The 72,089-nt window shown below is 41.6% G+C and overlaps 2 protein-coding genes and 1 long non-coding RNA gene across 4 annotated transcripts in view; 1 reads left to right on the top strand and 2 right to left on the bottom strand.

Moving 5' to 3' along the window:
• Positions 1-50,554: 50,554 nt before the first annotated feature.
• LOC117092013 (40S ribosomal protein SA-like) lies at positions 50,555-51,584 on the bottom strand. The gene has a single exon (XM_033225125.1). It carries the CDS (start codon positions 51,119-51,121, stop codon positions 50,636-50,638), a length of 486 nt encoding a protein of 161 aa, XP_033081016.1. The 5' UTR covers positions 51,122-51,584; the 3' UTR covers positions 50,555-50,635.
• On the bottom strand, positions 50,555-51,604 carry LOC117092014 (40S ribosomal protein SA-like). The gene has a single exon (XM_033225126.1). The coding sequence runs from the start codon at positions 51,521-51,523 to the stop codon at positions 51,185-51,187; it is 339 nt and encodes a 112-aa protein (XP_033081017.1). The 5' UTR covers positions 51,524-51,604; the 3' UTR covers positions 50,555-51,184.
• A 15,433-nt stretch (positions 51,605-67,037) lies between these two features.
• The window catches only part of LOC117093811, a 10,799-nt gene continuing 5,747 nt past the window's right edge, over positions 67,038-72,089 (top strand). Inside the window, exon 1 of one of the 2 annotated variants that reach the window (XR_004441252.1) lies at positions 67,038-67,220. This is a non-coding gene — a long non-coding RNA (uncharacterized LOC117093811). Of the gene's footprint in view, positions 67,221-67,380; positions 67,429-72,089 lie in introns of those variants that run through there. The other variant, XR_004441251.1, reaches the window with a different exon arrangement.

Genomic DNA, 72,089 nt, shown 5'->3' with positions numbered 1-72,089 from the left:
TACACAGAAGGGGTGAAAAGTTGGATGCTAAGGGAAAAGCATGAGATTTCACTATCCAGATCCCTGATATAAATAAATAAATAAAATATTCTGGTTCCCTGCCAAGGAAAGGATTAGAAAACCAGACTACCAAGGGTTAGATGTGCAATTCCATAATTTAAAAAAAAAAGTATAGGCTATAGGAAGATACATAGCATGAGTATCATAAGAAAGATAGTACAGCATTGTACAGAGTGTGTTTGGAAGTCTATGGCCCTGGGTTCCAATACCAACTCTGTCATTTCTAGCCCAAGCAATTTCCTCTTTCTTATTTTAGTTTCTTGTATATCTGAATCTTGAACAAATTATGTAACTATTCCATGCCTCAGTTTCCTCATTTGCTAACCAAAGAAATAACTTCCACCTCACAGGTTGGTTATGAGGATTAAAAGAGATGATGAATGTCAAGGACTCAGCAGAGTTCCTAAAGGACTGTAAGCACTTGGCAGGCCCCCAGTCTTGGAGAGCTGAGAGGAGCTCTGAAATAGGCCCCACTCGTTCCTTGTGCAGGATCATAGGAAGGGCTGACCTCAGTCAGGGTGCTGATCTCAGAGCTGCTGAATGGAGTGGCCTTGTCCATACTCTGCCCAACATCTAGTGAACACGTAAAAATGCAGTTAAAGCTGAGTGTGGTGGCTCATACCTGTAATCCTAGTACTTAGGGAGGCGGAGGTGGAGGGATTGCTTGAGCACAGGAGTTCAAGACCAGCTTGTACAATATAATGAGACCCCATCTCTAAAAAAATTTAAAAATTGACTGGGCATGGAGATGTATGCCTGTGATCCCAGCTCTTGGGAGGCTGTGGTGGGAGGATCGCTCGAGCCCAGGAGGTTGAGGCTGCAGTGAGCCGTGCTTGTGCCACTGCACTCCAGCCTGAGTGACAGAGGGAGACCCTGTCTCAAAAAAATAGAAAAAAGAAAAAGCAGTGAAACTTCTGGGTGTTGAAACCTCCAGAAAGATAAACACTCAGATATTTAGAGATTGCCAAGTTTTTCACTGACTTATTTCAGGTCTCATGTTTGGTGGTTATGGGCAGAGATTCTTAAATCTGAAACAAGGTGCGTGAGAACATATACACCATGGAATACTATGCAGCCATAAAAAAGGATGAGTTTGCGTCCTTTGTAGGGACATGGATGCAGCTGGAAACCATCATTCTTAGCAAACTATCACAAGAAGAGAAAACCAAACACCGCATGTTCTCACTCATAGGTGGGAACTGAACAATGAGATCACTTGGACTCGGGAAGGGGAACATCACACACTGGGGCCTATCATGGGGAGGGGGGAGGAGGGAGGGATTGCATTGGGGAGTTATACATGATATAAACGTCATGCACATGTACCCTAGAACTTAAAGTATAATAAAAAAAGAAAAAAAAAGAAAAAGAAATCGTAGAGACACGGCTAAGGAAATTAAAAAACCAAAAAAAAAGAAATCCCAATCTCCATATTTGAGAAAGCCAAACCAATATTTGCCTATCCAGTGAGTTAACAGTTTCGTTGGATATAGTGATACAATAAGATGCCACATGTATCAGCTGAGTCTATTGTGTTTTCCTGGGGGTCAAATTTGAGAAAACAAGTTTGAAGCCAAAGTTGGCCATTGCTACATCTGATTTGTAAGCATATTCTATTGTTATGATAGCATTTATGGAGGCCATTGTGTCAAGAGCTTGTTTTTTCTAATTATTTATGCAAAGAATCAATCTGGGTAAAAGAATGTTTTACATTCATTCTAACCTCAGAAATTTGTAGCTAATAACATTAAGGGAAGCAATGCTTCCATTTATCAGCACAACGGTAAGTGCATATTCTCTGTGCTTAACTGTATAACTCAATCAAGCTTAAAAGGAAAAATACGTCAAACATTTCTAAGGTCTAAAATGGCTCAACATGTATTATGTTTTATTTTTATTTAAAGGCACTAGAATTGCAAGGCAATGGTGATAGATAATTACAGGCATGAGTTGATATATTTTGCGTTTGTGTTTGTGTCTAAATACCTACTGCCTTCTTGATAAACTTCAATTACTGTGCTTTCAAGTACTCCAAATGTAATTTTCTGATTAAACACAGACACAAGATACCACCAACTCATTAATTTTACACAGATTGAATGTTAGTGTTTGTTATGCAGTTAAATGTGAGAAGGAGGACATCCAAGAATCATTTTGTATTTAATATGAACAGATTCTTTTTTGATTCAGGCTAATCCAAATCCCCAGGACGTAAACGAGGTGATGACCGAATTCTATGACTTCAGAATTTGTACTTTTAATGGGAAACAATTTCAAAGCCTTTGCCGGTCATTGGAAAGGCTGTTCTATTCTGCTTTTTCCGCAGAGCAAAATCTTTCTGAGAACAATGCTTATTATTGATAGATTTAAAGCCCCTCAGGTGTTTGCCCATTGTGTGTATTGCTGTCACTCTGTCTTCTGAGCAGTGGGGAAGCAGTGATGGATAACATGGAGAATAATTCATGATTCCTGACTGAATGCAAAGCTGTAATTCAGTCTTGGGGTTCTGCTGACGTCACAGTGCGTGAGAACACAGCTCAAAGAAATAGTTTTTAAAACCCAGGTAATCCTTGTCCTCAGGTTTGGAGGCAGTGGATCAAGACACACACGCCAGTCTTCCCTGAGTGGGTTTCAAGGAGAAAAACACCAGAGGGAATAATCTCCTAGGTTAAGGTCTCCTGTGCCCGTAGGTAAGCAACTAGAGAAACTAGCACAGAGCCTGCTGCTGGCTCCTGCTCAGTTTGCTCCTTGGTTCATTTTGTGGCAGGCAAGTAAAACCCTGAGATGTGGAAAACAGAACCCTCTCCTATCAGCCCCTCAAGATGTCCTCCAATCCAACGTGTCTAAAACTGCTTTGGTGAAAGTACTGCCCGAAGCCCTGTTAAAAATATAGCTCCCCAAGATTCTCATCCCTGGAGATGCAGATTCAGTGGGTCTGGAGTAGGGCCTGGGAATACATATATTCAATGAGTAGTCCACGTTGATTCATTAGGAGAGTTTACAGACACCACGATTCATCTCTATTGGCGTCTCGACTGAGAATTTCTTCTGCACTACCTTCTGGGTACAATATTCGCTATTCAGGTGACAGGAACATTAGAAGCCAAACTTCACTATCATGCAATATATCCATGTAACAACCTGCACCCGTACCCCCCTGAATCTATAAAAATAAAAAAATTTAAAAAGTATTTCTTCTGCACTTGCCGGCTACTGGATGCAATTTAGGAATCAATATAATACTGGTTTATGTTGCCCCTCAGCAACATAATAATGAGAATGTTTGGCCGGGCGCGGTGGCTCAAGCCTGTAATCCCAGCACTTTGGGAGGCCGAGACGGGTGGATCGCGAGGTCAGGAGATTGAGACCAATCTAGCTAACACGGCGAAACCCCGTCTCTACTAAAAAATACAAAAAACTAGCCGGGCGAGTTGGCGGGCGCCTGTAGTCCCAGCTACTTGGGAGGCTGAGGCAGGAGAATGGCGTAAACCCGGGAGGCGGAGCTTGCAGTGAGCTGAGATCCGGCCACTGCACTCCAGCCTGGGCGACAGAGCGAGACTCCGTCTCAAAAAAAAAAAAAAAAAAAAAAGAGAGAATGTTTTTGCAAAGGATTTAACACAGAGTAAATCTCAGTAAATAAAATTTCTCGCCATCTTTTTTTTTTTTTTTTTAGTTGCCTCATCTATCAGAAACTTCTCTTCCCAACCTAAACACTAACAACTCAATAGTCAACACCAGTGTGCATATTTCCTCTGCAGGCCCTGAAATATTGAAGTAAGTATTTGAAAATGATGCATTGACTGAAACTGGCAGAGGTGGAACGTCCTGAGACCTGCAGATCCTTTTCTGTTCATGCTTCTTCTATATCTGATGATATAGGCTTAGCCAACCCATGGCAGACCTTCCATAATCCACTGAGCCTTCCAAAAAGAGAAAGAGAGAGAGAAAGAGGGAAGGGGAAAGCAGTTGGGGAAGGGGATGAGGCTTAATATGTACTAGGCTCTCTTCTCAGTCTTTTAAACATAGTAACTCATTTAATCTTCCCAGTATCTTCATACCCAAATTCCATTTTACAGGATGAGGAAACCGAAGTGAGAGAAGTTTCAAAATTTGCCTAAGGACATAGCTAATAAATAGCAGGGCTAGGATGATGAACCAAGATATTCTGAGTCCACTGTTCCTGCCTTTAACCCTATTCAACCCTGCCTTTACTGGGAACATGGCAAGTTACTCATAGAATCCTAAAACTGTTACAGCTCCTTGCACATCATCTAAACTAATTTTACAAATAAAAAGGCTGAGGCCAGAGAGAGAAAGTGATTGGCTGAAAGTAACCCAGCAGGATGGCTCTCCAACCCCAGATCTGACCTCACCCACCCCTGCGTGAGCATATTAGGGTCTGGAGCATCTCTGCTGGAGACTGGTCCTGCCTAGTGCAGACCCTCTCTTGAAAATGCTCAGAATTCTGGATGTTGCATAGTGAGAAATTGTGAACATAGAGCTCAGCTTGCAAGAAAGAAGGGGATGTCCCAATGCCAGATACAGAGATAGTGGAAATATGAGTGGGAAACTCCCAAGCAGATGCCAGGATAGCTGTATGTCGGTATGAGGCCCAGATGGGGGGTAGGGGCTAGAGTTAGTGTGGATGTTACTGTGTAATAGACTATACAGCTGCAAATTCAAAAGACACAAACAGTATTGTTTCATAGCAGTACCTATACAGCTGTCTCATTCCTTTTAGTTACATAGTATTCCATTTTATGGATGTATCAACATTTAACCAGTCCCCTATTTGTGGAAGGCAGGTTGTTTGCATGTATGTTATTTCTCTTTCTGTGATCTGTACCTATAATATAAATTTTCAGAAGCCGAATTGCTGGGTCAAAGGATAACGGATTTAAAATTTTGATCAATAAGGTTGTACTAATTCACATTTCCTCCAACAACCTTTGAAAGTGATTGTTTCCCACATTCTCAACAAGCCAATGTTTTATCCAAATTTTTGTCTTTTTGCCAATCTCAAATATAGTTTTCATTTGTTGTTGTTGTTGTTGTTGTTGTTTTGAGATGGAGTCTTGCCCTGTCACCCAGGCTGGAGTGCAATGGCACGATCTCAGCCCACTGCAACCTCCACCTCCCAGGTTCAAACGATTCTCCTGCCTCAGCCTCCCAAGTAGCTGGGACTACAGGCGTGTGCCACCACACCCAGCCAATTTTTGTATTTTTAATAGAGACGGGGTTTCACCATGTTGGCCAGACTGGTCTCAAACTCCAAACCTTGTGATCTGCTCCCCTCGGCCTCCCAAAGTATTTCTTTTATTACAAGGAGGTTGAATGCTTTTTATATACTTAAGAGCTTTTCATTTTCCCCTTTCTTTACATTGGCTATCTCATTTGCTTATTTTACCATTGACTCTTTTGGTTTCTTTTTACACTATTGCTGAAGCACTTTATATGTTAAATAAGTTAGCCCCTTGATTGCAGCATGTAAGGCAAGAATGTTTGCCCAGTTTACTTCCTTTTTGACTTTGTTTAAAGTGTTTTTTCTACAAATAACTTTTTTTAAGTTTTTGTGAGTTTAAATATATCAACATTTTCTTGTCTGGCTTCTGAATTTTATGTCATACTTCAAGAATCCTTTCCACTGAAAGATTATATGGAAATATATTCTCTCACGTTTACTCTACAACTTTTGCGAATCACTAAAAACAGTCTTCGAGCTATTTGGAATTTATTTTAGTGCAAGATGTACAATGAATCATACTCATTTTTGAAAACCAATTGCCCCAACACCATTTGTTAAACTATCTGGAACCCATGTGTATTACTCTACTAATGATGTACTCAAAAACTGGAAAAATGGTGACCACTATTAGTTGCTCCTAATTAGGTAAATATTAAAAGAGAGAAAGAAGGAGGTGGGGCAGGGAGGGAGGGAGAGAGAAAGAAAGAGAAAAACAAAGATTTGGCCAGGAATCCAAATTTAGATTAGAAAATTGGAATAAAGGATACAATAAGCTTGCAATGAATCGATCCTGATTGACTCTCTCCTTTGACAATTAGATTCTACATTCCTGTGGTGATTCTGCTTTTCTGAGGAAAAGACAAAGAAAATCTATTTGGTAGGTCTGGGATAAGATAACATTTTCATATATTAACTGTATTTTTTCTTTTTTTTTTTTTTTTTTTTTAGCTATTCCATTATTTTCTGTGATACCTCTCCCTCATCCAACCAGATTGTGCAGTAAGGTTGGCTGCAGAAGAAAAGAGGAAAAAAGGTTTTTTTAAGTTGTGGTAAAATATTCATAACATAAAATTTACCATTTTACCCATTTTTAAGTGTACAGCTCTATGGCATTAAGTACTTTCACATTGTTGTGCAAAAGTTCTTCAGAAGGTTCTCATCTTCCCAAACTGAAACTGTGTAACCATTAAAGATGAACTCTCCATTCCCCTCCCCAGCGGGCAACCACCAGTCTACTTTTCTGTCTGACGCATTTGACCACTCTAGGTACTTCGTGCAAGTGGAATCATACAATATTTGTCCTTTTATATGTGGCTCATTTGACTTAGCATAATGTTTTCAAGAGTCATCTATGTTGTAGCATCTGTCAGTTTTCCTTCTTTTTAAAGCTAAATAAATCCACTGTACGTATGTACCGTATTTTGTTGTTCCATTCATTCATCAATGAACATTTGAGTTGCTTCTACCTTTTGGCTATTGTGAATAATGCTATTGTGAACATGGATGTACAAATAGCTGTTTGAGTCCTTGTGTTCACTTCTTTTGGGTATATACCCAGAAGTGGAATTGCTGGACTATTGGTATAATTTTTTAAGGAATCACCTTAGTAGCTTTTTGTTGGTTTTTTGGTTTGTTTGTTTGTTCGTTTTTTGAGATAGAGTCTCACTCTGTCACCCAAGCTGGAGTGCAATGGCGCAATCTTGGCTCACTGAAACCTGTAACTCCTGGGTTCCAGTGATTCTCCTGCTTCATCCTCCCAAGTTGTTGGGACTACAGGCATGCACCACCACACCTGGCTAATTTTTGTATTTTAGTAGAGACAGGGTTTCGCCATATTGCCCAGGCTGGTCTTGAACTCCTGGTCTTAAGTGATCCACCCACCTTGGCCTCCCAAAGTGCTAGAATTACCGGTGTGAGCCACTGCGCCTGGCCAGGAATCACCATACTATTTTTCACAGAGCTTGTAACCTTTTACATTCCCACCAGCAATGCACAAACATTCCAGTTTCTCCACATTATTGCCAGCACTTCTTATTTTCTATTTTTGTTTTGTTATTGCTGTTGTTTTGGATAACAGCCATCCTGAGATATGTGACATGACATCTCATTGTAGTTTTGATTTGCATTTTCCTCTTTACTTGGGGGGCTAAGCATCTTTTCATGTATTTATTGGTCACCTGTATATCTTCTCTGGAGGAAAAAAGTTGTTTGAATTTCAAAAGTTTAGTCTTTGGAGTAGCAAAATTCTTAGGGGTTGCAAAAGAGGGGATGTGATAAAGGTAATTAGAATATAGCTCAGTTAGGCAAACTGGATGGACTAGAGGAGAGAGATTCCACAGACAGGCAAGAGCATTCAACAGGGATGTGTGCCCTTGAGAATGGGCCTCTGCCCTGCCACCCACCTCCCCAAGGCAGAAACTCTGGAGGGAGGGAGAATGGAAACCCCAGATAGGTTTGGGGGGGATTCAAAAGCAGAGATAACCTGTGCTCAATTTGCCAGTAGTGGAGAGTTCAGACCTCAGATGACATGGGACGGTAGATAGACTCAGCGGAATGGGCATCTGGCAGATAGATGGGAGATAACTACATAGAGGGCACTACGAGAGAGCAGCAAAATGCTCTCTTCATGCTCTGAGATACAGTGGTCCTGCAGGAGGACTCTGCAGTGATCTGGATGGGTAGATGACCCGACAAGCGATGACATTTCAGTGAATGCTAGTCTAGATAGGTGACTACTGAAGATATGACAGTCCCCTCTCCAGCTGTAGGGCCTTACCCCTACATAAACCCCTGGAACAAGAATGCAACCTCAAGGAAACACGAAGAGGAATCCTGTACTTTCCAAGATTAAGAGTTTGACCCCTGACAGATGGAGGATTGTAACAGAAATATACTTTATTAATAAGAACATAAAGGATCTATCATGCATGTTTGAGTTTGAAGGCTATGATTCATATCTCCTAGAGGCCAAGTACAGAAGTCATTGCCACAGGCTGGAGAAGCAATTAGACCCTATGTCCAAGAGAGGAATAAGAGAATAGACACCAATGAAGTGGCTCATGGAGTAGCAAAAGGGTTAATAATGAAGATATTATTCCCCCATTTTAAAGTACTTTAAGTTTCAAGGCACCTTTCATCTGTTACCTGATTTGATTGTCAACCTTGTGAGATGATAGAAAGAGGCAGGTTTTATTATCACCCCTATTTTACAAACGAAGACACTGAAGCAGGTTTTCTGTCTTGGCACTACTGACATTTGGGGCCTGACAATTGTTTGTCGTGGGGACCTGTCCTGTGCACTATGGGATGTTGGGCAGCATCCCTGGCCTCCACCCACTAGATACCAGTAGCACGCCCAGTGGTGACTACCAAAAATGTCTCCAGACATGACCAAATACCACACCTCACATCCTGCATCCACCTTCCTCCCCCAGTAGGGAACCGCTGAACAAGAACAAGGACCAAGACTTGACCCCAGTATCCTGACTCCTGGTTCCGAGTGCATGGGAGAAATTCAGCGCCCCTTCCCCACCCCCAGGTCCAAACTGCTATTGCACCAACGTGCCCAAAACCACTTTAAAATGGTCTCCTAACATTTTATTGCTGAAAGGGACTAAGATTCATCCCTGCCTTTTGAATTTACATGCGAAAACACTGAGCTTCAGAAGGTTTCAGTTGTTTGTTGAAGAACATGAAACTGGTGTCAGGTGAAGCTGGTACTTAAACCTGGGTCTCCTATCTCGAATTCAGGGTTTGACCTGCTACCTCATTGCCTAGAGCCAACATTGGTTCACAAATGCTCCAGAACAGACTTGGGAAGAAAAGCAGGATATTTCCTGGTTAGCTGTCCCTCTATAAAGCGCTATTTTTAGTAAAATGGGGGGAAATCAGCATTCAGCTCAATTGAAAATACATCTGGCATTAATTCATTGTTAATTGACCAGGATGAGTAAAAAGATGGCTACTTCCAAGGCCTCTCTAATGGAACTATTAGTGAATTTTCAGGTCAACTAACTCCTGTCACTGCCTAACAAGGGAAATGGCAATCATTTGCCAGTGTTAGGAAGGCTCTCGATGCTCTGGAAAATGGGAATCAGTCATCCTGGGCTGTCAGGTTCCCTGTCTCCGTGTGTAATTCCCCACCCCTCTCCCCTCCACCCCGAGACCCTTACCTTCCTTTGAATGGCCTCAGGTTTGCCCTAAATGTGAGTAACTTTTGCCAGGTCTAAAGAGCTTTCATTGAAATCTGGATTGGTCCTTCACACAATGCTGTAGTTTGGCAAATACTATTATCACTCCCATTTACTAATGTGGAAACTGAAACTCAGGCAGTTGCTTGACTTGTCAAAGTTTTCACAGGTGGCAAGTGTCAAGGCAAGGTTTCTTCTTGGTAGCTTTATTCTGCGCCATCATCTGCTCCTTGTCTCTTCACTTGGCTTGTTTTTCTCTTTCTTTCCTTATGCCATTTCTTTTTTTTTTTTTTTTAGACAGAGTTTTGCTCTTGTTGCCCAGGCTGGAGTGCAGTGGCGCGGTTTCGGCTCACTGCACCTCCGCCTCCCAGGTTCAAGCGATTCTCCTGCCTCCCAAATAGCTGGGATTACAGCATCCGCCACCATGCCTGGCTAATTTTTGTATTTTTAGTAGAGATGGGGTTTCACCATGTTGGCCAGGCTGGTCTCAATCTCCTGACCTCAAGATCCACGTGCCTTGGCCTCCCAAAGTGCTGGGATTACAGGCATGAGTCACCACGCCTGGCTGCCACTTCTTTTTCCCTGTACATTTTGCTTTTTTTTCAAAGGCTAAAAGGCTGGAAAGTTGGATATTTGGATAAATGGGAAACCATTTCAATTACTACAACATACTCAACAAATATTTATTGAGGATCTACTATGTTTCAGGAACTCTTTTAGGTACTAAGGATGCATGATCCATAAGCTAGAGCCCAAAATCCTCAGCATGACTTTTAAGGCCCACCATAATTTAGTCCTAACTTACCTTTCCAGCCTCATCTTCAGCCACTGCTTGTCATACAACCTACACTTCAACTGTACTAAAATAATATTCACTCTTCAAACATGCCATGAGCATCTATCCTCCCTCTCTCTCTTTATATTTTCTTTCTTTCTGCATGTGCTGTTTTCCCTCTCTGGGATGTCCTTCTCCCTCCACTATCTGTTGAACTTCTATTCTTACATCAAGGCCCTTTCAGACGTCATCTCCTCTATAAAAGCTTCCCTGCTTTTCATGGCAAAGCTGGTCAGTTGCACCTCTTTTTTGCTGTGATTATTTATTTATACTTCTATTATAAGGTGTTCAGATTGTATTGTAATTATTTATATCCATGTCTGAATCATATGCATTGTGATGGTTACTTTTATATGTCAGCTTGACTGGGCTAGGGATATGCAGATAGCTGGTAAAACATGATTTCTGGGTGTGTCTGTGAGGGTGGTCCTGGAAGAGATTAGCATTTGGATTGGCAGACTCACTACATTGCATAGGCATCATTCAACCCATTGGTAGCCTGAATAGAACAAGAGGTGGAGGAAGGCTGAATCTTCTATCTCTTTGAGCTGGGACGTCCATCTTCTCCTGCCCTTGGACATCATCAGCACTCCTGCTTCTCAGTCTTCAGACTCAGATCAGGCCTGATACCATCAGCTCCCCTAGTTTTCAGACCTTTGGAGTTGGACTGAATTACACCAATAGCTTTCCTCGTTCTCCAGCTCACAGATGGCAGATTGTAGGATTTCTTGGCCTCCATAATTGAGTGCCAATTCCCCAAATAAATCCCCATACATATATATATATATGTATAAATATAAGTATAATATTGGTTCTGTTTCTCCAGAGAACCCTAATGCGTGCATGCTCCTTGAGGGTAGGGATCATGGATTAAACACGTGAGTAGTCCCTAGTCTAGTACCTGGAGGCTGGCTGACAAATATTAGTTGGCTTAACCCCAAATCAGAAAGGCCAAAAGACACAGAAATGCTGTAGCCCAATGTTATTTAAAGCCAAAACCAATTTATAACTTATTAGTTACCACTAGATACCAGGACTCAAACTTGTTACTGGTGCCTTACGTTTGATTAGTGAGTGCTTCTCCTTTTACTTAACAAACCCTTTAAAGCAACTGCTTCTATGATTACCGTGAGTGGATTCCAGGGAAGAAAAAAACAATTGATGATAATGACAATCATGTTCATCCTATCACTGCCAACCTTCAGCCAAGTTTCACCGTCAAAGCAAAGCAGGGAATTAAAGTAATTCTTTAGGTACTCCCAATAAACTTGGATTTGATATCACTAATAGCAAACGTTTGGGGGATATTTACACAATAATAAAAGCATTATATAGCAATTCTCAAAGCACTTTTGCAAGTACTATTCCTCTCAATAATCATGAAAGGTCAGTATTATTATCCGCACATAACAGATAGGAAAGCTGAGGCTCAGAAATTTGTTCAAAGTTACTAAGCTAGTAAGCAGCAGAAACAAGATCGAAGATATAGGTCTTCTGACTCCAAATCTCACATTCTTACCAGTACATCTGTTCTTCGAGTGTATGTAATATATTTTGTTTATTCTTGTGTCTTCCACAGCACCCAGAATAGTGCACACAGTAGAGACTCAATTTTTGTTGAGTGAATGAATTTTTATATGCAAGGCCAAAAATTTCTTTTTCTCATCTATGTTTAATTTATTTATCCATTTACTTTTATCCATTTCATTTATGTCAAATTTACTGGGTTCCTGCAATTGTCTGACCTTGTGCTCAGCACTACAAATTCGAAGATGAATAAGACACTGTTATCTTTGTGCCTCTGGTGCCTGGCACATAGTGGGTGCTTAACAAATCCTTTTGCATAAATAATTATCTGCGGAAAGCTCAGGATCTAGTAGATGTGACTAAAATAATATTGAACTGTGTTTTCCTTTTGTTCATCTAATCTTCACATCAATCTGTTATCCATATTTTTATGAATGGGAAAACTGAGGATCAGTTGGATTTAATACCACTACCAGAGTACGGCTTGGATTTAAACCCAGGTTGCCTATTTTAATACCAAGTTAATGTGCCTTTTAGAAGCAGCCATGTTGTCATGGGAGGAGACCAGATCTGGAGGAAGAAAACTGGATGTGAATTCCAGCCCTGCCACATACCAGCTGTATGGCCTTGGAAAAGTCAGTAATCTCTCTAGGACTCAATGTTCTCCATGAAAAACGAGAATAGTAATACCTACACTAATGATCACGCAGGGTTATTGTGAAGACCAAGTGAGTAAGTGTACAAGAAGAACTAAGTCAAGGTGTCGACTCTGGCCTCTTTCTCATGGGGGTGCATCTCACCTGGCCTCCCCTCCTGAATACCAGGAGAGTGCCTGCTAACTAACACCTGGATCCATCCAACTTAAATTTTCTTAACAATGACTGATTCTGTAAACATAAGACCTCATAAGGAAAATAACAAAAATAGGTAATTATCGATGACTCATTAGAATGTGATAATTATAACTTCATTTACTCAACTTTAGGAAGTATGTGGGTGTTGGTGAGCACTTGCACATTCTATGAGTACAGTAGAAAGAGCATGAGTTTGGAGGCCAGAAGGAATCTGCCTTTTTAAAATTTATTTTTACATTAATACAAATTTTTATTTATCATTCAAGTGAAATAGTGTACAATTTCCCTCGAACTCCCCATTTCTTCATATTGCCTGCTTATCATTATTGAATCAATTTCTCTTCATGTTGCTACCTTCATTTCATGAGCAAACTAGGGAGCAAAGACGCTGAACCAACTCCTATCCTTCCAGGATAGATTTGAATTGGTTGCTTCCTATTACTTCTCACTACTTTTTTCTTTAGGATTTTATTTTAATTTTTGTGGGTATGTAGTAGGTGTATATATTTACAGGGTACATGAGATGTTTTGATACAATCCTGCAATGAGAAATAATCACATCATGTAAAATGGAGTGTCCATCTCCTCAAGTGTTCATCCTTTGTGTTACAAACAATTCAACTATACTCTTGTAGTTATTTTAAAATGTGCAATTAAATTATTACTAACTACCGTCTCCTTGTTTTGCTATTAAATACTAGGTCTTATTCATTCTATCTATTTTTTTGTACCCATTAACCATCCCCACCTCTACCCACCCTCCTCCACAACCCTTCCCAGACTTTGGTAACTATCCTTTTACTCTCTGACTACGTAAGTTCAATTGCTTTGATTTTTAGCTCCCACAAATAAGTGAGAACATGCAGTGTTTGTCTTTCTGTCCCTGGCTTATTTCACTTAACAATCCATCCATGTTGTTGCAAATGATAGGATCTCATTCTTTTTTATGACTGAATGGTACTCCATTGTATATATACCATTTTTTCTTTATCCATTCATCTGTTGATGGACACTTAGGTTGCTTCCAATCTTGGCTATTGTGAACAGTGCTGCAACAAACATGAGAGTACAGGTATCTCTTCAATGCACTGGTTTCCTTCATTTTGGGTATATACACAGCAATGGGATTGCTGGATCATACTGTAGTGCAATTTATAGTTTTTTGAGAAACCTCCAGACTGTTCTCTATAGTGGTCATACTAATTTAAATTCCTACCAACAGTGTACGAGGGTTCCCTTTTCTTCACACCCTTGCCAGCATTTGTTATTGCCTGTCTTCTGGGTATAAGTCATTTTAAGTGGGGTGAGATGATATCTCATTGTAGCTTTGATTTGCATTTCTCTGATGATCAGTGATGTTGAGCACTTTTTCATATTCCTGTTTGCCATTTGTATGTCTTCTTTTGAGAAATGTCTACTCAAATCTTTTGCTCATTTTTTCACCAGGTTATTAGATGTTTTCCTATAGAGTTATTTAAGTTCCTTATATATACTGGTTGGTAATCCCTTGCCAGATGGGTAGTTTAGTTTGCAAATAATTTCTCCCACTCCGTGGGTTGCCTCTTCACTTTGTTGATTGTTTCCTTTGCTGTGCAGAGGCTTTTTAACTTGATGTGGGAACTGCCTTTAAATCCCAGTTCAGTCCCTCATTCATTAGCTGTGTGACTTTGGACACATTGTTAAGTCACAGTAAACCTTAATTTCCTAGTCTGTAAGATTCAGAAAATAGGTTGTTATGAGAGTGAAATAAGACTAAACGCTTCTAGCATGATGTTAGCTTATAGAAGTGCTCAGTAAATAGTAACTTTTGCTATTGTCAATATTACTGTCTACAAATAATATGCATTCTGATTCTGGTGTTGATTCTGATCTCTCCTAAATAGAACACTATCCTGTCTAGATCTTCTCTTTTGTAATTGTGGTTATGTGGTCTCTTCTAATTGTCTTTCTCTGTTTCACATAGGTAAGATTTGAAAATGTTGTCTCCTGGGTGGTGGATCTATACAATTATTTTAGATAATTTTCAAGCTGTCTGAAATTTTCCCAAGTTTAGAGCATAAATTTTTATCAGTTATGTTCTGTAATTCTAATTCTTGCAGTACCCGGTTTATTATTCTCTGATTTTTGTCAGTAAGGGAAAGCTAGAGTAAAACACTACTCCAAAAGAATATGACTCACTACCTCAAAGTTGTCACCTCTCAGTTATTTTTTAAGTTCCTGTTAGGCAACCACCCCATAGCAAAAGTATCCTGGGATTTTATTTTTTTATGACCACTATTTATGGGCTACTCAATATCATATTAACAATGAAGAGCTATGTAAATGTTAGCTATAGTAGTATTTAATGATTTTCTAAGTTATGGACAATAATCGGGGAAAATAATTTTTTTATAAATCATTATTGAGGTCCAAACTCCAATGAAATTTCAATAGTCTTGCTCACAGATAATATAGAAAAGAAGAACCTCCAAGATATGCATTCCATCTTCCCATCACTATGAGGATAATCTTTCTTTAATCATGCCTTCTACTACTCAAAAACATTCAGCTATATTGCATTGCCTTGGGATTACGCAAACTTGTTATTCTGGAACAGGTTTCACAACTTTTCCCAGTATTCCTTCCCAACCCCATTTCCTGCTACCCATTTTTCTCTTCCTTGTCCCACCCCATGTGAACCTTTCGATCCAACAAGATGCTGCAATGACTGTTCATAAATTACCCCATGCACATTCCTGCTTCCTTGCCCTTGATTAAGCCATTCCTCTCTACCCCGCAACTTTCCAACTCTAGGCCTTCTTCACAAGCAAGCTCACTGCATCTCTTGCCACAGAGATCACTCTTGCCCCTCACCTCTGAAATTACCAGCAGTCAGTACCACTCATTGGTAACTGATTTCTCAATCCTAGTAGATGACTGGTGTCCTCTCAAGGCATTCTCACTTTACAGTAATGATCGGTACCTTGCATGGAGCACCTACTGTGGGCTGGGGACTCTGCTGCGTGCTTTATGAACATCGGGCTTGATCCTCACAGCCACTCTATGTAGGAGGTTTCTCTTTTGTGGATGAGTAATTGAAGGCATAGAATGGATTTGTAAGTTGCCCAAGGTCACAGAGCTGATAAATGGCAGAGTTGAGGTTGACACCCAGGTCTGATTGACTTCAGGGCCCAACCTCTTAACCACCACATGAACTGTCTGCATTCTGTAGAAAAGGACCAAGAGGTCAGATGATGTGACCAAAGCTGATAAGTCACAGCCAGTCCTCCCACCCAGCTCAGTCTAAGTTCAGGCAGCTTTTTAATATGCTAGATATATGATCGCCCGTTACTGTGTTTAACTTTTATTTTGTGATTTAACCCAACGCACAGAGATGTCAGTTTAAGGTCTCTGAAGACATTGATTAGGTAACTGAGAGGTTGGGCATCAGACAAATGACCACCTGTGAGGGCATCAGCAACAGGGCTGATGATCTGTGTAGTAGCTCAGGGTGGGAGGTGATGGACTGATATGGGGTGCAGTTACCATCTCCTTAGCAAACCTGGGGAAATTTCGTGGACTTCCCTTTGAAAAGTGATCACCTAGGTATTTGAAAGACCCGATTTTGTTTGATTGTTTAAAGCAAAGGGCAGTCTTTGCCGTGAGTTTTTTGTTCAGCTAATACCAAGGTTACTCTGTCTAGACTCTGGAACTGGCCAGGGTAGAAGGCCAAGGACAGCCAGAGACTATTAAAGTCAAAAAACTGGAGTTCCAGAGAAAACATCAACATGTTCCTATTCTTTTCAGCACAAGACCAGATGCTCAGTGGCAGGTATATGTAGAAGGAAAGCAATGGCAATATAACAGTAATAAACATTTTACGTGCCTGCAGCTACAGTAACCGGAAAACCTAATGTAAATGGCTTGCAATGCCCCATGTGAGGTGTGCTATAGCTATGCCTTTCACATGTGTCTTGCATATGGCGCCCATAAGTACAGTATAAAAGATGGAAATACAATAAAATCTCTTCACTTCCACTTTTCTGGGGGATTGGTGTGGGGAAATGTTGCAAAGACTGGATACACGTAAATTGAGAGAAATTTGTAAATGACTTTGCATATAGTTAGTTGTAGTGTAGTAGCCTTGATAATAATCAGGTGTGGTGCTGGCACTGAATGGTAATAACACCTTGCATTATACAGTGTTTATGAACATGCATTAGAGCATCAGCGGCATCTCTCTTCCAGGTTCCCATATGTCTGTCCACTGGCTAAAGTTATGCTCATCTAATTCTGGGGTGTAGTACACAGCGGCTCACTGATGCCTCACACCTACCCTGCATTCTCTGATAACTTTGATCCGTAATAAAGGTAGCGTTTTAATCTCCATCTGCCTGACTCCTTTGCCTTTCTCAACTGGCTTAGAACTCAGGGAGAGGAGGGGTTCTATTGATTTGACTTTCCAAAACCCCAGATATGAAGACTAATGACAATGTATGGTAAGCACTTCATACAGTTCCTGGCACAATGGAGATCTGTTGTTAATTAAGAGTGATTTGTGGTGTAACAGACTTGCTTCTGCTTGTTTCTTCCTAAAGGTGGTGGTGCTAAGAGGACTTAGTAGTTCGGAAAAATCAAAGGCTCCAGGACCCTATAGAAACTGTTGGAAGGGGGCCAGCATTGCCATCATGGGCTAAGGACTGTCACTGAGAGCCACAGGAACTATGTAATTGGGAAGGTGGAGATTGTTGTGATGTTGACTTTTGGGAGAAAGCTCAAAACAGAGAGGGGATTCAAGTCAATTGCTGCCAATTCCCCATATCAGCATTTTCGAGTTCTCACTCTGCATCAGAATTATAAAGGGAGCAATTTAAAATATACCAATAACCTTGGGAGGCCAAGGTGGGCAGATCATGAGGTCAGGAGATCGAGACCATCCTAGCCAATGTGGTGAAACCCCGTCTCTACTAAAAATACAAAAACTAGCTAGGCATGGTGGCACGTGCCTGTCATCCCAGTTACTCAGGAGGCTGAGGCAGGAGAATTGCTTGAACCAGGGAGTCAGAGGTTGTAGCGAGCCAAGATCGTGCCCCTGCACTCCAGCCTGGCGACAGAGCAAGACTCTGTCTCAAAAAAAAAAATAATAAAAGATACCAATAACCAAAGGACAAAAATTTAAGTTAGAAAGAATCAGTTCGAGAGCTCCATTGCACATTATGGTGACTACAGTTAATCATTTATATAATATTGTATATTTATAATAATATATAATATATATAATAATTTGTATACTATTGTATATTTAAACGTTGCTAAGAGAGATTTGTTTGCACCAAAAAAATGACACGAGGTAATACATATGTTAAATAGCTTGATTTAGCCATTCCACAATGTGTACATATATCAAAACATCACGTTGTACACCATAAACATATGTAATTTTTACTTGTCAATTAAGAAACATAAATAATTAAAAAACAATACTGAAACTACATTCCTAGAGATTCTGATTTAACTGGGATGGGGCCAGGGCATCAACATTTTTGAAAGTTCCCCAGGTGAGGTCAATGTGTGGCCAGGTTGAGAACTATTGCCCTTAAACTGAGACATGGTCAGGGTACTGCCCAGTTTCTGGAACAGGATTGGCTTGTTTATAACCCGACTCTGCTACTTACTAACTCCCTGACTTCGAGAAAGATCATTAAGCTTGCTGTACTTCAGTTGCCTTATCTGTAAAGTTACGATGAAGATAGTACTTGCTTCCTAGGGTGGACATGAGGATTAAACGTGTATGAATATAGACAGCATTTAGGACCTGACACATGGTCAGACTCATGGTGTTTTGCTTTGTAACCTGGAAACTGTCACCAGAAGAGTCTGCACATACAAACCTTAAAGAAACCTCGTACATGTGTCTAATTTTTCTTCAGATAAAGGTTCTATGAACAGAATTTCTTATAATTTACTTAAAAACGAGTGATTACCAAAATCAATTTTATGAAAGGTGTTTGCTTTCCTAGGGAATATTCATAAATGAAGAATTGTGCTCATTCATTCACTCACTCGTCTATTTACTCACTTACTCAATATCATTCATTTGCCCCCTTGGTCTTTGGATAAGGGTCTAGGCTCTGTATCCAGATTGCCTGGGTTTAAATCTTGATCTACCACGTCCAGCTGTGTGACCTTGGAGGAGCGATTTAACCTCTCTGTGCTTCAGTTTCCTTATCGGTAAAACAGGGGGCATAAGAGTACCTCTCACATATGTTATCTGTGAGGCCTGAAGGAGTTGGCTTATACACGGTGCTTAGAATAGTATCTGACACATAGTGAGTGCTCACTACATACTGGTTATTATGATTATTTCTCTACTTCCCATCATACTTCCTCCATCACCCTAACTCCCTCCCCACCACACATACACACACACACACACACACACACACACACATGAATGTGAGCTCTGTGAGAGCAGGGATACTGTCAGTCCTGTCCAACACTGTATACCCAGAATCTAAAACTGTGCCAGGAGGATATAGGCAGTCAGAGAGTTTGGTCATTGAATTTATTCAGTCATCCACTCATGCCTTTTGCAAATATCTGAGTGCTTCTTATGTGCTAGGCACTTTGGTAGGCTGTCACGTGCGGTATGCTGTAAAGAGGCCGGGGTTCCAAAACTGCCCTGGCTTCATGCCTCCCAGCAATTGATTCCCCTCTCTTGGCCTCAGTTCCCTTACCTACAGAACAAGGGAATGGCCCACATGAGTTCCTGTGTCCCCTCCTCGGCCATCATTTTCCTGAAGACAGAGCTTGGCTCTCCATGGCGGTAGGAAAGCGATCCAATTCTTCAGTGAACCCTTGGCCTGCGAGTGTGGTGGCAAGGAGGCTGTTAGTCTAGCCGACAGTGTTTGGTGAGCTCATGCCACGGGGGAGTGCTTTTCTAGACCATGACTAGCAAAGCTTTGCTCTACACTTCAGGGATTTATTTAACCTTTCAGAACTTCAAGCCTCTCTGGAGGTTGAGAAACTGTTGTTTTTCTTCAATATGTGCTGCACTGGAGTGGTTCCAAGGCCCAGTAGGCGTTTGTCTTTATTTAATTATTTATCCAGAATGTTATGTTTTGGAATTGCCTTGGGAGTAGTCATGACCAACTGACAGAATCCTTAATGAAAACCTGTCAACACTTCCTCTATGAGGCTTCTTGAATAAGTTAAATATATATATATATGACCCCTACTTACTGAGTACTTCTAAGCCTCCCCAAGTTCCTTGTTTAGTTAACTTTGGTGGCATTAGCCCTCACACATTTGATGAAAAAAAAAATCAACCATAAATGCAAAAGGCAAAAAAGGAATAGAATTCATTCATTCCCTTCTTCTCCCAGATGTTGCCTTTATCTTAAAGAAGAAAAATACATTTGCCCCTGAGCCCCTAGATGTGAGGTCATCCCAGGACTTCTATCTCTGCCACAGTCAGGGAACAGAGTCACCCTAGACCTCTGAGCATCTGGCTATAGTCCACGCCTATTGGCCTATGTGGTCTCCACCGGTCTTGGAGCTTCCACTAGCTGACATGTGACCTTGAGCAAGTCATTTTCACTCTGGGCCAAAATATTTTCTTCTACAGCTAAGGAGATTGGCCCCTTTGAATTCTAACGTTTCAGCATCACACCTCTGACTCTCTTGAGACCAACATGACTCCAGATTATTCCTGCTTCGATCTTGGATTTGATCTTCCTGCCTTTGACCTAAAATAGGGGTGGACAGGTTTTTTGGTAAAAAATCCAGAGAGTAAACATTTCAGGTTTATGGTCATAGGGCCTCTGTTGCAATTACTTAACTCTGCCATTGCAGCAGAAAACAACCATAGACAACACATAAATGAATGACTGTGACTGTGTTCCAATACAATTTCATTTACAAAAACAGGCAACTGGCCTGCTCTCTGTAGTTTATCTACTTCTGACCTCCCTGACATCGCCATCCCCAACCACTGTACACGCAGGTCTGAGTGTATTCTGACCAGCCCTGCTGACTATACACTACCATAATGATCAAGTAATTTCAAGATAGTGATTATTTGTCCCCTTCCAATGCGTAATAGCCAAAATGTATTGGTTTTGTTTTGTTTACTTACCCATTTATCCACCCATCCTTTCTTCCATCCATTTCATTTACCATGCAATCATCTACCATAGCACAGACACCCCTGAGTTCCGGGAATACAGGAGGAAATGCTGTCCACATCTTGTGGGGAGCTCAGCTCGGTGCTGCTGGGGATTCTGGGTATCTTTGGAGAGAGATGTCCAAGGCCGGGTCAGGTTGCTATCCTGTTTCTTTTTCTCCATTTTCAATATTTTCCCAGGACCCTAAGAAACATCTGCATTCTAATTGTGTCTCTTGATTCAATTTGTAAGTATGGTCACTCCCTCTACCTCTCTCCCAGTTCTTTTAATCTGAGGAGGTATTTTTCTCCTTAGTTAAATGAGAGTTGATCATATTCTCCATCTGCCCAGGAGAATGTTGCGCAAAACAATAGTAAAGGACTTCTCCTAGACTCTGAATGGAAGTAGATTACCTTTGGAATACCACTGCCAACAAAGAGAACACCTCATTCTTAGAATTTCTATATACTCATATAGAATCCCAGCTGAGCCATCTGGACAAAGATGCCAAAATACTCAGGTTAGCTGAATAACTCCTTTAACAGGAAGATTTCACTAGCAAGAAAAGAAAAAGGAAAATCAATATTCCTTTGTCTAGGCTAGGAAAAGTGCTAAAGCTACTTAGGCCATTAAAGAGCAATGGCTACAAATAAAAACCTATATCTCCCATCATTAGTAGTAAAGTTGCTGTTGAGTTTTATTTCTCTCATCAGGAGACACACATAAATTTTCAAATATGGCAAGCATGGAAAGTACAGTGACTCCCAAATCTTGGGCACAGAAAATTCAGAATGTTCTCACTTGAAATTATAATAAAAATTTCCAGTGACATGTATTTTCTTATTTTTTAGGAGAAAGGATTCTTTGACTAATAACAGATGATAGCAGTGGTGATCACAATGATGATTTCATCCAGAAAATGGATTATTTGAAGGAGGACATAACGAATTTCAGACCACTGGAATTCCATTTATTACATAATGCAGAATTGAGTGAATTGAGTGAAGGAGTGGGCCCACCTGTTTCTCATTTTTTCTTTCATCTTTCCTTTCTCAAATGTTTATTGAGCCACTCATGATGTTTTAAGCACTGAACTAGATTCTAGAAATAAAATGACAGCAAAAACACCATCATTCTGCTTAAAATCCTTCAATGGCTGGCTCTTGCTTTTAGGCAGTTTAACACCATCTGTCCCCTGCCCACCTCTCCAGTTGCAACTGTCCCAACTTCTCCTCTCATTCTCAGTATCACAGTCATCTGGGCTTTTCACTGCCCCCCAACATGCCCCACATTCCTCTTCCCACAAGACATTTCACACGTGGTGTTTCCTATGTCAAACTTCCCTGTGTCAAACCCAGACTCACAACCTCAGAATACACCTGGCCATGCCTAACTCCTAGTCAACCTTAAGGTTACAGGTTAATTTTTTTTCTTCAGGGAGACCTTGCCTGACCCCATGGACTTGGTTTGATCACCTTTTTATGTACTTTCAGGTCACTCGTCACAACTTAATCCATTATCTGCACAGTTTCTGTAACGACTTGTTTAGTACCTCTTTTCTGCTTTGAATCATAAGCTTCATGAAGGCAGAGACTGGTTCACAACCATCCTACAGATCTCAACACCATGCTTAGCATGTGGTGGAGACAGCCCAGCACTCTGGCATGGGGAATGGGGACTCAAAGTGGATCCTGGGAAACCCTAAGGATAAATTTGATCCAGTTTCACAATTTTGCCTCTCATTAGTCTTGTAAAAGAAGAAGAGGATGATAATGATTACACATACAGACACGCGTGTGTGCATACATTTTTTCAGATAGACTTTATTTTTAAAAGTAGTTTTAGGTTCACAGCAAAACTGAGTGGAAAGTTCAGAGAGTTCCTGTATGCCTCTTGCCCGCAAAGCCCTGCCACCACACATGCAAACTTCTTCACTGTCAACATCTTGCACAATGTGATACATTTATTATGATCAACAGACCAACAATGGCACATTATTAACACTCAAAGTCCATAGTTTACATTAGGGCTCATTCTTGTACATCCTATGAGTACAAGTACATTTGTTAATACAAATGTGTAATGACATGTATCCATCATTATAGCACCCTACAGAGCAGAGGTCCCCAGTCCCCAGGCCGTCCATGGCCTGTTAGGAACTGGGTCGCACAGCAGGAGACCGGCAGCAGGTGAGCAAGCATCACCACCTGAGCTGCCCCTCCTGTCAGATCAGTGGCAGCATTCGATTCTCATAGGAGTGCAAACCCTATTGTGAATTGTGCACGTGAGGGATCTAGGCTGCATGCTCCTTATAAGAATCTAACTAATGCCTGATGATCTGAGTTGGAAGTTTTGTCCCAAAACCACCCCCCACACCCTGCCCATGGAAAAATTGTCTTCCACAGAACCAGTCCCTGGTGCCAAAAAGGTTGGGGACCACTCCTATAAAATAGCTTCACTGCCCTAAAAATCCTCTGTGCTCCACCTAGTCATCCCTTCCTTTCCTCCACCCCTATCAACCACTATCATTTTATTATCACCATAGTTATGCCTTTTCTCGAATGTCATGTAGTTGGAGTCCTACAGTCTGTACGTAGCCTTTTCTGATTGGCTTCTTTGACTTAGGAATATGCATTTTAGATTCCTCCCTATCTTTTCATGGCTTGATAGCTCTTGTCTTTTTAGCACCAAATAATATTTTATTGACTGGATGTACCACAGGTTATCCATTCACCTACTAAAGGACATCTTGGTTGATGTTAAGTTTTTGGCATTTATAAATATCCATGTGCAAGTTTTATGTGGATGTAAGTTTTCAACTCATTTGGGTAAATGCCAAAGCGCGCAATTGCTGGGTCAAATGCTAAGAGTATACTTAGTTTGGTAAGAAACTGCCGAACTGTCTCATAAAGGGGCTCTACCATTTTACACTCCCATCAGCAATGAATGGGAGTTCCAGTTGCTGTACATTCTCCCAGCATTTGGTGTCGTCAGTGTTTTGAATTTTGGTCATTCTGATAGAGGTGAAGTGGTATCTCACTGTTTTGATTTGCAATTCTCTAATAACATATGACGTTGAATATCTTTTTATATGCTTATTTGTCATCTGTACATCTTCTCTGGTGAGGTGTCTGTGTAGGTCTTTGGTCCATTTTTTTCACTGGGTTGCTCATTTTCTGAGTTTTAAGAGTTCATTGCATATTTTGGGTAACAGTCTTTTATCAGCTATGTCTTTTGCAAATATTTTCTCCCAGTCTGTGGCTTGTTATTTTTCATTTAAATTAGAAGTCTTTAACTTTTCCTGATTATAGTCTTATATTCTTTAGATTCTTAAGCCATCTTTGGTTTTCTCATTCCGGAGTTAGGAGAAGATTTCAGAGCCTTTCCCTACTCCCCACACCTGCCTATGTTTTGTGGCAGAGTTAACTTTCATAAGTTGTCAAGCCACAGGAAGCTTTATTTGTCTTTTACACCCAGAGGACCAAACTCTAGGCTGTTATTTTGTGCCAATAACACCTAAAGACAAGTTTCCAAAAATTTCTGAGACGATATATTGTAAGCAGCTTTCCCGTAACATACAGCTTTTAAACTGAATTTCTTCAGCTTCAGCAACAAAATAAAACTATACAACAACAAAAATAAAGTCTATTAAAGGGACACAAGAGATCTCACACATGCTATTTCTTACAAAAATAATATCTGAATTTATTAGGAAAACAACTATTGAATAATTAGGACAATATGCTAACTCAGGGTCCTCACCACCCAGCTGGGGCCCATTCTCTTTACTCAGTGTATGCAAAATCAGCCTCGCATTCCAACCAGGTTATGCATTTTGGAAATACTGACCTCCCAGTACAAACATTGTTTGTTTGTTTGTCTGTTTCCCTGTGGTTTTCTGTCCCCTGTCAGTCTGACCAAGCTCTCATTTCTGGGCCACAGTTTTACATAAGTATTTTGACTCCTTTTGACTTACCTGGCAGCCTTCCCCCCACACCATCCTGGTGTGAAAATGTTCAACCTCAGTGTCATTTTTTTTGCTGTCTATTTTCAAAGTTTGTTTTCACAGATTACATTCTAAACCCAATGGTCTGTATCTTTCTCGTATGAACTGCTTCAGAGTAGAATATGGTGAAATGAATGTTTTCTCTGGTGAAAACTTTTCTAAGTTTCTGTTTCCTTTTCTGTTAAATGGAAAAAGTACTAGTCTCTACCTTAGGGTTGTTATGAGGTTGAGTGAGATAATGCAGCATTATCAAGTGGCTGGTAGCAAGAGTTCTATAAATGATGGTGATAATAGTGACGATGATGAAGATAGGATCTTAAGTCCTGTTTATTTTAACTATATAGCAGATTCCTGACTGTGGTAGAGCGTTATTGCAATCTTCCTTAGTGCAGTGGGAGCTGCTACAGGCAGATAGTTGCTCATATGGGAACAGCTTATGCAAGCTAGGACTGTGCCAGGAGGACGCCTTGGATGCTTTTCTAGGTGAATCACATTTACAAAGGAACTTCTCACTTAGACTGCAGCAACACAGGTGACAAGAGAGTACAGTGCTTTGGGGTCAACGGAATCAAGCGTTTCAAATCAGAACTGCCTTAGAGAACCTGAGCTTATGACTTCACCATGTATTTCTATTGAAGGAGGCTTTATTTTCCTCCCATAGGACTCCTTTTGTTAACATTGTTTTCTGATTACAGTGGTAACAGATAGTCATTGTGGAGACCTTGGAAATTACAGAAAGAAAAAAAAATGGAAAATTAACATCACCCAAATTCTCATTACCCAGAGATAAACACTATTAAGGATTTTGATGACTTGACTTGTATATATATGTACATATATATGTTTGGAGAGAGAGAGAGAACGAGTGAGAGATTTTTTTCCTTCTCAGTTATTTGATCCCGCTAACAGAACCTGAATTTTTTTCAGGAGTTGGATCAAGATTCCTTGATCTCAGGGAAAGGTGGGGTTGGTACCTGATGGAGAGAGGTGGCCTTGTGTGTTAGTCCGTTCTAATGCAGCTATGAAGAAATACCCGAAACTGGGTAATTTATTTTAAAAAGAGGTTTCATTGACTCACAGTTCCACAGGGCTAGGGAGGCTTCAGGAAACTTGCAATCATGGTGGAAGGGGCAGCAAACACATCCTTCTTCACACAACGGCAGCACGGAGAAGCGCAGAGCTAAGGTGGGGGAAAATTCTCTTATAAGACCATCAGATCTCATAGAACTCACTCACTATTATGAGAACAGGATGAGGGAAACCACCCCCATGATTCAATTATCTACATCGGGTCCCTCCCATGACATGTGAGGATTATGGGACCTACAGTTCAAGATGAGATTTTGGTGGGGACACAGCCAAGCCATACTACTATGTGATCCAGATTTGGCCAATTCAGTGAAAAGGGAATTACAAGGATATTTTGACTCCTTTCAAAGGGGAAGGGGAAAAAGGAGAATATTTTATACTACCAAATGAATTTTTAAAAGCCTCTGAGGTACTTCTCATCAGGTAGCAGTTTCAAGGCTCTTTATACTTCAGGATGTCTGGAAGAGACTCATTATTTTTAAATGGAACTTTATTCTCTCCACGAACATGCCAGGTACAGCTCCTGTCTTCAGAAAGCTGAAACCCAGTAACAAAAGCTGACAGAATTCAAGGCAGAATGAAGCAAAACCCATCTTAAAGACCCAACCCATGCTCTAAGGGTCTGGCTGGGAGGACAGAGGAGATCAGACCAATGGGGGCAGGCAGCTGGTGGGTGGAGTTGGGGCCTCAGATGGGAAAATCCTTAAGAGGAATTGGGATTCTGATAGGCAGGGTGGGTGGGGGAAATAGGGCGTACCTAGCTGAGGAAACAGCTTGAAGAAAGGCAGGGGTTATGAAAGCCAAGGCCACATGCTTCAGCGTGCCACCATTGCCAGGGTCACAGCTCCCATGTATTAAGGACTTACTTTGTGCCATGCATTGTATTAAGCACTGTCGCGTGCATCTCATTTAATCCTCCTGACCTGTGAGGTCAGACCTGTAGGACATCTGAGGCTCCGTGTGTGTAAATTATCTGTTGAGGTCACACGGAGAGGACATGAAAGTCTGGGGTCAGAGCCCAGGTCTTTCTGTCTCCCTAGCCTATGGTCTCAAGGATCATAGTTCACAGTGGCGCATGGAGGGAGGGTGACTAAGCTTCTTGAATTTCTCACTGAGGAGTTTGAGATTTGACTCACATTGTTACCGGACCCCACCGCCTACCTAAAGTTAGCCTTTGAGTCAGGGGTTTCCTCACTATAGTCCCTTTGGTGGTCACCAGAAAGATGTTACAGAAAAGGGGTCCAGATCCAGACCCAAGAGAGGGTTCTTGGATCTTGTGCAAACTTCTGGGAAAGTCCACAGTGCAAAGCAAAAGCAAGTTTATTAGGAAAGAAAAGTAATAAAGAATGGCTACTCCATAGACAGAGTAGTCCTGAGGGCTCCTGGTTGCCCATTTTTATGGTTATTTATTGATTATATGCTAAACAAGGGGTGGATTATTCATGCCTCCCCTTTTTTGACCATATAGGATGACTTCCTGATGTTGCCATGGCATTTGTAAACTGTCGTGGCACTGGTAGGAGTGTAGCAGTGAGGATGACCAGAGGTTGCTCTGATAGCCATCTTGGTTTTGATGGGTTTTGGCCTGTTTCTTTACTGCAGACTGTTATATCAGCAAGGCCTTTATGACCTGTATCTTGTGCTGACCTCCTATCTCATTCTGTGACTTAGAATGCCGAACCATCTGGGAATGCAGCCTGGTAAGTTCAGCCTCATTTTACATAGCTCCTGTTCAAGATGGAGTTGCTCTGGTTCAAATGCCTCTGACAGTAGCACCCCAAGGAAGTCCTAGACCATGTACAGACCCCGCACTCCTATAGCATTTGCTTAGGCCCACATCCTCCAAACCAAGAGGGAGTCCAAGGGAACAACCTGGGCACAGGAACAGAGTTTTGAAAAGGAGAGCTGACAAAAACAAAAACAAAACCCAAACCCTCCAAATGTCCAGCTCAAGAGGCCCAGCTGAGTGGCTTTTTTTTTTCCTCCTAAGTGTGAGAAAAGAAAAGAACCTTTACCTGCAGGATCCTTTGAATGATCAGAGAGGCATTACAATGAGACAGCAAACACAATCTACCTCCCTACTTTTCAGCTATGTGTTCATCTCTTGAAACGGCTTGCTATTGCCACAGATAGCTATAAATTAGCCTACTGAAGTCACACCGGACCCTATAACCCACACCCTATAGCTTAATAGTGCCTAGGTAATCAGTAATCAATGTTATTTTTGTAAACCAATGAGAATTTCTAGCAAACAACTTTGTATCACCCCACTCCCGATCCCCTTTTCTTTGCCTTTACAAATCCACTTGTCACTGCTGCTAATTGGAGTGTGTATTCAGGACAAATTGAATCTATGCTCTTCAGTTGCAGCCCTCAAGCTTGGCCCAAGTAAACTCTCTACTTAAATTAATTTTACCTCAGCTTCTTCCTTTTAGGTCGAAAAACGTTACAACTATAGCTTTTACCAGTTACAGAATGCATGGAAGAAAAGGGAGAAAGATTTGTAGAGGCACAGGGTAGGATAGGAGAGGGAGGGAGGAAGAAAACACCGACGCTAGAAGCAAAACTAAAAAAAGAAGAGAAAATAAAACGACCGTGACAAAAGGCAGCGTTACCCCCAAGGAACTCCGAGAAGATGCACAGACCTTAGACTCCTATAGCATTCGCTCAGGCCCACATCCCCCAGACCGAGAGGCAGTCCAGGGGAACAATTGAGCCATCCACTTAGCATAACTTATTTTAACTCTTGGCTCAATGCCAGGCTTGTACCTCTGAACTCACTGTGTGTACTCACAGTGCAGTGAAACTGCTCTGCATCCGGGATAACAAAGCAACTGTTAATGGGAGTAATTAAGAGCCTTGGGGGTGATTTATACCTTTTGTTACTGTTCAAGAAGAGGTTACCAAAGACAACAATTATTAGTAACACAGGTGATCCTTAACCCACACAGGGAAGGCTGTGAAACCTAGCTCCGGCTCTTGCATCTGGGCTGAGAGTTCACAGAAAAAGAACCAAGCAGGATCCACAGGCAAGAGAACTGGGAGATGGTGCCCACAGGGTTGATTCAGCTTCGGAAACATGAAAATCTTTAGCCTATTTAATAAAACTAAAATATTGACAAAACTCTGGAGGAAGAGACAATAACAGCCCTCCAGTGCTGATCTTCCTGAGAAACACTTCACTTTATTGGCTGGATTAAAAAAAAAAAATCTTTAAAACCTCTGTTTCCATTAGTGTTAAAAAGGTAATGATGGAGAGGAGCATTGTGTAAGTCGATAGCAATGGCTGGTTGGTGCTGAAGGTGAAGAGGGACCCAAGTCCTGAGCCTCAACTTCAAGAAGTCAAACAACACCAAGGAGGGAAAGGTCAGAGGATGTGAGAAAATCTGTTGCTCGGTGTGGAAGAACTCGAAGCACATGTGAGAGAACAATCCTCCCTGCATGCCGGATCTAGGCCTCCCCCTTCACCTGTATGCCTTGTTCTCAGCCTTCCATGCAGCTGCTCTAGGCTCTGGCTGGCTTGGGACAGCAGCTTCCCAGCCAGCTGCCCAAAAAGATGATCCTAATTGACTTCTTGGATTGGTTCCTTGCCCCAGATTCACTCTAATTTTTTTTTTTTTTTTTGAGAGAGAGATTAAAATTTACATACCATTAAATACACCATTTTGAAGTATAGAATTCAGTGACTTTTAGTATATTCACAAAGTTGTGCAACCATCACCATTATTGAATGCCAGAACATTTTCACCACCCCCCAAAAGGAATACTATCCCTATGAACTTCCCCTTTCTGGACAATTCATATGGAGTTATATGCCATGTGGCCCTTGGAGTCTGGATAATGTTTCAGTGTTAATCCATGTCCCTTTATGTGGCTGGATAATATTTTTGTATGAACATATCACATTTTGTTGATTCATTCACTTGGGTTATTTCCACTCTGACTATTATGAATAATGCTGCCATGTGTATTCATGTACTGTTATGCCCAGACCGTTTATTCCCCAAAGAAGACCACCAGAGTCCAGAGTCAAAGCCAAGTGGCAAGGATCTTTAATGCAAGTTTGAACTTGGTCCCTCCGTTCTACAACATACAAGAGGGCCCCGAATGATGCATGTGCCCGCTTTTTATAGCCCGATGCATACAGGATATGTAAGGTTACAGAGGTACAAAGGAATTCTTTTGGTTGCAGCATCACAACTGGTAATTGGTTAATATTTTAAATTATACAATTAACAGTTTTCTATTTGTTCCCGCGCATTTAGTAAAACTACAAACGGTTGTGACCTTATCAGGGGCTCTCTAGGTGGTGTTTCTGAGGTGTGTGGCGGGGGTGTGTTTGTGTTGGGCTCAGGAAGTTGGGACAAAATAGAGGAATGTGTTTGTACTGGGCCCAGGACTAAGATATGTGGCAGACATGGGTAATTAGAACAGAACAGAGCAGGACAGAGACTTTCACAACGTTTGTCCTTACAATGTCTGGAGTCTATAGATAACCTAATCGGTTAGGTCCGGGGTCGATCTTTAATTAGGCTCAGGGCGCCGCCCGGTGCTGCCAGGGCGCCGCCCGGGCTGTTTGCCTGTGGACTTCATTTCTGCCTTTTAGTTTTTTTCATTTGATCTCTTTCAGTACAAGTTTTTGTGTTAATATATATTTTCAATTCTCTTGGGTATTTACCTAGGAGTGAAATTGCTGGGCTATATGGTAACTCTATGTATAATTTTTGAGGAACCATCAAACAGATTTCCACAATGGTTGCACTATTTTATTTATTTATTTATTTATTTATTTATTTATTTATTTGAGATGGAATTTCACTCTTATTGTCCAGGCTGGAATGCAGTGGTGCGATCTTGGCTCACTGCAACCTCCACCTCCCGGGTTCAAGCGATTCTCCTGCCTCAGCCTCCTGAGTAGCTGGGATTACAAGTGCTTGCCACCATGCCCAGCTATTTTTTGTATTTTTAGTAGAGACAGCGTTTTACCATGTTGGCTAGGCTGGTATCAAACTCCTGACCTCAGGTGATCCACCCACCTCAGCCTCCCAAAGTGCTGGATTACAGGCATGAGCCCCGTGCTCGGCTTCACTATTTTATTAATACATTTCCACCAGCAATGTATGAGGGTTCCAATTTCTAGCCATTCTTGTGGATGTGAAATGATATCTCATTGTGGTTTTGATTTGCATTTCCCTAATAACTCTAATGTTTAGTATCTTTTCATGCACCTGTTGGCCATTTACGCATCTTGTTTGTAAAACTCTCTGTTCAAATCTTTTGCTCATTTTTAATAGGGTTGTCTTCTGATTGTTGAATCATAAGGATTCTTTATATAGCCTGAATACTAGATCCTTATCAGATATATGATTTGCAAATATTGTCTCCCATACTATGAGTTGTCCTTTTAAGTACTTGATAGTGTCTTTTGACATATAAAGTTTTTAATTTGATGAAATCCAGTTATCCAATTTTTGTTTGCTTGTGTGTTTGGTGCCATATTTAAGAAACTGTTGCCTAGCTCAGGGTCACAAAGATTTATACTTACATTTCCCTTCTGAAAGTTTTATACTTTTAGCTCTTTCATTTTGGTCTTTGATATATCTTGAGTTAATTTTTGTATTGTATATGGTGTGAGGTAAGAGTCCAAATTCATTCTTTATTCATTTATTCTTTTTCATTCTGGAAAACCAGAACATCCAGCTTCCTGGCATTATTTGTACAAAAGACTGTTCTTTTTCCATTGAATTTTTTTTAGCACGCTTGTCAAAAATCAATTGACCATAGATGTATAGATTTATTTCTGGATTCTCAATTCAACTCCATGGATCTATATGTCTGCCCTCATGCCAGTACCACTCTTCTATGTTCATCCTTCTTGCGTTAGTGTTGTTTCATCTTTCATGATTTTACATGTCATATTTAAAACACTGAACTTGGAATTAAGGAGTTCTTTCATGGCTAGCAACATTTGAACTGCCATTTTCAGGTTCCTTTCCCCCCAGTTATTAGAAATTAGGAAATACAGAAAAAAATACAGAAAATAATTTTAAAACCACCCCAACTTCATCACTCTGAAGCCACCAGCCTCCCCTCCCCAACTCTGCTGCCAAAATTGAGAGCTACCATTTTCTGGGCCAAAGGGTATACGAAGTTTAAGACTTTGAGTAAATGTGGCCAAACTTACCTTCAGAAAAATTGTGCTATCTTGTGGACTATTAGAAGTTTAGAGAATGCAGAAATAGTGATTTGATAGACACTAGAAGCCCAGTTTTAGAGATGGTAAGTTTTGAGTTCCTTTTTATTGCACGTACTTCATTGGAGGCAGCATAAGAGGGTTGGCAAACAGGGTCATTTCAAGACCCTAGGCCCTAGACAATCTTACTTTTGAAGGCTCCAGCCATATCCAGCTAAACACATTACAATGCATTCACATGCAAAAATCACACACATTTTTTTTCTGACCATATGGAATTTGAAAGGACTTTTAAAATAGTTAAGTCTGCTAAAAATTATTAAATTTTCCTTGTGATTTGTATTGTTGACTTGTTCCGCTAAACCAATTGACCAGCATTACATTTTGTAAACATTTAATTAAACATATACAGTTGTCCCTTGGTACCCATCAGGATTGGTTCCAACAACTCTCAAAGATACCAAAATCCACAAATGCTCAAGTCCCTGATACAAATGTGTAGTATTTGCATATAACTTAACAATCATTTTTCTGTATACTTTAAACCATCTCTACATAACTTATAATACATAATACAATGTAAATGCTCTGTAAATGGTTGTTATACTATATTGTTTTGTAAAATTTGTATTTTTTTATTGTATTGTTTTAAAAAAATTTTTCCAAATACTTTATTTCATTTTTAATTTATTTTAGAGACAGGGTCTCACTCTGTCACCCAGGCTGGAGTGCAGTGGCACAATCATAGCTCACTGTAACTTCAAACTCCCAGGCTCAAGTGATCCTCCTGCTTTAGCTTCCCAGACTACTGGAATTACAGGTATGTGCCACCATGCCTGGTTAATTTTTAAAATTTTTTTGTAGAGACAGCATTTCTCTGTGTCGCTCAGGCTGGCCTCTAACTCCTGGTCTTGAACTCATGGCCTCAAGTAATCCTCCTGCCTCACCTCTCAAAGTGCTGGGGTTACAGACACAAGCCACTGTACCCAGCCAGTTTTTAAATATTTCAATCAGCAGTTGGTGGAATCCATGGTTGTGGAATCCATGATACAGAAAGCTGATTACACTAATTTTTATTGTGCAATGTTCTTCCCCCCACCCCACTACCCCACCCCCTGTTTTAAAAAATTGTAGATTCACAGACAGTTTTTTGTTTTGTTTTGTTTTGCTTTTTGTTTTTTTTGAGATGGAGTCTCGCTCTGTCACCCAGGCTGGAGTGCAGTGGTGCGATCTCGGCTCACTGCAAGCTCCACCTCCTGAGTTCACGCCATTCTCCTGCCTCAGCCTCCCAAGTAGCTGGAACTACAGGTGCCCACCACCATGCCCAGCTAATTTTTTTTTTTTTTTTTTTTGTATTTTTAGTAGAGACAGGGTTTCACCATATTAGCCAGGATGGTCTGAGCTGAGCTGAGTGCTGAGATTATAGGCATGAGCCACCACGCCCAGCCTCACATGCAGTTTTAAGAAGGAATACTTGGCCCAGTTTCCTCCAATTTTAACCTTTTGCAGAACTATAGTACAATGTAGCAACCAGGATAGTGACATTGATACCATCTGTCTTATTCAGATTTCCCATCTTACTTATGTGTATATGTGTGTGTGTGTAAGTTCTATACAATTGTGTCACCTATATGGGTTCCAACATAGTCAAGATACCGAACAGTTAAACATCACAAGAATCCTCATGTTGCCCTTTTGCAATGTTCTTTTATTATTTTGAGGAGAGTAATTTTTTTAGTTGTCAAATATTTTTCATAGAAAGCCACAATTCCTACACACTGTGACTCTAATGCTTAAGGGATAAAACTGCCATGATCTCAAGGTAGGGTTGGTGGTCATTTGCATATGGGTAGAAGTGATAAGAGCAGGTTCCAAGGAAACCAGTTTCACAAACTTAGAGACAGTATAGCACAGTTGCAAAGGGTGCTAGTCCTAGAATTGAATTGCCTGGGTTCAAAAGTCCAACACCAACAATTCTTAATAGTGTGACTTTGTGCCAGTCACTGAAGCTCCCTCAAGTCTGAGTTTCCCCAACTGAGAAGGGCTAAGAATATTGCTTATCATAAGATGGTTGTGACTTTGAATAAGATAAGCTGCTTAGATCAGAATTAGGCACACAGTAGTTGCTCATTGTGTTAGAAACTATTTGTGTTAGATCTGCTTGAGGAAGGAGGTTGGGACAGAAAGATGTGGAAGAGAACAGAAGCGATTCAACAGGTCTGATAAAAATCAAGAAGCAGAGCAGGAGACTTCTCTGCAAAGTTGTGCAGAAAAAAAATTGTACAGGGTCTGACAGCCTTAGAGAGGAGTATTGTTAGCTCCAAATAGCCACCGCTCTGTGCATGGGGAAGAACTGGACTGGCACTGGGACAAAGCACATTAAAAATTTGCCTCGATGCTCTTAAATCTCCAGAAGCCAGAGCCCATCATTCTGAACCCAGAGAGAGCAGCTTGGGGTAAGGAAGGGTGTCCCTGCTGAGGTCCATATTAATGCTGCAGCAGGAACTGTTCTGAAGGGATCCCTCAATAAAATTGAAAACGGATGGGGCCATAGCCGGAGCTCATTTTGCAGAGATGACAGCATCGGTAGAGTTTAGGATTGCCAACAGGTTCTGAGTGAAACGCTGAAGTCTATTGAAACCTGATTAACAGCTACTCCGGGGGCTGAAATAAGCCACCTGACTGACCGGTGGAGAAAAATCCCTTCCAACATCAGCCTAGTGCTCTATATCATAGGGGGCCACAGACAAGTTGAAAAATGAGTTAACAACTTTGAACCTGCTGTAAAACTCTTATAGAAGCATCTATGCAGCACCTTGCAAGGTGAATTTGCACAACGCTTTGCAGGTCATTCTACAGGTATGGTTTTAATCAATTTAATGAGTATTTACTGGGCAATTAGAAGACCTGGGTTCAAGGCCTGGCTCTGCCAACAATGAGCTGTGCTGCCTGGACAAATCCCTCTGCTTGTGTGGGCCTCAGTTTCCTCAATCCTTCAAACTCTGAGAACACAATGACTCTGTAACTGATTCCCAGTTACAGAGGGAAAATATATACATAGTGACCAGTCTGCTGGTCACTGAGTGCATCTCAGAGGACGTTTTCAATCACTGGAGATTCCCATATATTAAAACAAAATTAAGCTGGGCGTCGTGGCTCACACCTGTAATCTCAGCACTTTGGGAGGTCGAGGCAGGAGGATTGCTTGACACCAGGAGTTTAAGACCAGTCTGGGCAGCATAGTAAGAACACTCCCCAACCACATTCCCCCACTACACACCCCCACTGTCATCTCTACAAAAAATTTCAAAATTAACTAGATGTGGTGATACATACCTGTAGTCCCTGCTACTTCAGAGGCTAGGGCAGGAAAACCTCTTGATCCCAGGAGTTCGAGGCTGCAGTGAACTATGATAATGCCACTACACTCTAGCCTGGGTGACAGAGGGAGACCACATCCCTAAAAATTAAAAATTAAAATTAAATTGTTGTATATTGCAATAGTTTTACTGACATATGAGTGTGTTTACTGATAAATTAATGAGTCTAATGAACAAGATACAACTATTTGTTTGACCTTTTTGGAGATAATGTTAAAGTTTAAACTGAGGCTTTTTATAAATGTGAGGCCTGAGAAAAATAACCCTATGGGCGTCATGAAATGGCACTGTGGGATTTATGAGTATGACAAGACATGACCCCCTACTCTCAAGCAGTTTTCGGACTTACTGGAAGATATATATATATACCTGGGACAGAAAACAACATACGGCGTGAGTTTATTTAATGTCAGATTGGCATCCACGCAACAAGGACTAAAGCAGATAGGAAAACCAGCCTGATCAGAGGGTCTGGGACCACTGTTGGAGGAAGAGGGGCTTGACCTGAGCCTATAGAAGGAGTGGTATTTTTATATATACTTTTTATTCTTAACTTCTGATTATGAAAATAATACAAGTATTTCATAAGTATGTTACAAGGAATGGGAAACTCAATTTAAATTTTGCTTGAAAAATAAAGAGAATTTATTAACTCATGTAATTGGAGAATCCAGAGATAAGATGTGTTTTGATTCAGACAATCAATGATATCAATAGGGACAAGATTTCTTTCTTTCTCTGCCTTCCAAGGTATCAGTTTCATCTTAAGGCAGGCTCATTATAGGGTCACAAGATAACTATCAATAGCTCCTAAGATAAGTGCTTCCTCATTCATAGCAAGTGAGAAGTTCTCTTTTGTCCCAGCTTTCCAAGCAAGAGTCCAGAGATTCAATCTGATTGGAATGGTTTAAGTAATGTGTCTACCCCTGAAATAATGTCTGGGGCTACCAGGAATGAAACAAGCTAATTGGGTCTGTCTCAGGTATAAACTGTACCCTCATAGTGATAGTGGTTGTAAGGAACATGGAACCAATGTCTCTGGAAAACATGGACTCCCAAATGGAAACCAGGCACAGCTAAGATGGAGGCATAGATTCTGCAAAGGCAATCTTAGATGTCCTTTATAATATATTTAATAATCAAATAATATAGACCATATTCTTTGACATAACATAACATAATAATATGTTTAATAATCAAAATTTTAGGAAATACAATTTTTTAAAAATAAAAGTCTTCCACAACCCTAATATTCAGAGACACTGAGCATTAGCATTGTAGCCGATTTCTTCCCTGTCTTTTTCTGAAAGAGATAATACTGTGCTAAATGTTTTACGTGCGCCATGTCATTTACTCTTAACATAGCAACCCAAGAGGTAGGCATTATTACCGTCCTCATTTGGTTACATTTTACAAAGCTGTAGTATAACATCACAGCCAGGAATTGATGTTGATACCATCCACTGTCTTTCCATTGTACTTGTATTCATTTGTATGTGTGTTTTAAGTTTTATGCAACTTTATCACCTGTGTAGGTTCTGACACAGTTCAGATACTGAACAGCTCCAACACAAAGATCACTTATATTACCTCTTTGCAAAGTGTTTTCAATATATTTTTAAGGAGAGTAATTTTTTTAGGTCTAAAATACTTTTCACAGGAAGCCGCAAGTTCATTCTACAGATGAAAAAACTGAGGTTCAAAGAAGTTATATACTTTCTTCAAAGTCAGATGCTAGTAATTATTGAAGATTGTATTTGAGCTGAATTCAGGTCTGTCTCTGGAACTTAAGCTCTTAATCACTATGGCATCTTTTTTATATATAAAATTGGTATAGTGAGAGAGGAGAAAGGAAGAAACCAGTCAGGCAGGCAGTTAGGGTGGGTCTTTGGTTGAATTCTTTCAAACAAAAGAACAGCCTGCAGGCACAGATAAGGAAGCCTGCATAGGGGGGCTTGCCTAAGACATGCCAATAGCTACACAGATAAGAAAGGCGACACAAGTGACTTGCCCAGATGTGCCCACATGGAAAATTTCATCCCTTGACACACACTCAGTAAGGGGAAAAAAACAATATGGAGTAACTCAAGCTAAGGGCCTGCATGCGCACTAGGAGGACAGGCTGGAGCTACCAGAAATTCACACCTTATGCAAATAAGATGCCCAGCCCTCATTGGTTGTTTTATAAAAGCCTTTACATTCAACTATAAAAATGGCAACCCTCTTCCGGGCCCCCTCTTCATGCAGAGAGCTTTCTTCTTTCGCTTATGAAACTTTCACTCCAAGTACCGTTTGTGTCCATACTCCTTAGTTCTCTTGGATGTGAGACAAAGAACTCCAGGTGATACCCCACAAGGAGAGACTGCTATGTTGTGGTGTACTGGTGAGACTGGAACAATACCATATATTTGGTTTTATTATTCCAGTTTTGTCCACTTACTGTTACACTGTGAACTGTTTATAGTCCTTAGGTGATCGCTTTCATCTAGTCATTTAGATGAGGTTTCCTAAAATGCAGATGAACTTGTGTGTGGCTATTTCTTGGGGAGCAACACTTTTAAGGGAGTGAAGGAAGTAGGAGTGACAGAGAGGAAAGTTAAATTGCAGGAGAAGCCCCAGCCAGCAAATGCTACCAGAGCTCTGCAGCTGAGATGACCAACTCTGAAGTTGTCACTTCCTGAGGCAAGAGGGCTGGGCCTTCACACCCAGCAGCCACCAGTGGGGCAAGATGTTGGGTAGGGTGACTCCCTGCACTGAGGGCAATTCCTGGAGAGGGGCTTGTCAGCTGGGAGAATGCTGGCTTCTCCGCTGAAAGAGGGAATCTAGACAGTGCAGCCCAGCATCCACTATAGCTAGGCATTTTAAAGAGGGGAGAATATTTCTAGAAAGACAGGGAATCATTTGAATTCTCCTATTTCTCATCGCTGTACACCTTCTACACAGCTTTCTATGTAGCTGCTTAAATATTTTTTTCAACCACCATTTCAAACATTTCCTCTTTCCGAAAACTTAGTTCTGGAGTCTGGAAGTCCAAAATTCAGGTGTTGATAGGGTTTGTTCCTTCTGAAAGTTGTGAGGGAAAAATCTGTTCCATGCCTCTCCCTTGGCTTTCAGTGGTTTGCTGGTAACCCTTGGCATTACTTGGCTTCTGCTGCATCACCCCGGTCTCTGCCTTCAACTTCACATGGCTTTCTCCCTGGATGAGTATGTAAACCAATAGTGAAATTCTAAGGCTCCCAACCATCTGACTGGACCCCTCCTCTCGGCCAAAGGCATTCCCTGAAAATCTAGTTCAGGCCACAGTGGAACATCAACATAGACCTTAAGTCTGATAAGAAACATTTAGTCTATTCTCTCTAAAGCCTGCCACTTGGAGGCTTCATCTGCATGATAAAACCTAGGTCTCCACAATCCCTTATCATAACCCAGACTTTCTTTTCTACTGACAATAACTCTTTCAGCCAATTGCCAATCAGAAAATGTTTAAATCTACCTCTGACCTGGAAACCCCCGTGACCTCAAGTTATCCCACCCATCCAGATCGAACCAATGTCAGTCTTACATTTTGATTAACATAATATGTCTTCCTAAAATGTATAAAAGCAAACTGTACCCAGACCACTTTGGGCACATGTCAGGACCTCCTGAGGCTGTGTCGTGTGTGCGTCCTTAACCTTGGCAAAATAAACTTTCTAAATTGACTGAGACCTGTCTCAGATATTTTGGATTCACAAGTATCTGTGCCCAAATTTCCCCCATTTATAAGGACACCAGTCATATTGGATTAGAAGCCCACCCTATCTCAGCATGACTTCATCTTAACAAATTCCACCTGCAACAACCCTATTCCCAAATAAGGTCACATTTGGAAGTACTCGGGTTAGGGTTAGGACTTCAATATGTGAATTTGGAGAGGAGCACAAGTCAACTCATTACATCACCCATAGGGTTATATGGAGTAGTAAATATAAAATGCTGCATGTAAAATACTCAAAAAGCATCTGGCCCATTGTAAAAACTCACTGCAACTTAACTATCATTATCATTATTGTTATTCATCAAACCTATAGTGGGTGCCTTCTCTGTGCCAGGCAGTGTGCTGGGTGTTAGAAACTCTACGATGAATAAGATGTGATCCTTGACCCAAAGGATGCCCAGTCTAACTGGAACCACAAGCATAAATAAAGAATTACAATCCTCAAGTTTTTTATAGCTAGATCAGTATTCCGAGCTTACTAAGCCAATTTGTACATCGAATGGCATCTGGGGTCAAAATAAATATCTTTGATGTCGCCAGAGAATGAAGAAAGTTCATTGTTCAGAGGAAAGCAGTTTTCCTTTTTTTCTGGCTTCTTTATATCTTTGAGGAGAAAAATTCCAAGTGTCATGGTCAAACACTACTCTGATTTCTTATGCAAAGTTTAAGATGACCTTTACCCTTCCTAATATATCATTGTGATGAAGCCAAAATTTTCTGAGATTCTCAAGACTGGCAGAAAAATAACTTCAGAAACTGGTCCCAAATTGGTAACTGAAGATAAGTTGGAGGGCAGTTCCTTCCTCAAGTGTTGCCGTATATCTTACTTCATTGCATGTTGATAGTGTATTAAAATTGAAATAAAAATAAAATATTATCTGTGCCATTAAACCTGACCAATTCTCACTTCACTAATCTCCAAACCCTGATTCTTGCTAAAAGATGGACTGTCTTAACCCGCTCTTGGCAAAGATGTACAGCAAAAGAGAGTCCTGAGAGGTGGAACCTTCATCTTTTTGAAAAAAATATCCTGTCATCATTCAATATTTATGGAGCACGCACACCGTGTGAAGCACTGCATCACCAGATGTCCTTTGCTGCCAGAAAGACATTGGTGACAGGGGAGACATTAAATAAACTGGGGGTTTCGTGAAGACAGAGTTTGGGGGTGGGGGTTGGCTTCAGGCAGGACCCTGGTCATGAATCCTGTTCACACATCCAGTGGACCACCCCTGGGAAGCATGGCCCCCCAACCACAGACTTCCTGTCTCTGATTGTCCAGCCTTACAGCTACAGGCACCAGAGTTCCTCACTGGAGAGAGTCCCAAGGTGAGGTGGGGTCTTCAATGGGAGAAGAGGGATGGGATCTAGGAGTGAAGTTGAGGGTGGGGAGGGGACAGAATGCCACCCCTAGATTGTGTTGGGTGTGTCCTGGAGGGTAAGGGGGCCCTTGATCCAGCCAGTGCTTTGCCCACCAAGCCAGGTTCAGTGGGTGTCTCCTGTTTCTGCTAGGAGGAGGGAGGGGGCCCTTTTCAAATTTGCACAAAGCGCCTTGTGGACTAGTGGTGCCCTAGAGTAGACAGGTGTCTTAGTCTTTTCCTGCTGCTATAACAAAATAACTTAGACCAGCTACTTTATCAACAATAGGGTTTTACTTTCCACAGTTCTAGAGTCTGGGAAGTCCAAAATCAAAGCACCAGCAGATGTCTGTGAGGGCTGCTGTCTCCTTGCAAGATGAAAGATATGGCCTTGTTGCTGTGTCTTCACAAAGCAGAAGGGATGAAAGCTCTCTGAAGCCTCTTTTATAAGGGCATGAATCCTATTAATAAGAGACAGGCTTCCCTTTCCAATACCACCACATTGGTGATCAAGTTTCAACACAAATTTTGGAGGAACACAAACATTCAAACCACAGCAAGGAGAAGCTGTGACCTAGAACCAAAAAATCTTACATTTCAGTCTTAATTCTTCCACTCACTCACATCACTTTCCCAGTCATGTAACTTCTCTGGGTCTCAGTTTTCCCCACAAGGTTGAGCTGAAGGTCAGTATTTGAAATTGGATGAGCAGAAAACCTCTTTGCAGTCTCTGAGGAGTTTAGTTCTGTTCTCTCTTCTCCACAGTCTCCTCAGGCATTGCTAGTGGGGTGTGCCATCCTCTGCATAACTATGTCCTTCATTCTTCCCTGCTCACCTGCACCCCAGCTGGCACCTTGGATTGGGCAGGGATTTCCCTCAAATGCTCATCAAGCATCTTAATGGGCAGGATACCTCATTTTTCAAGTTAACTGTGCACCATTCACTGATTGTCTAGCAGTGTGCACTTGAAACTCAGTGTGGGGTGCTCAGTCCCCACCATCCTGAACCTCATCTGCCCTCCTGCACGGCAGACCAGCAGGTCACCTGGCTTCACCTCCACAGCCACCTGAGTGAGGACAGACAGCAGCCACACTGGGTTGGATGTGTGAATCCTGGGGGAACAACTTCTGGGAGCCCTTGACCTTTCTGCACCCAGGGCAGTTCAGATGAGATGTGACTCCAAGTAAACGACCTCAATGATTACTGTGGTCACTGGTGGGAGGCACAGAGGAGGGCTAGAGGGCTGGACAGGGAGTGGAAGAGAAGTTCCCTCACCAAAGACAAGGAAGCACATTCCAAGCAAAGCAACAGTGTGTGCAGAGACACAGAGAATGGAAAAGGATGGGGCAGATTCCAGAAACGCGGCAAGGTTCCCTTTGACAGGGCGGATGGTGTGGCAGAGTCCTGGGAAACAAGGCCATGGAGGTTGGAACTGGCCTGGGAGGAGCCTGGAATGCTATGCTAAGGAGCTTGCACTCAGTTCTGCAGGTGCTGAGGAACCATCTTAGGTTTCCTCCAGCAGAAAAAGGGCATGATCAGAGGTGTGTTTCTCAAAGACTCTCTGGTGGCAGAATGGAGGCGAAAATTCGGGAGAAAGTGGCAGAAAGAATCTGCACATAGAGACCACTAGGAAGTTGTTGTAATAGGTCAGTTTAGAGATGCTAAGAGCCCGCACAGCACAGGGTCAGTGTGGAGGGCACTGAAGGGGGTTTTGCTCAGAGATTGTCCAGAATAGTGATGAAGAACGTGACTCCACAGCCGGGCTTCCTGGGGTTGAGTCCTGGCTTTACTGTTCACCATTCTATGGCTTTGGGCAAATTACTCACCTCTTCAGTGCCTCAGTTTCTCCACATGCTGGGAGGTTACTAGTGGTACTCCACCTCATACGGTTGTTGAAAGCCTTCAAAGTAGTTCTTGGCAAAGACTGTCAAAATGTTAGCTCTTATTAGGAGACTGTATTAGTCAGGGTTCTCTAGAGGACAGAACTAATAGGATAGAGGTATATATAAAGGGGAGTTTATTAAGGAGTACTGACTCACACCGTCACAAAGTGAGGTCCCACAATAGGCCATCTGCAAGCTGAGGAGCAAGGAAGCCAGTCTGAGCCCCAAAACCTCAAAAGTAGGGAAGACGATAGTGCAGCCTTCAGTCTGTCGAAGGTCCAAGAGTCCCAAAGCTGAAGAACTTGGAGTCCGATGCTCAACGGCAGGCAGCACCCAGCATGGGAGAAAGATGGAGGCCAGAAGACTTAACCAGTCTAGTCCTTCCACATTCCTCTGCCTGCTTTTATCCTAGCCATGCTGGCAGCTGACTAGATGAGCGGGCACCCAGACTGAGGGTGGGTCTGCCTCTCCCAGTCCACTGACTCAAATGTTAATCTCCTTTGGCAACAGCCTCACAGACACACCCAGGAACAATACTTTGTATCCTTCAATCCAATCAAGTTGACACTCAGTATTAACCATCACAGAAAACAGACGGGATTTGGTGCCTGGTTAGAAGTGGGGAAAGAGCAGCTCCATATTGTGGCTATGAATCATCTGCCTCCTCCTCCTCCTCCTCCGCCAGCTCCTGCGGGGATGCAGGCTGCTGTACTGATCAGGAGCTTACATTCAGAGATCAGATTTACCTACTCTCTCTCTGGCCTTGAGCAAGTTTTTAAATCTCCTGTCTTAGTCTCTACATCTGTAAAATGGGGATAACACTAATATTCACCTCACAAGATTGAGGATTAAATGAGATGATATGAGGAATAACCAGCATATGGGGAGTGTTCAATAGGATTATTCAATCTTATTTGTATTATCACTCATCAACTGCAGGAGAAGCAGCAGCCTTGGGCAACAAAGCAGAGGAAATACAGTTGGGTGTCGGTTGTGCAGAGGGCAGCTAGAACTAGGGAGGGGAACTCAGGAGAGATGGAGGAGGGAGCACCCACATGAGGAAGACAAAAAATATTAGGCCTCCAATAAATATCTGATCAACCTTGAAGTCTGAGCAACACATTAAAGAAAATGGAAAATTAACAGGGAAGGGAAATTCAGTGAAGTTGCTTATTCTGGCATAGCTGGATCCAAATATAAATTTCAAACATTTTTGCTGAAAAGTTTTCTAAAATGTATTACGCATTTCCCTGCGACTTGATATTTGGCATATCTATTCACTTATTCTTTCAACATTTCTTGATCGAGGACTTCATATTAAGCTCTGTGCTAGCTCTTCAGGGATACAGATAGAAAGTAGATCAAGTACCTGCCTTATGAGAAGCTTACTTCTAATTTTTCAGTTTCGTAAACTTTGAATAGGAAGCATGCTTATATTTAAAGTTTGGGGGTACATACTGGACTGTCTACTTAAAATTCTAAAGTGGGACTCCTTCCTGAAGGAGGATCTACTTTAACTGTTTTTGTAGTAGATTGCAAGTAGAAAAGGAGACTTTAATATTTTTTGGGTTTTGTTTGTTTGTTTTTTGTTTTTTGTTTTTTGTTTTTTGTTTTTTTTTTTTTTTTTTCTTTTTTTTTATTTATTTTTTATTTTTTATTATACTTTAAGTTCTAGGGTACATGTGCATAACGTTTATATCATGTATAACTCCCCAATGCAATCCCTCCCTCCTCCCCCCTCCCCATGATAGGCCCCAGTGTGTGATGTTCCCCTTCCCGAGTCCAAGTGATCTCATTGTTCAGTTCCCACCTATGAGTGAGAACATGCGGTGTTTGGTTTCTCTTCTTGTGATAGTTTGCTAAGAATGATGGTTTCCAGCTGCATCCATGTCCCTACAAAGGACGCAAACTCATCCTTTTTGATGGCTGCATAGTATTCCATGGTGTATATGTGCCACATTTTCTTAATCCAGTCTGTCACAGATGGACATTTGGGTTGATTCCAAGTCTTTGCTATTGTGAATAGTGCCGCAATAAACATACGTGTGCATGTGTCTTTGTAGTAGAGTAATTTATAATCCTTGGGTATATACCCAGTAGTGGGATGGCTGGGTCATATGGTACATCTAGTTCTAGATCCTTGAGGAATCGCCATACTGTTTTCCATAATGGTTGAACTAGTTTACAATCCCACCAACAGTGTAAAAGTGTTCCTATTTCTCCACATCCTCTCCAACATCTATTGTTTCCTGACTTCTTAATGATTGCCATTCTAACTGGTGTGAGATGGTATCTCATTGTGGTTTTGATTTGCATTTCTCTGATGGCGAGTGATGACGAGCATTTTTTCATGTGTCTGTTGGCTGTATGGATGTCTTCTTTTGAGAAATGTCTGTTCATATCCTTTGCCCACTTTTTGATGGGGTTGTTGTTTTTTTCTTGTATATTTGTTTGAGTTCTTTGTAGATTCTGGATATTAGCCCTTTGTCAGATGAGTAGGTTGCAAAAATTTTCTCCCATTCTGTAGGTTGCCTGTTCACTCTGATGGTAGTTTCTTTTGCTGTGCAAAAGCTCTTTAGTTTAATGAGATCCCATTTGTCAATTTTGGCTTTTGCTGCCGTTGCTTTTGGTGTTTTAGACATGAAGTCCTTGCCCATGCCTATGTCCTGAATGGTACTACCTAGATTTTCTTCTAGGGTTTTTATGGTATTAGGTCTAACATTTAAGTCTCTAATCCATCTTGAATTAATTTTCGTATAAGGGGTAAGGAAAGGATCCAGTTTCAGCTTTCTACTTATGGCTAGCCAATTTTCCCAGCACCATTTATTAAATAGGGAATCCTTTCCCCATTTCTTGTTTTTGTCAGGTTTGTCAAAGATCAGATGGCTGTAGATGTGTGGTATTATTTCTGAGGACTCTGTTCTGTTCCATGGTCTATATCTCTGTTGTGGTACCAGTACCATGCTGTTTTGGTTACTGTAGCCTTGTAGTATAGTTTGAAGTCAGGTAGCGTGACGCCTCCAGCTTTGTCCTTTTGACCTAGGATTGTCTTGGCAATGCGGGCTCTTTTTTGGTTCCATATGAACTTTAAAGCAGTTTTTTCCAATTCTGTGAAGAACTCATTGGTAGCTTGATGGGGATGGCATTGAATCTATAAATAACCTTGGGCAGTATGGCCATTTTCACGATATTGATTCTTCCTATCCATGAGCATGGTATGTTCTTCCATTTGTTTGTGTCCTCTTTGATTTCACTGAGCAGTGGTTTGTAGTTCTCCTTGAAGAGGTCCTTTACATCCCTTGTAAGCTGGATTCCTAGGTATTTTATTCTCTTTGAAGCAATTGTGAATGGAAGTTCATTCCTGATTGGCTCTCTGCTTGTCTGTTACTGGTGTATAAGAATGCTTGTGATTTTTGCACATTAATTTTGTATCCTGAGACTTTGCTGAAGTTGCTTATCAGCTTAAGGAGATTTTGGGCTGAGACGATGGGTTTTTCTAAATATACAATCATGTCATCTGCAAACAGGGACAATTTGACTTCTTCTTTTCCTAACTGGATACCCTTGATTTCTTTCTCTTGCCTGATTGCCCTAGCCAGAACTTCCAACACTATGTTGAATAGGAGTGGTGAGAGAGGGCATCCCTGTCTTGTGCCAGTTTTCAAAGGGAATTTTTCCAGTTTTTGCCCATTCAGTATGATATTAGCTGTGGGTTTGTAGTAAATAGCTCTTATTATTTTGAGGTACGTTCCATCAATACCGAATTTATTGAGCGTTTTTAGCATAAAGGGCTGTTGAATTTTGTCAAAAGCCTTTTCTGCATCTATTGAGATAATCATGTGGTTCTTGTCTTTGGTTCTGTTTATATGCTGGATTACGTTTATTGATTTGCGAATGTTGAACCAGCCTTGCATCCCAGGGATGAAGCCCACTTGATCATGGTGGATAAGCTTTTTGATGTGCTGCTGAATCCGGTTTGCCAGTATTTTATTGAGAATTTTTGCATCGATGTTCATCAGGGATATTGGTCTAAAATTCTCTTTTTTTGTTGTGTCTCTGCCAGGCTTTGGTATCAGGATGATGTTGGCCTCATAAAATGAGTTAGGGAGGATTCCCTCTTTTTCTATTGATTGGAATAGTTTCAGAAGGAATGGTACCAGCTCCTCCTTGTACCTCTGGTAGAATTCAGCTGTGAATCCATCTGGTCCTGGACTTTTTTTCGTGGGTAGGCTATTAATTGTTGCCTCAATTTCAGAGCCTGTTATTGGTCTATTCAGGGATTCAACTTCTTCCTGGTTCAGTCTTGGGAGAGTGTAAGTGTCCAGGAAATTATCCATTTCTTCTAGATTTTCTAGTCGATTTGCGTAGAGGCATTTATAGTATTCTCTGATGTTGTTTGTATTTCTGTGGGGTCGGTGGTGATATCCCCTTTATCATTTTTTATTGCGTCTATTTGATTCCTCTCTCTTTTCTTCTTTATTAGTCTTGCTAGCGGTCTGTCAATTTTGTTGATCTTTTCAAAAAACCAACTCCTGGATTCATTGATTTTTTGGAGGGTTTTTTGTGACTCTATCTCCTTCAGTTCTGCTCTGATCTTAGTTATTTCTTGCCTTCTGCTAGCTTTTGAATGTGTTTGCTCTTGCCTCTCTAGTTCTTTTAATTGTGATGTTAAAGTGTCAATTTTAGATCTTTCCTGCTTTCTCTTGTGGGCATTTAGTGCTATAAATTTCCCTCTACACACTGCTTTAAATGTGTCCCAGAGATTCTGGTATGTTGTATCTTTGTTCTCATTGGTTTCAAAGAACATCTTTATTTCTGCTTTCATTTCGTTATGTACCCAGTAGTCATTCAGGAGCAGGTTATTCAGTTTCCATGTAGTTGAGCGGTTTTGATTGAGTTTCTTAGTCCTGAGTTCTAGTTTGATTGCACTGTGGTCTGAGAGACAGTTTGTTATAATTTCTGTTCTTGTACATTTGCTGAGGAGTGCTTTACTTCCAATTATGTGGTCAATTTTGGAATAAGTGCGATGTGGTGCTGAGAAGAATGTATATTCTGTTGATTTGGGGTGGAGAGTTCTATAGATGTCTATTAGGTCCGCTTGGTGCAGAGATGAGTTCAATTCCTGGATATCCTTGTTAACTTTCTGTCTCGTTGATCTGTCTAATGTTGACAGTGGAGTGTTGAAATCTCCCATTATTATTGTATGGGAGTCTAAGTCTCTTTGTAGGTCTCTAAGGACTTGCTTTATGAATCTGGGTGCTCCTGTATTGGGTGCATATATATTTAGGAGAGTTAGCTCTTCCTGTTGAATTGATCCCTTTACCATTATGTAATGGCCTTCTTTGTCTCTTTTGATCTTTGATGGTTTAAAGTCTGTTTTATCAGAGACTAGGATTGCAACCCCTGCTTTTTTTTGTTCTCCATTTGCTTGGTAGATCTTCTCCATCCCTTTATTTTGAGCCTATGTATGTCTCTGCATGTGAGATGGGTCTCCTGAATACAGCAGACTGATGGGTCTTGACTCTTTATCCAGTTTGCCAGTCTGTGTCTTTTAATTGGAGCATTTAGTCCATTTACATTTAAGGTTAATATTGTTATGTGTGAACTTGATCCTGTCATTATGATATTAACTGGTTATTTTGCTCATTAGTTGATGCAGTTTCTTCCTAGCCTCGATGGTCTTTACATTTTGGCATGTTTTTGCAATGGCTGGTACCGGTTGTTCCTTTCCATGTTTAGGGCTTCCTTCAGGGTCTCTTGTAAGGCAGGCCTGGTGGTGACAAAATCTCTAAGCATTTGCTTATCTGTAAAGGATTTTATTTCTCCTTCACTGATGAAACTTAGTTTGGCTGGATATGAAATTCTGGGTTGAAAATTCTTTTCTTTAAGAACGTTGAATATTGGCCCCCACTCTCTTCTGGCTTGTAGAGTTTCTGCCGAGAGATCTGCTGTTAGTCTGATGGGCTTCCCTTTGTGGGTAACCCGACCTTTCTCTCTGGCTGCCCTTAAGATTTTTTCCTTCATTTCAACTTTGGTGAATCTGGCAATTATGTGTCTTGGAGTTGCTCTTCTGGAGGAGTATCTTTGTGGCGTTCTCTGTATTTCCTGAATTTGAATGTTGGCCTGCCCTACTAGGTTGGGGAAGTTCTCCTGGATGATATCCTGAAGAGTGTTTTCCAACTTGGTTCCATTTTCCCCCTCACTTTCAGGCACCCCAATCAGACGTAGATTTGGTCTTTTTACATAATCCCATACTTCTTGCAGGCTTTGTTCATTTCTTTTTTTTTCTTTTTTTTTTGGTTTCTCTTCTCGCTTCATTTCATTCATTTGATCCTCAATCGCTGATACTCTTTCTTCCAGTTGATCGAGTCGGTTACTGAAGCTTGTGCATTTGTCACGTATTTCTCGTGTCATGGTTTTCATCTCTGTCATTTCGTTTATGATCTTCTCTGCATTAATTAGTCTAGCTGTCAATTCTTCCACTTTTTTTCAAGATTTTTAGTTTCTTTGCGCTGGGTACGTAATTCCTCCTTTAGCTCTGAGAAGTTTGATGGACTGAAGCCTTCTTCTCTCATCTCGTCAAAGTCATTCTCTGACCAGCTTTGATCCGTTGCTGGCGATGGGCTGCGCTCCTTTGCAGGGGGAGATGCGCTCTTATTTTTTGAATTTCCAGCTTTTCTGCCCTGCTTTTTCCCCATCTTTGTGGTTTTATCTGTCTCTGGTCTTTGATGATGGTGACGTACTGATGGGGTTTTGGTATAGGTGTCCTTCCTGTTTGATAGTTTTCCGTCTGACAGTCAGAAGGACTGTCTGTTGGTCTGTTGGAGATTGCTTGAGGTCCACTCCAGACCCTGTTTGCCTGGGTATCAGCAGCAGAGGTTGCCAAAGATAGAATATTGCTGAGCAGCGAGTGTACCTGTCTGATTCTTCCTTTGGAAGTTTCCTCTCGGGGATGACTCCACCCTGTGAGGTGTGGGGTGTCAGACTGCCCCTAGTGGGGGATGTCTCCCAGCTAGGCTACTCAGGGGTCAGGGACCCACCTGAGCAGGCAGTCTGTCCGTTCTCGGATCTCAACCTCCGCGTTGGAGATCCACGGCTCTCCCCAAAGCTGTCAGACAGAGTCGTTCGCCTCTGCACCGCCCCCGCTGCTTTCCCTATTGGACCTCAGCTGTGGGCTGTCCCCAGAGGTGGAGTCTACAGAGACAGGCAGGTTTCCTTGAGCTGCTGTGAGCTCCACCCAGTTCGAGCTTCCCAGCGGCTTTGTTTACCTACTTAAGCCTCAGCAATGGCGGGCGCCCCTCCCCCAGCCTCGCTGCTGCCTTGCGGATAGATCCCGCAGACTGCTGTGTTAGCAGTGAGGGAGGCTCCGTGGGCGTGGGACCCTCCCGGCCAGGTGTGGGATATATTCTCCTGGTGTGCCTGTTTCCTTAAAGCGCAGTATTGGGGTGGGAGTTACGCGATTTTCCAGGTGTTATGTGTCTCAGTTCCCCTGGCTAGGAAAAGGGATTTCCTTCCCCCTTGCGCTTCCAGGTGAGGCGATGCCTCGCCCTGCTTCAGCTCACGCTGGTCAGGCTGCAGCAGCTGACCAGCACCGATTGTCCGGCACTCCCTAGAGAGATGACCCCAGTACCTCAGTTGAAAATGCAGAAATCACCGGTCTTCTGTGTTACTCGCGCTGGGAGTTGGAGACTGGAGCTGTTCCTATTCGGCCATCTTGCTCCGCCCCATCTGTTTTTTGTTTTTTTAAGAGACGGAGTCTCTCTCTGTCCCTCAGGCTGGAGTACAATCATAGCTCATTGCAGCCTCCAACTCCTGGGCAAAAGCCATCCGCCTGCCTCAGTCTCCCAGTAGCTGAGACTACAGGCATGCGTCACCACACCTGGGTAATTTTTAAAAAATTGTTTATAGAGATGGAGGCCTCACTATCTTGCCCAGGCTGATCTTAAACTCCTGGGCTCAAGCAATCCTCCCACCTGGGCCTCCCAAAGTGCTGGGATTATAGGCATGAGCTACTGTGCCCAGCCAGATTTTAATTTTTTTTTTTTTTTAGAAACTGATGTTTATTTTCCATCAACCATTTTTCCATGTTGCTTAAGAGCCCATGCAAGAACAGCTTAAGACCATTCAGTGGTTGCTCCTACCCATTCAGTGGCCTGAGCAGTGGGAGCTGCAGACCAGTCTTCCGTGGCAGGCTGAGCACTCCAGTCTTCAGTAGGGAACTGCTGAATAGGCACAGAGGGCACCTGTACCCCTTCAGACCAGTCTGCAACCTCAGGCTGAGTAGCAGTGAACTCAGGAGCTGGAGCAGTCCATTCACCCTGAAATTCCTCCTTGGTCACTGCCTTTTCAGCAGCAGCCTGCTCTTCTTTTTCAATCTCTTCAGGATCTCTGTAGAAGTAGAGATCAGGCATGGCCTCCCACGGGTGTTCACGGGAAATAGTGCCATGCATGCGCAGAACTTCCCGAGCCAGCATCCACCACATCAAACCCACTGAGTGAGCTCCCTTGTTGTTGCATGGGATGGCAATGTCCACATAGCGCAGAGGAGAATCTGTGTTACACAGAGCAATGGTAGGTAGGTTAACATAAGATGCCTCCATAAGAGGCTGGTGGTCAGCCCTGGGGTCAGTAACCACAAGAAGCTGTGGCTCCCGGAAGGCTGCCTAGATCTGGTTAGTGAAGGTCCCAGGAGTGAAGCAGCCAGCAATTGGAGTGGCTCCAGTGGCAGCAGCAAACTTCAGCACGGCCCTCCGGCCAGTATTCCTGGAGGATATAACACTGACATCAGCAGGGTTTTCAATGGCAACAATGGCACGGGCCGCCAGCAGAAGCTTCTCCCAGGTCCTCTTCAGATTTATGATGTAGATGCCATCACTTTTCCTTTTATAGATGTACTGTTCCATCTGGAAGTCAAGATTGGTGCCACCTAAGTGGGTTCCTGCTGCAAGGAACTTAAGGACATCTTCCTCCTTCATTTGCAGGACATCAAGGGCTCCGGACATTGTGAAAAGTTTCCCTTTAAGTTACGACGGGAATCCAGAACAACGCCATATGGACCCCTCTGTAGGTAGCGCGGAAAGCCAGACTTTAATTTTTATAATTATGTAAAACATACAGAAAACTACAGAATGTTCCTATTACCCAGATGATAAATCTAACACTTAGCCATATTTTCAAGCACTTATTTTAAGTTTAAAAAAAAACAAAAAGTTGATGCTACTGAAACTTCCTATGTTAACCTACATATGAAATAATATTTTTCAAACAGAATTTAAAGTTAATTCAGTATTGTTCTCCTCCTGAATAAGACAAGTATTTAGCATACTTAAAAAACTTGTTGGTCAGGCATGAAGGCTCATGCTTGTAATCCCAGTACTTTGGGAGGCCAAGGAAGGAGGATCACTTGAGGTCAGGACTTCTAGACCAGCCTGGCCAACATGGTGAAACCCTATCTCTACTAAAAATACAAAATTTAACCAACCAGGTGTGGTGGTGCACACCTGTAATCCCAGGTACTCAGGAGGCTGAGGCAGGGGAATTGCTTGAACCTGGGAGGCAGAGTTTGTAGTGAGCCAAGATCACATCACTACACTCCAGCCTGGGCAGCATAGTGAGACCCTCATTGGACTTCTCCTTGTTGGACTTCTCCCCATTTTTAAGTTGCTTTTTATTATGTAGAGATTTTATTTTACTTTTTATATAATGTAGGCTTCTGAAAAGTAAATTAAATTTCCCACTTGTGTGCTCACCATCGTTTCTTTTGTCCCACACCTCTGTGGATTTTCAGTGGGTCTCCAGATGGTAAACTTTCTTAGAATAGAATCACCGAAAAGTCTTGATTTCATACTCATTCTTGAAAGATGGCTTAGCTGGGTATAAGATTCTAGATTCATTTTCTCCCTCCTCGCTTCAGCACTTTTAAGTCATTATTTCATTGTGTGGCCACAGAAAAACTTACTGTCATGCTAGCAGTCATTGTTTGGAAGGTGATCAGTCTCCTCTGTCTGGTAAATATTAGGCTTAAATTTTTTAAAATCTCTTTGGTTCTGTAGTTTCTTTATGATGTGCCTAGATGTGATATTTAGAATGCAGTTTTAATCTAATTGGGCAAGTCACTACCTGTACATTTCCACTTTACAATTTGCACACATGATGACACGGAACTCACAGAGTTGCTGTGGGAATTAGAGGCAGTGGATCTGGAGTACTTTGTAAATATTGTGAGAATGTGCAAATGGCAGTTGACTTGGAATTTAGGGTTATTTGGGAGAAACATTATTGACACTTGAGAAAAGTACTTCAGAGAGGACAACTAAGCATTTGTCACCAAAGGAGCAATTCACTAGTTAAAGGAATAATTAATTAGATTTGGGGGCATATTATATGTACCAATCACTGAAAGTCTGACCCAATCTGGCAATTTGGGGGCCTTATCTATCTACCCAATCCCCACACTATGTTCTAGGCACCCCAGAAATGGACTCTGTCCTTGTTGAGAATTTCCCTCCAGATCTGATGCTCTGTCTTCCCAGTCATCCTTGCCTCCCCTTCAGCGATGACTTGAGTCTCCTCTAGTCCACACCCCTCCAGTCAACCCAGACCTAAGACCTCCTGTCTCAACTCTACCCAGTTCTTCTGGGGAACTGAGCATTAATAGAGAAAATATGGCAGTAATTTAGAAGAGTAAGAATACAGTAATGAACTCCTAACAGGTGTAAGCTGATTCTAAAGGTAAAAACTCAGGATGGGAACAAACCACACACTCCCCTCCACTCCCTCCCCACACACCCATGAGTGATGTTTATAAATCAAGCTTTCCTCTAACATGCCGTAGCTGACTTCTTGAAGGAGCATATCAAATTACACAAAAGGTCAGTGAATGTGAAATACTGTACTGACCGTTATGGAATCATTCTTAATCTTCTTCATCACCTAAAACATTGAAGGAAAAATATATATTTAAATAATGTGGAGTAACTAATGAGAGTGTTTGGGTTATTCTGCTGAAGTCAGGAGATTTTATTTTTAATCCTAAATACTTGACACTTACTAGAAATTCCATGCAATTACCCAAGACATCCATCTTGAATTTTTTATGGACAGCTAGCTTTAGGAGGGAGAAAAAAATGACAAAATGTGAAAGTATTTGTAAAGTGGCACTGGTCAATAAGAAAGGGAAGGAGGGAGAGAGAGAGAAGAAAGAAAAGAAAAAAACAGAAAAGAAAAGAAAAAATGAAAAAGGAAAGAAAGAAAGAAAAAAGAAAGAGAGAAGAAAGAAAAGGAAAAGAAAGAAGAAAAGAGAAAGAAAGGGGAAAGAAGAAAGGAAAAGGAAGGAAAAGAAAGAAGAAAAGAGAAAGAAAGGGGAAAGAAGAAAGGAAAAGGAAGGAAAAGAAAGAAATGAAGGAAGGAAAGAAGGAAGGAAGGAAGGCAGGAAGGAAGGAAAAGGAAAGGAGGAATGAGGAAGAAAAAAAGGAAACACAGAATGACTTTGTCTCTTTTTCTCATTCCTGTGTGACTTTCTCATCTCATCTGTTCTTTCATAAGTTGTCACACCAGGTATGGTCAGACACAAGTTGTCTAATCTGAGGCTGCAGAAGAGACTTAAGTAGATGTGACCCTCACCGCAAGATGTGCCAAGTACAGGAAATGAGACAGGGTGAGAGATGTAGGTTTTTATTATTTATTTTTTGAAAAGCGGTAAGGGAGAAACATTTTGAGAGGATCAAGTATACTTTCAAGAAATGAAAAGTCCAATTTCGTTAGGCCACGGAGTCAAGGAAGACATGAGTCTCATGAGCAAGTCCTCAGAAATAGAAGGGCCTGGACTTCGGCTCAGCCACCTGGGTGCAGCTGCCTGCTGCATGCATCAATATTTAAGCAAGGGAAATGATCTGTTCTGCCTTCTGGGGATGGCCCTCTTTCCTCCCTGTCTGATCTGATTGGAGTGGGACGGAGAAGGAGCTGCGGCTGGCAGTTTGGTTTCGATGGGCGACAGAGCACTGTGAGCGTCAGGTGCCCCATGGTCTGCTCCCCAAGAGGTGGCAAGCTCATCTTTCCTCTCTTTTCTCTTCTCTCCTAGTTTTCCCCTCTTCCTTCACTTGCTCTTATTTTTTTTGCCTGCTGTCCTTTTCCCTGGCAATTCACTTCTCACTCATTTTTTTTTTTCTGATCAACTGGGATACTGCTGAGTTTCTCCTTATTTCTGATCAACTCAGATCAACTGAAATACTGCTGGGTTTCTCCTTATCTCTGACATGACAGATATGCATCACGGCTCTGTTCTGGTGCTGGGGATACCAGGCTTGAACAGGGCAAGCAAGGCTCCTCTTCTTTTGAAGCTTCAAGTCCAGTGAGGCCTGAAGGCTGTGGCTCTAACCAACCGCCACGTTAGAACTGAAACTACCGTATGTTTATTGCGGCACTATTCACAATAGCAAAGACTTGGAATCAACCCAAATGTCCATCTGTGACAGACTGGATTAAGAAAATGTGGCACATATACACCATGGAATACTATGCAGCCATAAAAAAGGATGAGTTTGCGTCCTTTGTAGGGACATGGATGCAGCTGGAAACCATCATTCTTAGCAAACTATCACAAGAAGAGAAAACCAAACACCGCATGTTCTCACTCATAGGTGGGAACTGAACAATGAGATCACTTGGACTCGGGAAGGGGAACATCACACACTGGGGCCTATCATGGGGAGGGGGGAAGAGGGAGGGATTGCATTGGGGAGTTATACATGATATAAACGTCATGCACATGTACCCTAGAACTTAAAGTATAATAAAAAAAAAAAATCAAAAAAAAAAAAAAGAACTGAAACTACCAAGGTAGGGATCCAGTCTGTTTGCTATTTGTTCATCACCTTGTCGGCGGCTCTTAGAACAGTGTCTGACACGTAGCAGGCCAGTGTAAGTTTGTAGAATGAATGAAGAACGGAGATTTCATCCAGTCCTTTCCTAAACCACGGTGGGCTTATCTTTGAGCCTTTCAACTAGCCAATTCTTCCCCACCTTTAGATCCCAGTTCAAGGCTGCCTCCTCTAGGGCATGTCTCCTTATACCTTCCACACTGTATTATGCTGTTATCTGTCATCATGGCAGACCTCCCTTTGCCCCCTACTGCACAGTGAAATTCCCATGGGCAGAGGGAGATTGCTAGATGGTTTTCTAGGTTGCAGGGAGCGCTCAGTATATGTTTTCTGACTAATGGGAGTCTCATGACATTTGGATAAATCTTGATATATTATGCCACATCCCTGGTCCTCCCCACTTTCTACCTGCTCAGATCACACCATCCTTTTGACCCAGATGATGAAGATTTCTCTGACACAGTACAGTACCATTTTCATCTATCTACTCAGCAAAGACAAAAAAGAATGGGAATTTTAAAAGTCTATTTCCGATAAGGATACTGATGGGAGCAAACATTGGTAACAACCTTTTTGGAAGGCAGTTAAGTCAAAAATATTCTAAAAACTTAAAATGTACATGACTTTTGATGCAGCAACTCCACTTCTAAGAACTTATTCTGTGGAAATAATTTCAAATGTGCCCAAAGATTTATTCAATATGATGTGTATTGCAGTTGATGTTTATAATGTTAAGAAATTGGAAATCCTCACTAAGCAACTAATTGAGTTGAATACAGGTAAAAACCTACAATGTAATATTTTAAAAATGAAGTTAACATAATTATTGACCTGACAAAATGTGAATGTTGTTGTTGCATTTTTGTTAAATAAATCAGCATATGTAATAGATCCTGTTTATATAAAAATTATAACATTGTATTTCCATACAAAAAAATCCAGACGGGTATGTAACTAAGTAATAAGTGGGCTTCTCAGAGTGATGGAAAGTTACTTGATTTTTACATTCTTTTTTGTCTTATCTGAATTTTTCCACTTGATTTTTTTTTTACAAACAGGAATTATTGATTTTTTTTTCTTGTGACAGGGTCTCACCCTGTCACCCAGGCTGAAGTTCAGTGTCACGATCACAGCTCACTGCAGCCTCAACCCCCTACCTGGGCTCAAGTGATCCTCCCACCTCAGCTTCCTGAGTAGGTGGGACTACAGACACGCATCACCATGCCCAGCTAATTTTTAATTTGTTTTAAGAGACTGGGGTCTCACTTCATTACCCAGGCTGGTCTTGAGTTCCTCGACTCAAGCATTCCTCCCATCGTGGCCTCCCAAATTGCTGGGATTTATAGGCATGAGCCACTGTGTTCGGACCATAACAATTTTTTTTAACTATAAGAAATTGTCTGAATGCCTTGCTCTTCTTTGATTCTAAAAGTAAACTGTTTGACTTTAAAAAGTCAAATAGACTTGAAAAAATTAAAATTCCCACACAGAGTAAGGAATTTTAGATCTGAGATGCTCAAAGGAGAGGCTTTAGCTGCCTAAGCCTCTGTAGCCACCAGTGAGTCTAATTTCCCAGTGCTCTGAGAAAGTGTGACAGAGAATCATTACCCTTGAAATGGGTTTGTGTAATATAAAAAATCAGGGTCTCCTCTCGACTTAGTGAGTGTGTTAACATTCGTGGGAGTTCCCATGCATGCTCTGAGGGAGAGTCCTGTGACATCGTGTCTGCGTTGTATTGAACTCAATCACTTGTGGAAAATGTGTAAGGTAATAGGGATATTACACGGGGTGATATCATGGAAAATCCTAATTGGTACCAAAGTAATTCTTACTAGAGTGGACTATAAAACCTTCAGTGCCATTCTAACTAATCACCCCTGTGGCATTCTGAGCAAATGCAGGTTAATGGTGACGATCTTAATTTTTTTATTAATTAAATTAAGTGTGTAATCTGACAGTGTTAGCCCATCATCAGCGTTCATCATGCTGATAATAAATGGCTTGAATACTCAGCTCCTTTGGCTTCACCAGAGCCCTGAACTCCTCTTCCATCCACCATTCATGACCTAAGAGAGATCTCCAAGTGACCCATCAGAGCCCAGAAATGACAAATAATGAAGCCATGAGCCAGAGATTGGGGTTAGCAAAAGGCAGAGTAGGTTCGTGGGCCTAGGAGAAGCCTCCAAACTCAGAGGCTACAACTGCTCAACCCTCTGTTCTCTGCTTCTACACCTTGAGTTCCTCTTTAGCCAATGATTTCTTATAATACTTAAAGGTAGAAAGGAGAAAGTTCAGAAAAGTGAACATGAAAATGGGAGATACAAATATAGAAACAGAAGAATGTATTACATAAATATATCTTAGATGAAAACATAAGACATGAAAGTGGCTGGGCACGGTGGCTCATGCCTGTAATCCCAGAACTTTGGGAGGATGAGGCAAGCGGATCACAAGGTCAGGAGTTCAAGACCAGCCTGGCCAACAAGGTGAAGCCCTGTCTCTATTAAAGTTACAAAAAATTAGCCAGGGGTGGTGGCACGCACCTGTAATCCCAGCTACTCGGGAGGCTGAGGCAGGAGAATCGCCTGAATCCAGGAAGCAGAAGTTACAGTGAGCCGAGATCACACCATTGCCCTCCAGCCTGGGCGACAGGGGGAGACTCCGTCTTAAAAAAAAGAAAGAAAAAAAAAAAAAGACGTGAAAGTATAAGTGAATGTGAAAATAGAGAACATGTTCAAATAAAATTAAACAATTGATCAAGCTGCTAGATTCTGGCTCCTTGAGTTTAAGGCAGGAGGGGGTCTTAGTCATCACTGTTTTCCCTACACTTTGCACCAGACCTGTCGTATGGTAACTTCCATCAGTCTTTATCTTACCAAGCCAGGACATTTTTAGACTTCCCTTTCTCAAAGTGTGTTGCCTGGAAGACTAACTCACCAGACACATTCTAAATTGAAAACTGTGAACAATTAAATTTGAGAAATCCTGCCTTTCACCCTTTCCTCCAGGAGATTTATAACATATAACAGTATTTTGAAGTCAATAAGTCCTTTGGAAAAGAAATAGTTTTAAATTGTTTAACCCAACATGGTCTAACTGAATTGTCTAAGCAAACTTATTTGATCACAGAACTCTATCAGCATCCCACAGAGCACAGTTCAGCAATAGACTGCCTTAGATATCTGCTGGCACGCTTACAGCCCCAGGGATCAGATAAAAAGATTAAGATGGAAATAACAATTTCCTGATTCTCCTAAATCCTGGCATAATAGAGATGAAAATCTCCCTTGATTGTGACTAAATCCCTAATAAAAATATAGAATTATAGGGTTTTAGACTGGAGGGGACCTTGGACATCTATGTCTTAACGTCAGCTTTTTGCAGGAATCCACTTTACAGTATCCATGATAGATACATTGTCATCTCTGCCTGGACACCTCTGATAACCAGGACTCAGCAACTCACCACGCAGTAGATTGCGTTATGATCCAATTTCTTCTTCTGTTGAGTCAAAATCTGCTTTTCTGAGGTTCTAGGTCTCATCTTGGAATAATGAAACAACCCACTTTCTCGTATGTCTACATCCCAGTTCTTACGCCCTCAGTTAATATATCAGGAATTTTCAGTCTCTACACTTCAAAGTACAATCAGAATAAATAAGAAAAGTCGGCCAGGTGCTGTAGCTCACGCCTGTAATCCCAACACTTTGGGAGGCCCACAGGGGAGGATCACATGAAGTCAGGAGTTTGTGACCAGCCTGGCCAGCATGGCAAAACCCCGTCTCTACTGAAAATACAAAAATTAGCCAGGCATAGTGGCGCATTCTTGCAACCCCAGCTACTCAGGGGGTGAGGCAGGAGAATCACTTGAACCCAGGAAGCAGAGATTGCAGTGAGCCAAGATCACACCACTGTACTCCAGCCTGGGCGATAGAGTGAGACTCTGTCTCTAAATAAAGAAATAAATGCATACATACATACATAAATAAGAAAAGTGGTTCTTGAATGGCTTCTAGAGGGGGGAAAGGAGAAAATCTTACTACTTGAGTTATAGAAACAAAATAATAGAAATCCCTTAGTTGCAATTCCAAAATCTATTAAGTTCTGAAAACAGAAGTGTTTTTCATAACTTTGGCACACACTTATTAGGTGACAACACATGACTCAAACTGATTTGAAGCTATTATAGTCTTTTTTTTTTTTTTTTTTTTTTGAGGCGGAGTCTCGCTCTGTCGCCCGGACTGGAGTGCAGTGGCCAGATCTCAGCTCACTGCAAGCTCCGCCTCCCGGGTTTATGCCATTCTCCTGCCTCAGCCTCCTGAGTAGCTGGGACTACAGGCGCCCGCCACCTCGCCCGGCTCGTTTTTGTATTTTTAGTAGAGATGGGGTTTCACCGTGTTAGGCAGGATGGTCTCGATCTCCTGACCTCGTGATCCGCCCATCTCGGCCTCCCAAAGTGCTGGGATTACAGGCTTGAGCCACCGCGCCCGGCTATAGTCTTTATTTATCATGCCGAGTATGGGTACACATACATTTGACTACAGAAAAACTAATATGCTTGATTACAGAAATAAGAGTGTTTCCTCAGGCCCCACTGGTAATATTACATAACATACGGTATCTGTGCTGTATAACCTTTCCAAAATTGGACAAAGTCTGAATTCTGAAACACATCAGTCCCAAGGATTTGGGGTGTGCCGCCGTGACTCTATCCTTTCCTCGGTACCTTCTGTGTGCTCAGCGCTTGACCTATATTAGTGTCTTTACTCCTCACAACTCTGAGAGGCAAAGAACCATTTCTTTCCCACCTTACAGGTGAGGAAAGTCATCCAGTTTTGCAGACATGTTTCTTTTCTTATTGACTGATATTTGTAAAGAAATCCATTTTTCCTTCAATTAGTAATATACTAATCAATAACAAAATAATTAAGTCACAGGATCCAATATGGAACACTGGTGCACACCAGAAGAGTCCTTGCCAGAAAGGGAAGACTGTGAGGTCCATGATGCAGAAGAAGCCCTCAGAGGAACCCCTCCCTCTGGCCTCCATTGTAAGGTGCTTAGATTCACAACGTCCACAGCTTCCAACTGCTCCTTTCCCACCTAAGCCTTTGGAAACTTGGGTGGGGTTGGGAGAGCCATAGATGCCTTTTGCAGGAAAGAGTATTATTCTGTGTTAAATTAAATTATGTCAAAGCCTGGATCTAGCCTCTGGGATAGAACTTTCTTACTGCCTGCTGCCCGCCTCTCATATGACTGATTTTGATGAGATTTGAGGATCGTCAGTCATCCAAACTCTATCCCACTGGTTCTTTCACTATACTTGAAATTTCCATATGAGTGTCTGTCTTTTGTACAGGTCAACCTATTAAGCCATTATAAACTTAATTTAACTAATCAAGTGTGCAAGTCAGTCATTTAGCCAGGCCCAAAGGGAACTGAACATGGAACACACCAGGTGTGGTAGGGAATAAGAGGCAAGAAGCATGGAGAAGTTCCAAAGTGTGGACACTTCTGGGGATGATCTCAGAGGGTATTAACTTCAGGGACGCTTGGGATACAGCTTAGTGGCATTGAGCACTGGTAGGAAAAGGCACTAAAAGGGAAAAAGAGGCAGGAGAAAGGGAGCAAAGCATCTCCAAAGTTCAGCATGGCCCACATGAGCTATGTCCATAGGATTGTGCCTAGACTGTACACTAAACGTGTCCAACCCGCTACCCACAGACCGTGTGCAGCCCAGGACAGCTCTAAATGTGGCCCAATTTAAATTTGTAAACTTTGTTAAAATATTATGAGATTTTTTATTATTTATTTATTCATTTATTTATTTATTTATTTTTAGCTCATCAGCTGTCATTAGTGTTAGTGTACTTTATAAGTGGCCCAAAGCAGTTCTTCTTCTAGTGTGTCCCAGGAAAGCCAAAAGATTGGAGACCCCTGCATGTAAACCCTCTTAAAATGGTTGACTATTAATATTTTAGATCATTCACCAGATAATGTCACTCCTCAGCTGGAGTCCAGGAAGTGGAATGGATGCCCAAGTTACAGAATCAGGGAAATAAGGAAAGAGAACAGGCAATAGCAGGTGTTAAGAGCCTCCAGCCTTGGCTACACCAGTGTCCCCTTGGCTGCCTTTGTTCCAGCCGCACTCCTGCACATGACTCCCCTCAGCCAGGAAAGCTCTTCCCCCTTCCCCCTCTTCTCCCACTCTCTGCTAAGTGACCTCAAACCCATCCCTGCCTTCAACATCAGTGTCACCTCCCAGAGAGGCCTGACCTAGCCACACCCCGCCACTCTAAATTGCATTCTGCTGATTCAACCTTTTTTCATTGTTCTATTGCTTTTCTCCTTCAGAGCATTCACCACAATTTGGAAGCGCAGTTGTTCTCTCTTATCCACGGTTTCAGTTACCCAAGGTCAATCGCAGTCTGAAAATAGGTGAGTACAGTACAGTAAGATATTTTGAAAGAGAGAGACCACATTCACATAACTTTTATGATCATATATTTTTATAATGCTCTATTTTATTAGTAGTTATTGTTGTGAATCACTTACTGTGCCCAATTTACAAACATTATAAGTATGTATATGTAGGAAAAAATATAGTATATATAAGGTTCGGCACTACCTGAGGTTTCAGGCATCCACTGGGGGCCTTGGCACATATCCCCCATGGATAAGGGGGGGACTACTGTATCTATTTATTTATTAGTTTAATGTATGTATATTCCTCCAGAGTATAAATGTTATGAATACCCACTAAGATCCAGTCCTTAACAAATAGCTATTCAATGAATCATTGTCAGGCACTATGTTCTCTGTTTCAGCAGCGGTAGCCCTTTTAATCTTCATCATAATTCTCTGAGCTAAGTTTTACAGATGAAATTTAGGAGGCTTACAACCCAAGGGGGATCATTTTTGTACCCTGAAATGGTGAAGTGCATACCGTGCACAGTTGTGTGTGACAATTCTGCTCAGAAGCCCCTGGTTGTAAACCATTGAGAGGTGGTATTATCTTCAAAGGAAGAGGGTCTCTCCGCTCCTCTTCCCACCATTGTGACAACCATGGCTGGAAGGGTTAATAATGAACAGAAAGTCCAATTAGCCTCACCCATCACGTCAGTCCTAGAGCTAAATTCTGGTTCTTTGCAAGCCCCAAGAAAAGACTCTCCTGTTTATATATCATGTTAATAATTAATTGATTAGTTAATCAACAAGCTAGTTCTTGTAAGATTGTCCTGTCCCTTTTTGTCCCCTCTGCATCCTGGTCAGGGTCAGTGGACCTGTGCTCACGTATGCATTATGTTGATATGAAAGACTAAAGGAGCTGGGCGTGGTGGCTCACGCCTGTAATCCCAGCACTTTGGGAGGCCAAGGTGGGCGGATCACCTGAGATCAGGAGTTCGTGACTAGCCTGGCCAACATGGCAAAACCCCGTCTCTACTAAAGATACAAAAACTAGCTGGGTGTGGTGGGGCACGCCTGTAATCCCAGCTACTCAGGAGGCTGAGGCAGGAGAATTGCTTGAATCCAGGAGGCGAAGGTTGCAGTAAGCCAAGATCATGCCACTGCACTTCAGCCTGCTGACAGAGTGAGACTCTGTCAAATAAATAACTAAATAGATAAATAAATAGAAAGACTGAAGGAAGGACCACTTGGAAACATGTGCATGATAAGTGCTTTTTAACACTCTGAAATTTTATGAGGGAGCTGCACATTATGTACCTGTTGAGAATAGTTTTTTGTTTTTTGAGTTTTTTTTTTTAAGTACTGTTTACTTAAAAAACAGTACTTAAAAAAATGGTTGGGCATTGATTGAAAATGTATGGCAGTGCCTGGTTATACCAAGACGGTAAGTCAAGGCTCTGCCTTCATGGAGCTCCCAGTCAAGTGCTACAACAAGAGAGACAAGGACGGCTTCTCAGAAGAGGAAGCTCAGTGGGACAGGAGCGAGGCTAGGAGGGGAAGCCATGGAAACTATCCTGGGCAGAGGGCAGAGCCTGTGTGGGGACCGGGAGTGTGACTGCAGAGATGGAACAAAAGCAGAAGGCTAGGCTGGAGAAAAAATGTGGTTCCTTTTTTCCTGGGTGCTTGTGGAAGGGGCTCCATGCTGTGATATTTTATAAGATACTGCAGAGACACTTGCTATGGAGAATTTGTATCTGAAATGTGGACCAACTTACTCTTCCTGCTGCTTTGGTACTGCAGCTGTCAACTCTAACCCTAAAGTAACTGATTCCTTTGCAAGATGCAGGGCAGAGGCAAGTTTTCAAGAAATGCCAAATATTCCATTCTTATCAGGTTTTAATACTGTCTCTTACTCCCTAGTCTAAGCAGCAGTTGGGTAGCCATAAAGCCTTACAGCTCAGACCAGTGTTCCTGTTCCCAGTAGCTCATTAGAACCACTTGTGGTGCTTCTTTAAAACACTCACGCCCAATCTACTAAAGCTGAACTTAGGTATACCCCGCACTCAGCAATTCCACTCCCAGGTAAACACCCAACAAATGTAAAAATTCACCAAGACATACAAGAATTTCCTGGCGGCACTATTTATAATAGCACCACAAGGAACCACCCAAGTGCGCAGCAACAGCTGAATGAGTAAATAAATCGTAGTATATTCAAACAGTGGAATAGCCTATAGCACTGAAAAGGAAAGAACGAATGCACACATACCATCATGGGCGAACCTTAGAAATACAATGTAGAGCAAAATAAGATCGATGCAAGAGAACACATCCTGCATAATTTCATTTTAGTTTTATACTAAAACTCAGAAAAAATTAATCCACATGTTAGAAATCAGCATGGTGGCTATGTCTTAGAAGAATAGTAACTAAAAGGGTCACTCGGGGCCTTCTAGGATTCTGGGTGCTGACTGCATGAGTGTGTTCACTTGGTGAAAAGTCATTGAGCAGCGTACTTATGCTTTGTACACTTTTCTGTATAATGTTATATTATTTCATTGAAATATTTTCAAAACCACATCTGCCTAAATTTTGCCCCCATATATTTAATTTCAGTCAATCTGGGGTGAGACCCAGTTACCTGTATTTTTTAAAGATTCTCAGGCAGGTACAGTAGCTCATGCCTGCAATCACAGCACTTTGGGAGGCCGAGGTGGGTAGATCATGTGGGGTGAGGAGTTCGAGACCAGCCTGGCCAACATGGTGAAACCCCGACTGTACTAAAAATACAAAAAATTAGCTGGGCATGGTGGCGCACGCCTGTAGTCCCAGCTACTCGGGAGGCTGAGGCAGGAGAATCACTTGAACCTGGGAGGCAGAGGTTGCACTGAGCCGAGATCACCCCACTGCACTCCAGCCTGAGCAACAGAGCAAGACTCAGGCTCAAAAAAAAAAAATTCTCAGATGTTTCTATTGTGCATCTAGGTTCAGGAATCACTGATTAGGATTACCACTGATTTCTATTTCGCGAATTTAATCTCCTTTGTTTGCATATATATATATATATATATATATATATGCAAGTCGGCCTAGTCGGCCTTTCACTCTTGTCGCCCAGGCTGGACACGACAAACTCATTTTTAAAAGGTATTTTTGACTTCAGGGAGCAAAAAAGTTTACCCATTCCATCCCACCTTGACAAATGGAGCTTGACTGGGAAGCGCTCCCCTTCTCACTTGCAGGGGCAGGGCTTGTCGCTACAAGTTGGCTCATGAAATAGTCCCGCTTTTGAGGCTCTTGAAAGATCCCTTCAGCAGAATCTTCTTTTTAGAAATGTGATCCCTGTGTCTATAAAAACACAGACCCAGAGAGAAATATGTCAGCATAGGAAAGAATGTGATGGCAACGTATCCCAGTGCTGGGATTAGGCAACCTGGCTTGGAATCCTGATTTTGCTGTTTGCCAGCTGTATGACTTTGGACAAGTTATGTTTCACCATGTTGGGCAGGCTGGCCTCGAACTCCTGATCTCAGGTGATCCGCCTGTCTTGGCCTCTGAAAGTGCTGGGATTACAGGAGTGAGCCACCACACCCAGCCTGTTTGCATATTAAGAGAATTTACTCATTGTTTTACTTTTCATTTTTCTTTTTTTTTTTTTTCAAAATAAGAGTGAAATAGCCACTGCAATCATGTGCACTCAGGCATCTCCCTGCCACTGAAATGAATGGAGGCTGGAAAGGCAGTACTTGCTCAGTGTCAGCACTTAACTTGCAGATGTGTTTGTACTCTGGTACTTCAAGAATCCCTGACAAAATTAATTTATTCAATTAGCCAAACGTTTATTGAACCCCTACAATAATAAGAGCTAATGATTACTAACTTTATGAAGCGCTTCCCTGGGCCGGGCATGATCCTATATCCTCTGCTTATGTTCTGGGGTTAAGTGTGCAGACTCTGGAGCCAGATGACCCTGTTAAAACTCTTGCTTTGCAACTTAGTTGTGTGACTTTGGGAACGTTACTTTGCAACTCTGTGTCTCGGTTTCCCCCTCTGTAAATTGGGGATCATAATAATACTGTTTCTTGAAGTTGGGCTGAGGAGCAAATAAAGTTTAGCCACCTACTGTAAGTAAGTGCCACCTACTGTAGCAAGTGCTACATATATATGAGCTATTCATTTTCACAAAAACCCGACGAGATGGCTGCTTAAATAATGCTAATTTTGTACTTGAAAAAAGTACAAAGTCCTGTTGCATAATACTAAGCAGTATTTATAGAACATGGAAATGAATATGAAAACTTGTATTTTGATTCATGGCCTCTTAGAAGTGGTGCTTTCATTAATAATTCTAACTTGACTTTTTCTTCCCATATTATTGGAATTTTTGAAACTTTACAAATATGTTTCTGACTGGGATTAGGGAACGGAGAGTGGAGAGGTAGGAAGAGGGAGGAAGCACATTCCTAAAGATACTAACACTGCCAGTTTCTGAAAAGGCAATTCCATGTATTGGGAGCTCCCATTGTGTAACAGATAGTTTGCGGTATTTGGTCCCCAATACTGTTAATTAGATATGTAAAGATTGCATTTTTCTGGAGTTAATTTTAAATAAAAACCTTCATTAAATAATATCTCTCAGTAAAAGTGTAGGTCCTAACAATTAATAAGCAAAACTGTGTACCTAAGATTTTTATTATATTGATTCTAAGATAATTAGGTTGGCAAAAGCATTGTGAATATCTCTCCCCACGTTAATGCAAAGTGCTGCTATCATTCCGTTGCTTTTTAAAAAGATGGCTGCATCTTACCATAAAATGTATTTCCAAGTTTTGTCAAGTATTAAGGTGATTGATTTTATTTCTTTTATTAGGAATTTAGGTTTATCTTACTTTTTTGATAGACTGTTTAAACACAAGCCTGCTTTCACAGGCCTCCTGCTGCCCAAAGGCCTCCTTGTTCAGCACAGAGATTTCTTGCTGATCACATTTTTCCTATTCTTTTCTTTAAGCAAACACTGAAGGCTTTCAACAGCTGCCCAAGATATCACTTTAAAACCCCTTAAGGCAGTTTGAAAGGCCTCCAAAAAGCATGACATTCAATCAAAGTTCAGTAAGGAAAGTTTTAATGAATAAACTTAGTAAATTAGAAAGCACTGCGGCAGAGTGATTAACTCTCATTTGGGCATTAGTGTTGAAATTAATTAAAATGTTTAAGCCATAGGAGGCAGGCTACCTCGTCAGGACCTGGCTCTGCCCTCGGAGTCAGTCTGGATCCAGGAGTGATTCATCTTACACAGATGAGAGGGGCATAAAAGGAAAAGAACAGTCAGGACAAATGTGTTTTCAATGGTGCTTAGCAGCAGGAGACCACTGGGACTTCAGAGCAACGCTACTGGAGTGTGACATCATAATACGGTATGTACACTGTGGAGTGGAGTGAAAAGGACTTTGCACTTACCTTCTTGCCCTCTCTCCTTTAGATTGGATGCCATGTATATTCATTTCTCTGCCAGGCAGAATGCTGCAGTCTGCTGTCTTCAAGACCACTCACAAATGAGCTCTGTTTCCCTGACTCTTTTAAACCTGCTTCCCACCGTTAAAGTTCATGCAGTGACATGAAGAGGTAGGCTTGGTGTCCTGGTGGATTTCCCTAAGATCAACTCCACAGAATGTATAAAAATATAATTGCTTCAAACAGACTCTCAGACACACAACAATGGATTTATTGTTAAATTCCCTTGACAATATGCAGGGCAGAAACCATCTTTTCAAGAAACCCAAAATATTCCATTCCCATTAGGTTTTAAAATATCTTGTAAGCTCGATTTCTTTCCAGAACTATGGGTCTGTGGATCTTCTTATAGAAACCCATTACCATGTGGCTGTTTAACAAATCCGTGCCTGCTTAAAATTATAAATGACAGCCCATTTCATAAAGAGAAAAGTCCTCCATGACAGGAAAACAATCTTCGTTGGTTCTCCTTGGATAACAAATGGACTTGCATCAGGCCCGGTACCATAGCTATTTCTAAAACAGGGTGGCGAAGGACTGCCATTCCTATTTCAGGGCTCCTAATTAAGGAGCTCGCAAAAATGAGTGACCACCTGCAAGTCTGAATTATTACCATCAGGAGAAAATTATCATATTTGCTACAGATCTACATTCATAACTTTAAAACTGTCCATCTTCCTTATTTTTTGCTCTATGGATTTCTTGTCAGCCATAATGTCAGAGGTCACTGCCAGAGTGTCCCTTTGGTACCCATTAACTATAACCAGCAAACTTGCTCACTATTGATCCACTATGTCTAAGTATCTATTATGGTGGATATAAAAGGTGGCTTCACATCTTTCTAAACAGATAATTCATAAAGACCAACAGGTCATGGCTTGTGATATATTATTCTTTCACTGTATTTGTGACTGAATGGATAAAGAGAGAGAGGATGCAAAAGGGGTGCCAAGGGTCATGAGTGTTAGACTAGAGAGGTAGAAAGTTGTGTGTCAATTGGACACATTAACATCCATATAAATAATAAAAGGCATTAATATTTGTTCATGACCCCATTATCGATTCATTCTACTCAGAAGCAGAGGTTCCTAGAGTGAATGAAGACAGAGTTGATTTTTTACCACCAAAGTTCAGTTGAGGTTGAACTCTAAACTGGAAGTCGACTAGAGACAGGAAAATATATTCCAGTAGGCATATATTGGGTCCTGGGATTAATACATTTTGCAAGCAGTGCGTCACCCAGGGCAAAGCAACTGTTTGGGGCACAGAAGCCTCACATAGAAAGTGTTAAGGGTTTGCAGGGCCCTGATGGGCTCAGCACATCACCACGTTCCTTTGGGATTGTTTGATTCATCATGTTATTTAACCTCCACTGGTTCGTATTGAACATTCAGCAATACACTACAGAGGCCATTGCTAATGTTCACACATTTCCAGCTTAAAGGAAAGCATCTCATTAGGAGAACAATAAGGATCTAATGAGTGAGCCTTGCTCACAAGTTAGCTGACGTTGGGATCATTTAATGCTGTTTATGGTCTTCTACCCACTGGAGAACCCGGAGATGTTGTGCTTTCTCAAGACTGCAGTTTGGAGGAAAGTAAATTGAGATGAATCATGGTGAGATGAGATAGTTAAAATGTCATGCTCCATAAGTTTGAATGCATCCTTCAAGTTCTGAACAGTAAAATGCAACTGAACACTGAAACAAGAGAAACAAAGAAAAAGCAGATAATTAACAATACAAACCCGCCTTCTTGGGCAAGGATGCTTCATGGGGGAAACCAAAAACATCTTTTCAGAGGCCTCCTTGAATACACACCAGCATGCACACACACATACACACAGACACACACAGAGACACACACACAGAGACACAACACACATACACACACACACACATACTTCCTCCCAAATTTCCTTCCTTTGCCACCAGACTTCAATACATTATAGCCTTTAAAACAACAACAACAACAACAACAAGCCTATTACGGATCAGGGGATGAAACGTCAAGCTTGTAAGATTCTTAGAGACCAATAAAAAACCACTAGCTTTATTTCTGTTTACAAATGTGAGCCAGTCCCTAGACTGGCTGGGTAAATTATAAATTGTCCCCAGTAAATGTGGGAGCTAGCGATCACATGTTTCTAAGTCAGTATAGGCCTTTTTAGTTTAAGGAGTGGATCGAGGAGAGGCTTGGGGGTTGAGAGGGTGGGATGTGGGAGCTACACAGTTACTTTGCCAATTTCTCCTTCCAGAGCCCCATTCATTTCAAGTATCTACGGACTCGATGACCCCTCTAAGTCAAAACATCCTAAGAGAAATCCAAGAATGACCTATTTCCTGGAAGCCACCAATCTAAGTGAATAGTCTAACCCTGGGGATAGCTTTTCTTCATTATGTGAAACCCCAGTTACTGAGACAACTGGGATCCTGAGGGAATTTTCCTTTGATGTCTGTGGTTCTCAATCTTTTTGTGGATCAAGGACCCTTTTGAGAATATAACAAAAACTATGATCCCTCTCGAGAAAAATACTGATACACAAAATTTTGCATATGTTTGAGGGATTCATAGCATTCTTCAGATTGCCATAAGTTAAGAACCGCTATTCTAAATATGGTTAAAAAAAAAAACAAAACACAAAACACACACACAGATGAGCATTGATAGAATTGCCCTTTCTTCTTCAAGAAAGAAAAAAAAAAAAAAAAACGAAGTTTAGAGATAAGCCAGCCATTGTAACCACCGAACTCCAAATAATACTGTCCTTAATAATAATATCCAAGTGTCATGTTAGTGGTCTCTATGGACATCACCAGTCTTCATAATAATTTTTATTTTTATTTATGTTTGGAGATGTTGTAAAAAGTGACTACTGTTTCAAAATGTGACCTCTGTGAGGTTTAAAACCTACTGAATCAGATGAGATATGAAAGCGTTCAATATAATGTATGACTTAAAGCTATGTTTTTTAAACTTTAATAGGAAATGTCTGACTCTTAGATCACTGTTTCTAAAGCCTGGCAGACAGAAACATGTCTTTTAAAAAGGTCTAATTTATATACCAAATAGAGATCCAGCAGGTAGAAATGATGTCTTTCCTTTTTACCTCATGCCAACTAGAATCTTTCATCAGCTTTGAATACACCTCAGCTCCAACAATATTTTAACAATGCTAACTCATCTCATGTATTTTCAAAAATTTTTCAAGTACTGTGCTAGACAGTGGGATGCTAAGATAAGCAAATCACGGTCTTTGTCCGTGGGAGGCTTATAGTATTGTGGGAGGACGGGTGTGTGTGAACACTCATGCAGCTACTGTGGTGGCTCAGACACCATCCATTCCCTTCTTCCTCCCTCCTGGCAGAATTCTTTTTTTTTTTTTTTTTTTTTTTTTTGAGACAGGGTCTCACTGTGTCACCCAGGCTGGAGTACAGTGGCATAATCTCGGCTCACTGTAACCTCCACCTCTCAGGCTCACCTCCCACCTCAGCCTCCTGAATAGCTGGGACTACAGGTGTACACCACCACAACTGGCTAATTTTTATATTTCTTTTTTGTAGAGACGGGTTTCACCATCTTGCCCAGGCTGGTCTTGAACTCCTGAGTTCAAGCAATCCACTTATCTTACCTTCCAAAGCGCTGGTATTACAGGTGTGAGCCACTGTGCCCAACCCAGAACTCCATTTTTATTTGGGTACCCACCCCTCCTGTATATAAGCTATGTGATCTTGGGAAAGTAGACCCATACTGGGCTATACCAATCATGGTAATCCTACACACATCCTTGCCTGTGATTGCTTCAGGTATCATGGCTTCAGCCTATTGCTTAATTGGTCCAGGGATGAGCATGTGACCTAAAGCCCTCATCACACCAAAGGGAAGGACAACTGCAGGAAGGTTCTCTCTCTTCCCCTCTATGCATGCTGCCCCAATTGCTTTTAGCAACTGTCTTGCTACCAGTGGGGAGATTGGCCTGAGGACAAAACAAAGATATCTGGGATGGCAGATCTGAGAAAATTACAGAAACCCTAAGCAGAGACCCTAATCGTATCACATCTGGAGCCCAGTCTACATCCCAGTGGCCTCTATATGAGATCAATCTACTATTTTCTTTTTGTTTAGTCTTCTTTGGGTAGGGCTTTCTGTCCTATGCAGACCAAAAACTTCCTTACTGTCATCCCTGCTATTAGAGAGTGAGAGTACCCCTGGTATGCTACAAAAATCTTCAAAAAAAAGCACAGAGGATGGGCACAATCACCCTGGTGGGAACTTTCTGGAGAAGGGGATACTTGAACTGAGTTTCGCAGGTTGAATAGGAGTTAGCTGAGCAGATATAAAAGGAAAAGGGGTTCTAAAGAGAAGAACAAGTGAACAGAGGTGTGCTGGTGCCTTCAAGGTTGTTGGGAGAGTTGCATGGCTAGAGTGAAATGAGCACTCAGGGGATGTTTTGGAAGATGAGACAGAAGAGGTAGCAAGGGTGGGATCATGAGGGGCCTCACATTCCATGTGAATGTGGATTTTCTATCAGAGGTAGTTGGGAGCAATTGACAGATGTTAAGCTAAGTGTCATGGTAGGTTTAGCATTTTAAATAATTGCTGGTGACCAGTGTGGAAGGTGAGTTGGAGACTTGGAGGTGAGTTGACAGTTCTGGAGACAGGGGGACCAGTTCAAGAGTCTCCTTTTTGCTGGAATTCTCAGTCGTCCTCTCCCAACAAGGGGCAGAAAACATGGGCTCTTTCTGGACAGTTCAGAGATGGGAGCTGTGAAG

The sequence above is a fragment of the Trachypithecus francoisi genome, unplaced genomic scaffold, assembly GCF_009764315.1.
Source record: "Trachypithecus francoisi isolate TF-2019V2 unplaced genomic scaffold, Tfra_2.0 Lachesis_group12, whole genome shotgun sequence".
Lineage (NCBI taxonomy): Eukaryota > Metazoa > Chordata > Mammalia > Primates > Cercopithecidae > Trachypithecus > Trachypithecus francoisi.
This window is presented reverse-complemented; position numbering and strand designations above follow the sequence as displayed.

What these genes read in the sequence shown, in the direction of transcription:
- LOC117092013 (XM_033225125.1), bottom strand. Translation starts at nt 51,121, where the DNA reads ATGGAGGCATCTTATGTTAACCTACCTACCATTGCTCTGTGTAACACA.
- LOC117092014 (XM_033225126.1), bottom strand. Translation starts at nt 51,523, where the DNA reads ATGTCCGGAGCCCTTGATGTCCTGCAAATGAAGGAGGAAGATGTCCTT.